The sequence below is a fragment of the Musca domestica genome, unplaced genomic scaffold (assembly GCF_030504385.1).
Source record: "Musca domestica strain aabys unplaced genomic scaffold, Musca_domestica.polishedcontigs.V.1.1 27, whole genome shotgun sequence".
Classification (NCBI taxonomy): Eukaryota; Metazoa; Arthropoda; class Insecta; order Diptera; family Muscidae; genus Musca; species Musca domestica.
In genome coordinates this window covers 7,533,308-7,594,255 of record NW_026712286.1, presented here as the reverse complement: position 1 = coordinate 7,594,255, position 60,948 = coordinate 7,533,308, and the positions used below count along the sequence as shown (strand labels likewise).

At 37.8% G+C, this 60,948-nt stretch overlaps 1 protein-coding gene across 1 annotated transcript; it reads right to left on the bottom strand.

The window, feature by feature from the left end:
* Window positions 1-6,177: 6,177 nt before the first annotated feature.
* LOC109613118 (uncharacterized) lies at window positions 6,178-19,965 on the bottom strand. The gene is made up of 6 exons (XM_020037640.2): window positions 19,726-19,965; window positions 9,738-9,847; window positions 8,995-9,672; window positions 7,183-7,370; window positions 6,860-7,022; window positions 6,178-6,687 (listed from the first exon to the last, which is right to left on the bottom strand). The coding sequence occupies exons 1-6, from the start codon at window positions 19,875-19,877 to the stop codon at window positions 6,215-6,217; spliced, it is 1,764 nt and encodes a 587-aa protein (XP_019893199.1). The 5' UTR covers window positions 19,878-19,965; the 3' UTR covers window positions 6,178-6,214.
* Between the last annotated feature and the right edge of the window lie 40,983 nt (window positions 19,966-60,948).

Sequence of the window (60,948 nt, the reverse complement as noted above, 5' to 3'; positions counted from 1 at the left end):
CCTCAAGGATCTAAACTCGGACCGATTCTATTTATTATATATGCAAATGACATGGTAAAATCGCTTAACGACAGTACAACTTTCTCGTACGCTGATGACACAGCTGTAATAGTCTTTGATAAGGCGTTAGACTCAGCACAACTTAGAATGCAAAATGAAATGAATAAGCTAACAAAATGGTGTCACGATAATGGACTTGTTATAAACGCCAATAAAACAAAATTAATGCATTTTAGATCAAGACATATGCCAACCAGAGAAATATCTATTTTATTTCATGGTTATGATTGCTTACACACGAATCAACAAAGCGAAGAAAAATGCACAACAACAATTGAGTTGGTTGATACCTATAAATACCTCGGCGTGCTACTAGACAGTAACTTCAAATGGAAACCCCATATCGAAAATGTACGAAAAAAGTTACGGAAATCGTCATACGCTATCTATCATTTAAGCAATTGCGCGCCATATCACGTTTTACGACAAACGTACTTCTCCTTGGTAGAATCCTATTTACGACATGGTATAACGGCCTGGGGTAATGCTGCTGGGTGCAGAACAATTGAAGCTGCACAAAATAGTATATTAAAAACTCTCATGAAAAGTTTACATAAATCAAAACAAAATCAGCAACAAACACTAGATCATCCACGAGATTCAACATTGCCTTCTATTCAATCAAACAATACGAAAACACTGTACAATAACCTACACATATTAAAAATCAAAAGTCTATATGAAACAACAATTGTGAACGAATTCGCTGATGATATTAACCTTATACAACATATAAACCACAGCCAAAATACGCGGAGACGAATTGAAAGAAGGTGTAAGGTCCCCAGCTATAAAAACGACTATGGCAAAAGAGCGTTAGCAGTAAGCCTTCCCACTACCCTAAACCGGTTACCACTTACTATACTTAATAATAAAAATAAGATTAAAAAGAAAATAGCATTAAAATCCCACTTCATAAATTGCCAATAATATGACTCTTTATATGAATTGTTAATATCATTAAATATTAGATGCAAAATTGTATATTAAATATGAATATTTTGTATATATTTATATATTTAAATATTTAAAATGTAATACCAGCTGAACTGGCAGATGTTATTGAGACACATATTTTATCATCTGCTATAGAGTAGATATTGCCGAAGGCCATCTACTATAGAGTAGATGTTGCCGGAGGTCAGCTACTATATAGCAGATGTCGCTGAGGGTCATCTACGGTGGAGAAAATGTTGCCGAAGGCCATCTACGATGGAGTAGATGTCGTCGGATGCCATCTACGGTAGAATATATGTTGCAGGAGGCCATCTACGGTTGAGTAGATGTTGCCGGAGGCCATCTACTATAGAGTAGATGTTGCCGAAGGCCATGTACGGTGGAGTAGATGTTGCCGGAGGCCATCTGAGGTGGAGTAGATGTTGCCGGAGGCCATCTACGGTGGAGTAGATGTTGCCGGAGGCCATGTACGGTAGAGTAGATGTTGCCGGAGGCCATCTACGGTGGAGTAGATGTTGCCGGAGGCCATCTACGGTGGAGTAGATGTTGCCGGAGGCCATCTACTATAGAGTAGATGTTGCCGGAGGGCATCTACTATAGAGTAGATGTTGCCGGGGGCCATCTACTATAGAGTAGATGTTGCCGGAGGCCATCTACTATAGGGTAGATGTTGCCGGAAGTCAGTTACTGTGGAGTAAATGTTTCCGGAGGCCAGTTATTTTAGAGGAGATGTTGCCGGAGGTAATCTTCTATAGAGTAGATGTCGGCGCAGGTCATCTTCTGCAGAGAATATGTCGCCGCAGGTCATTAATGCAGAGTAGATGTCGCTGGGGGTCATCTTCGGTAGAGTAGATGTCGCTAGGGTCATCTACGATATAGTAAATGTTGCTGGGAGTCATCTATGGTCGGGCAGATGTCGCCGGAGGTCATCCGCGGAAGAGTAGATATCGCCGGAGGTATCTCTACTATCCTGAAAGAAATATGACTTTCTCTGATATTTTCCTCTCCCACCCCTGTTATGGATTAATGCCACACGGTTGTGTCAATATGCCACAACTTTCGCACACACACATTCGCATATATAAATTATGCACCATTTATGGAAATAAACAGCAATACATTCACATGTACACAGGAGCTCACGAGTAAAATGTATGCATGCATTAGTCCTTCAATGGCCGTTGAGCCCCTCCTCCTTCCGTAGCAGACGCAGGTAAACTCTGCGAACGATGCCATTCGGGGAAAGGATCTTCCTTTTAGCAGTCGTTTGGAAAAGTGGTGAAAACTATTTACGGCGAAGGTAATATGCAGATGAACTAGGCGGTAGAAGAAGATGACTATGTTCTTATGCTTGCATTTCATTGTCTCGAAGAAGGAGCAGGGTTGCCATATTGTTTTTGGGGAGTAAATTTCCTAAGAAATTTTCTTCTTCGGAAAATTAAATTAGTTCCTGGTAGCCTAAATATTCTCATGGAAATTCATTTTTATACCAAATTTTTGGTCGATTTTTGATTTTTTGGTCGAATTTTAATTTGTTCGGCTATATTTTTTTTAAATTGATAATTTTTGTCTATTATATAATAATGTGTAATAATAAAACTAAGAATAATGAAATTTGAAAACTTGGAAAATTTTGGAAAATTGTTGTATTTTTGGTCGTTTTCCTGAGAAACCCTAAAGAGACAATAAAGTATCTCCCAAGGTAATGAAAACAAAAATACAGGTCACTTGGCCAAATAAGAATACCTCCCAACCCCTTTAGCTAAACAAAACTAACATAAATCATCAACATATCCTGCCATTAAATAGTCCTTTGTCCTTTGCAATGTCAGCATCACTTCCAAACTCTTCCCTTTTGGTCGCAAAAAAAAAATGCTCTGCTGGTGATAACAACCAAGGAACTTTGGCCAAATTGTCTTTGACTTAAATAGAGAGGAAAAAACAACAGAGGCGAAGAAATTATGACTTTATAGTTTAGCATGCCCTCGTGCATGTTCATTCATGTCCGCTTGACAGTGTGTGTGTAAACACGAAACTTTTCACTTTCTTGTCAAGCCATTTATTATGGATGACACATTGGCTTGTCGAAATCAATTTATAACTTTCAGTTTCTTTTTAAAGCTCCGCTGGTTGTCTGTTGTGCAAGGAATTTTTTTTGCTTTCCAAGGGAAGTAGGGAGTGGGCAGGAGGGGGAGGTTAAGGGAAACACATTTTTCATAAATTATGTTATCTCTTTCTCTCTCTCTCTCTTTTAATAATTTATAATGCAAGAAATTATTCAATGGAAAACTTGTGTTGAATGGAAAAATACTTCCATGCATGTCATATTTTATGGGAAAATTGTGTGGACCATTTGTCATTAATGGAAAAGTGATGTCCATTTTTCTAGTGAAAGGGAGGGGAATGTGTATTTTCATTCGATTTTTTATAGGTGGCAGACCATGTCAAGAAGAGGTCGTGAATCGGGAGGTACCGTTATATGGGGGCTATACGCAGACGTGGAACTGCACAGACAATTTTCTGTCACAGGCTGTAGTGTCCATTACAAACTTCAAATACAAAATTTGAAATAATTCCAGTGAATAAATTCGCTAAAATCATCAAAATACCGAATATCGGGAGGTACCGTTATATGGGGGCTACACGAAGACGTGGACCTGCACAAACAATTTTCTGTCATAGGCTGTAGTTCCCATTACGAACTTCAAATAGCAAATTTGAAACAATTCGGGTGAAAAACATCGTTAAAATCATCAAAATACCGAATATCGGGAGGTACGGTTATATGGGGGCTATACGAAGACGTAGACCTACAAAGACAATTTTCTGTCATAGGCTGTAGTATCTACTACGAACATCAAATACCAAATTTGAAACAATTCCGGTGAAAAATATTGCTAAAATCATCAAAATGCCGAATATCAGGAGGTACTGTTATATGGGGGCTATACCAAAACGTGGACCTACATGGCCCATTTTCAATACCAAAAGTCCTGTTGACATAATATATATTTGAGTAAAATTTTATCCACCTACTTCATTTCGTTCGGAAGCTAGAGTGTTTTCCACAGACGGTTAGACGAACGGAGGGACGGACATCGCTAAATCGACATAGAATTTTATGCTGATCAAGAATATATATATTCTTTGTGGGGTCTAAAATGTATATTTCGAGGTGTTACAAACGGAATGACAAACTCAATGCACCCTCCATACTATGGTGGAGGGTATAAAAAGTTATTCGTGATGGAATTCAAGCGTGATAGTGTGATTTGTTTATATTTGACCTGGAAAACCACAAGTGGCTATCGTTAGAGCACTCCAGCATTTAAATGCGAATAAATCTTTTGTGTCTCGTACCATCGCTCGTTACCGTGATAGCGTTGCTGTTAGCGTAGCCCGACATCAAGGAAGTGGACGAAAGAAATCAGCAACATCAGCAGAAAAGGTTCGAAAACTAAAGAAGCGACTTGATCGAAACCCGCGTCGCAGTGGCCGAAAAGTGGCTCGCCAGCTGAACATATCATAATATTCCATTCGGCAAATATTGAAAAATGAGCTCGGGGTAAAGCCATTGAAATTGCAAAAAGTGCAAGAACTTACACCGCAACAGAAAGAAAATAGATCCAAAAGAGCTAAAGAGTTGCTTGGCCAAATCAAGGTGGTGAACTGCCGAATTTGATTTTCTCCGTCTCTGATGAGAAAACATTCGTTGTCCAGCAGTTTGTAAACAAACAAAATGATCCTGTTGTGTTTACTTGGCAAAGAGGTCAGTAAGCTGAAAATGTGCACCTTCGGTTGGCCACCAGAACTCAAGCGCCGGCCATGGTGTGATGGTGATGGTGTGGGCCGCCATAACAGCAGATGGTCGCTCTCCGCTCTTATTAATCGACCGTGGCATCAGAATAAATGCCAAATATAATCGCGAAAATATTCTGGAGGGTGTATTAAAGCCTTGGACGTGCAAATATTTTGGCCGCAGACCATGGACATTCCAACAGGACTCAGCCGCGTAGCACTCAGCACGCGACGCCACCCAAGAATGGTTACAAAATGAGGTTTCTTGCTTCATTTCCAGCGCAAAATGGCCACCAAAATCTCCGGATACCAATCCGTTAGACTATTGGAGACTGGAGTATTTTGGAAATCAGGGTTGACAGGCGCTTCTTGGGGAATGGATCAAAATACCGCAGAGCAACATTCGGTCAGCGTGTGACGGTTTCATTGGCCATTTGAAGGCCATAATTCATGCCAAAGGTGACCAATTCGAACAAATCTAAAGTTATTCTAAAATTTGATGCTATTTCCGACATTTTTTGCTTTGATACAATAAAATTTAAAAAAGTGGCCCGACCAGAACTCAAGCGCCGGAAAAGGTGATGGTGTGGGCCGCCATAACAGCAGATGGTCGCTCTCTGCTCGTATTAATCGACCGTGGCATCAGAATAAATGCCGAATATTATTGCGAATATATTCTGGAGGGTGGATTAAAGCCATGGGCACGCAAAGCAAACATTTTGACTGCAGATCTTGGTCGTTCCAACAGGACTCAGCACCATCGCACTCAGCACGCGCCATCCAAGAATGGTTACAAAATGAGGTTCCTTGCTTCATTTCCAGCTCACAATTGCCACCAAAATCTCCGGATACCAATCCGTTGGACAATTCTCTCTGGGTTTTTTTTGGAAAGCAAGGTTGGTACCAAAAAAAATACCAAAGTCTCGATCACCTCAAGCAAGTGCTTCGCCGGGAATGGGCCAAAATACCGCAGAACAACATTTTCCAATTCGAACAAATCTAAACTTATTCTAAAATTTGATGTTATTTCCGACATTTTTTGCTTTCATTCCAAAAAATTTAAAAAAAGTGGACCCTGAAGGCCATCTACTCTATAGTGGGCTCTACATTTAATTTTTCCAAAAAAAAAAAAAAAAAAAAAAAAAAACAATTAAAAATAGAATTTTTTAAAAATTATTATTATATTATTTTTTATTATTGTTTATAATTATATGAATTTAAAAATAATAAATATTTTCTAATCCATATCTCATATCCGAACAATTTTACATACATACAAATATCCTTAATATAATTTATGTACATATTTTACAAAGAGCATATTTACATATAGAGTCTCTTTATCCCACCCCCTCACGTCCTTCTCCTGTTCCTCATTACCCCTTTCCCCTACTTCCCATTAATCCCTCAACTCCTGCAGTAGGGTATTAATTTTATAACTTTTCTTCGATCCCGTATCAATGTCATAGAAATACGCCTCCACAAATGTCCAAAAAGGATCTGAGGCCTTCGGATATTTTAGGTTAAACAAATGAAAGGATTTAAAGCAAACATCCAGAGCTTTGAGGAAACTTTCAAAGGCTATCAGGTTGCCATCCAAGTAGACAAAACATTGTTCAATTGTTGAGAATGTGGAATCTCCTACGGCCAGAATAAAGGGTTGTATACTCTCGCCTCGTTGCAGCAGAGACTCGATATGCTTCTCCAGACCCTGTATTGTGAGATCGACATAGAGAAAGGACTCTTGGGAATCCTTGACCGTAAAACGTTGGATATTTTTATTGCCGTTGGCATCGCGTCGCACAAACCGCGAAGTGGGATGGAGATAGGAGTGCAGGCACCACAGCGTTTTCAAGGCGAAGACATCGGGATCTAAGGGGGAGGAGAAAAGAGAGAGATTTTAATTTTTGAAAAATAAGGATATACGGAAAAAATTAAAAATTTTGAAATTGGATTCTTTTATCGGTTCTGGAAGGTATTCCAGAATTTTATTTTTTTTTGATTAAATATTTTTAGAGGTCGCTTATTTTTTGGCGTAACTTACCCTCTGTGGACTGTTTATCCAATATCGACTCCAGTATCCTTTTGTTGGAGACATCCCGCACATTTTTCAGTTTCTTTAGGAATTTACATAGCTTCTGCACTTTGCAATTCCAATTGCTGATGCTGTCATAGTTTTTGAAAAGTTCATTGAAATCCTTGTCGATCTGAAAAGAGAGAAGAAAGAAAGAGGTCCTTAGAGTTTGTTGGATAGAAAATGGTTACCCCAGAAGGGGTTCTCTCGGGAAAACATGACAACATATTTATTTGGATATAATTTCCCCCCACTTTTCAGGCATTTTTTAACCCTTTTCCCCCGTCACTTACCAATTTATATCCCTCGGGTCTCAAATACTGGGGCCACTTCGTCAGGATATCGCTAATATTTTGACATTCATTGAAAATTTGATTGATGCGATAATTGCTGCATGCCTGCCAGGTTATATCGAATTCCACAGATGTTAGATTGGCATACTTTAAGGTGTGGACCCAGGCCGAGGCATCTTGTTCAGGTACTGGAGAGAGGAGGGAGAGAAGAAGATATACGGAATGTATTAGAGAAAATAGGTCAACAATATTTGATTAGAAAAAAAGTTTTAAAGGATTTTAAGGAATGAGTTTTAAAGACTTCTGTGGTAGGTATTCGGTCTGTAGAACCCCTGGGGAGGAAACCCCAGGAGGGAGACCCTCTTTTGGGAAAAAAAATTCTATTTAAAACGGGAGCCACAGATGATATTTCGTCACTGAGGACATGTGGTAGCTATTCCATCCAAAGAGAGATTGTGGAAGGTATTTTTGCTATAGCAGAACAGTGGAAGTGCTTGCAGCTATGAAACACTTGAGGGAACGTATTTTGCCTGTGGAGGATATGTGGAAGGTACCCAATTTTTAGAATGAATGTTAGAAGGTATTTCAGATATAAAAAAGCTACGGACGTTTTTTCAGCTATGGAAAATCTGTGGAACTTATTTTATTCTACGGGGACATGTGGAATTTATTCAATCCTCAAAGGATTGTGAGAGGTCTTCTAGCTGAAATGGAAATATGTATACTCTTTCAACTATTAACACTAATGTGGAAGGTAATTTGTCTATGGAAAACATGTGGAAGATATTCAATCCTTAGGACATTCCGAAGGTATTTATTCCTTAGAAGAATTGTACAAGGCATCTAGCTATAGAAAAGCTTGACATTTTTCAGCTATGGACCACCAATGGAAGTCTTGTGGAATGTATTTTGTCTATGGAGGACATGTGGAAGGTATTTAATCCTTAAAAAGATTGTGGGTTGGCTTCTAGCTATAATAGATCTGTGAGAGTTGTTACATCAATGGAAGACTTGTGGAACGTATTTTGTCTATCGAGGATATGTAGAAGGCATTAAATCCTCAGAAGGATTGTGAGAGGTCTTCTTGTTGTAAATGAACTGTGCAAATTCTTTCAAGCACGGAAGTCCTGTGGAACGTATTTTGTCTATGGAGAACGTGTAGAAGGTGTTTAATCCTTAGAAGAAATGTAGATGGTATTCTACCTATAGAAGAACTTTGGAAATGTTTGGAATATCTGTGGAACGTATTTTGTTTATTGAGGACCTGTGGATGATATGTTATCCTTAAACGGATTTTGGGGGTCCTCCATAAAAGTTCTTTCAACTGTGGAAGATCTATGGAAGGTCTTCAATATCCTTTTTTATTGGTTCTGGAAGGTATTTATGATCTGTGGTGGCTAAATTAACTATAGAAGACATGTGGAAGATATTTCAACAGTGGAAGGTCAATAAAAGTATTTTACACGAAAATACAAGAGGAGGGTCTACAAAGTGTGGATGGTCTTCGAGACCTGTAGAAAAACTTCAATATTTAGAGGTCCTGCGGCAGGTCTTCAATGTATAGAAGGGAAAATTTTCTATCCAAACAAGGCATGTGGAACCTCTTCCAATTATGGAAGACATGAAGAGAGTCGTTTTTTATTAAACACGTGGAAGGTATTCTATCCGAGAAAGAGGGGTCGAAAACCAGTGAATACTCTTTTATCAGCAAGCCCCCCCCCTGGTTATAAAAAGTTTGCCCCATTCCTCAGAATCCTTAAAAATCCCCAGAAAATGTTCTCCCTTTCGGCTACCTACCTTTTGCTTACTTACCAACTTTTTGGATTTTCGGTGATTTGGGACCCAGGGCCCCACCCTCTTCATCATCCGAAAACACCCTGGAAGATTTCTTGATATTTTGATATTTGGTATAAATTCTCCCTCTTCTCTCGGTGCGATAAAACTCCAACTTTTCGGTGGGAAACATACCGAGAATCTCCTTCTCCAGGCGATAGCTGGTCTGCAGGGACATGTGAAAGCTACGTTGCTCAAAATAGCTACCAATCATGGTAATCAGGAGATTTCTTTGCTCCTCATTTAGACGTCGGTTTTTCTTGTAGGCCTCCATGACACGTTGACCATTTCGATGACTGCTGAGTATTTCGGCCACTGTGACTTTGTGTTTCTCTGCCGTCTCGGGGGAGATATCCACCGAGTGTAGGGAACGATTGCTGGGCGATCGTGAGCCCGTCGAGTGAGGTGTTAAATTATTCAGTGATGAGGGCATGTGGATGGTAAGGAAGTCAGGATTTTCGGTGGGCATCACAGATCCCAGCGGTTCGGGTAGAGGACTATGGGTTTTTCTTACAGATATGGGTAGATTTATTTCCTCACGCCATTTTTCGAAATGATAATTGAACAGCACTCGATCACCCATTTTCCAGGACTGCGTCAGCTCTTTCAGTTCTCCCGCATTGAGGATTTTCAAAACATCAACTGTCATGTTTTCATCTGAAAATAAGGAAGGCATTTTTTTTATTATTTTCAGTGGGTTTTTTGAGGTGGTGTTAACCTACTTTTGAGGGCATCAAACAAATGCAGTAGATTCCATCGAGTCAGCAAACTCCGCAGGGCATCCTCAGGACCCTCAAAGGGGAAGAAGGTGACATCATGTAAATTATCCATTCTGAAAATAAAAATAGAATAGAATATTGAATAAAATTAGGGATTCAGGAAAAAAGTTCACAAAATTGGTAAAATTAGTACCTTTTGGTACGAGTACATAAAAAACTGTATTAAATATTATAATTTTTGGTTATTGCGATTTTAAGATTTTAGCACTAGAAGTACAGAATTGTAGCTCCATAAACACAGTTCTTAGTATTTTTTGGTACTTTTTAGTACGAACTTCCAATGAGTCACCTTTTTTGTTTTCAAAGTGGGGGATTCGATCATGAGATTCTTTATTATGTGGAGACATTTTTTCATTAAGTGGAGAGATTTTTGCCACTTGTAGTGAGATTTTGTTATTAAATGGAGAGTTTGTTTTAACATGTGGAGCGTAGAGATATTTTTCATGACGAGGGAAGATCTTTCCTACATGGACAAGTTTTTTCACTTTGCGGAGGAGTGAAAAGATTTTTCACTAATTGGAGAGATTTGCTCACTTAGTGGAGAATTTTTTTTTTATTATATGTTGGAATATTTTCACTCTGTAGGGACATTCTGTAGGGATGTGAAGACATTTTTTTCACTAAGTGAAGAGATTTTTGTCTATTGTGGAGAGATTTTTTAATATAAGGAGAATTTGTTTTAGTGTGTGGAGAGATTTTTTATTATGTGATAAGATCTTTTCCACGTGGAGTCATTTGTTCACTATGTGGAGCAAAGATTTATCAAGTGGGAAGAATTTTTTACATAAATTGGAGAGATTTTTTCACCAAGTGGAGAGATTTTTCTATTTTGTGGAGACATCTTTTCATTATGTGTGGGGATTTTTTTTTCACACTGTAGATAACTTCCATTAGGTGGATACGTTTTTTTCACGAAGTGGAGAGATATTTGTCTCTTGTGGAGAGTTTATTTTTAATATGTGGAGAATTTGTTTAAACATGTGGAGATATTTTGTATATGGTATATGGAGAAATTCTTTTCACCAGGCGGAGGAATTTTTTCATGACGAGGAAAGATCTTTCCTTCGTGGAGACATTTGTTCACTATGTGAAGAAAGAGAGATTTTCAGATTTTTCACTAAGTGGAGAAATTTTTCTACTATATCGAGAGATCTTATCATTATATCTAGGGACGTTTTTTACTAAGTGGAGAGATTTTTTTTAATATGTGGATAATTTGTTTTAACATGTGGAGAGATTTTTCACTATGTGGAGAAATTGTTTCATCAGGCAGAGGGACTTTTTCATGATGTGGAAAGATCTTTTCAGCGTGGAGACATTTGTTTACTGTGTGAAGAAAAGTTTTACCAAGAATTGGAGAGATTTTTCACTAAGTGGAGAGATTTTTCTACTACGTGCAGAGATCTGTTCATTATTTGTAGGAATTTTTTCACTTTGTTGATAATTATTATTATGTGGAGACACATTTTTTTAGTACGTGGAGAGATTTTTGTCACCATGTGGAGAGATTTTTTAAAAATTTGGATTGATTTTTTTAGTATTTGGAGAGATGTATATGTGAAGCATTTTTTTCACCCAGCGAAGAGATTTCTTTATTATGTAGAAAGATTTTTGTAGGTATGTGGAGATGTTTTTCATAATTTGTCACTATGTGGAGAGATTTTTTATAAATTTGATTATATATTTGGAATGTGGAGAGATATGATTTTTTTTAGTGTATGTGGAACAATTTCTTCACCAAGCGGAGAGATTTTTAACTATGCGGAGACATATTTTTTACTATGTGTAGAAATATATTTTACTTCGTGGAGAGATTTTTGTCACTATCCAAAATTTGGATAGGTTTTTCAAGTAAAGATATATCTTTATAAAAAATTTTAACTAATCGGAGAGATTTTTTACTGTGTGGAGACATACTTTTTATTGCGTGGAGAGATTTTTTTCACTATGTGGAGAGATTTTTATAATTTGGATTATTTTTTTGGAATGTGGAGAGATGTGATTTTTTTCAGTAGATGTGGACCAATTTTTTCACCAAGAAAGGAGATTTTTAACTTTTTAGAGACATATTTTTTACTATGTGGAGACATATTTTTTAATACGTGGAGAGATTTTTTAAAATTTGGATAGGTTTTTCTAGTATGTAGATAGATATATATTTATAACAATTTTGAACCAAGCGGAGAGATATATTTTTTATTACGTGGAGAGATTTTTCCTAGCTTGGATTCTTTTTTTTTTGAATGTGGAGAGATCTGATTCTTTAGTTTATGTGGAGAAATTTTTTCGCCAAACGGAGAGATTTTTTACTATATTGACACACAAATTTTTAACGATGTGTAGACATATTTTTTACAACGTGGAGAAATTTTTGTCATTATGTGGAGAGGTTTTTCAAAATTTAGATTGACTTTTTTCAGTAAGTGGAGAGATGTATATGTGGAGCAATGTTTTCACCAAGCGGAGAGATTTTTTTTTAACTATGTGGAGAAATATTTTTTATTACGTGTATAGATTCTTAAAACTTTGTGGAGAGATTTATCACATTTTAAAGTTATTTTTTTATTATGTAAAAATATGTATATGTAGAGTAATTTTTGGAGAGTGGAGATATATATTTTTTATTACGTGGAGAGATTTTTCCTAGCTTGGATTCTTTTTTTTTTGAATGTGGAGAGATCTGATTCTTTAGTTTATGTGGAGAAATTTTTTCGCCAAACGGAGAGATTTTTTACTATATTGACACACAAATTTTTAACGATGTGTAGACATATTTTTTACAACGTGGAGAAATTTTTGTCATTATGTGGAGAGGTTTTTCAAAATTTAGATTGACTTTTTTCAGTAAGTGGAGAGATGTATATGTGGAGCAATGTTTTCACCAAGCGGAGAGATTTTTTTTTAACTATGTGGAGAAATATTTTTTATTACGTGTATAGATTCTTAAAACTTTGTGGAGAGATTTATCACATTTTAAAGTTATTTTTTTATTATGTAAAAATATGTATATGTAGAGTAATTTTTGGAGAGTGGAGATATATATTTTTTATTACGTGGAGAGATTTTTTAACTATATGGAGAGATTTTCTCTAATTTGTTTTTTTTTTGGAATGTCGAGAGATCTGGTTTTTTTTAGTATAAGTGGGGCAATTTTTTCGCCAAGCGGAGAGATTTTTTACTACGTGGAGAGATTTTTGTCACTATGTGTGATAGTTTTTTTTCAAAATTTGGATTGACTTTTTTTAGTAAGTGTGTTGATATGTTTGTGGAGCAATGTTTTCACCAAGCGGAGAGTTTTTTTAAATATGTGAAGAAATATTTTTTATTACCTGGAGAGATTTTTAAAACTATGTTGAGAGATTTTTTTTTGGAATGTGGATCGATTGATATATTTGTGGAGAAATTTTTCACCAAGTGGAGAGACATAAATCATATGGAGAGAAGTTGTATCATGGGGAAAGGGTTTTTTTCAAGGTGGAGAGATTTTTTTTCACTCAGTAGACAGATTTTTTAATACATATAAATTTGTTTTTGGATAATGAGTTAGTGTTATGGAGAAAGTGTCACACTTTGTGGAGAGATTTTCCTCTATATGGAGAGTTTTGTTTCTATATGGAAAGATGTGTCATATGTGGAATTATGTTTTGTCCCATGATGAGTGTTTTCGAACTTTTTGGAGAGTTAATACTGTGTGGGGAGACTTTTTTACTATGTGCATTGATTTTTTCTCCAAAAGATTTTTTCTCCAAAAAGAGAGATAACACTATGTGGGGAGACTTTTTTTACACCGTGGAGTGATTTTTTTTTCAAAAAAAAATATTTCTACACCTTTTGAAGAGAATTTTTCATATAAAAACTTTGCGTTAAGGATCGGAAAAATGTCTACAGTTTTGAATGACCATCGAATAATATAGTATCTGTGTGAATTAAAAAAACTCCAATCTCAGTAAATCTAAAACATGCAGAATAAATCTCCCAGCAGGTGGTGTCTCATGACACCACAACAGCAGAAAAGAGAATCTCACGAAGCCATGCCTCGTTTGGCTGGCAACAAGTTGTGGACCACATGTGGCGCCCTTAACATTTATGGTAGGCTGAGGGTAAAGAAACGCAAGAGGGTGACTGTGTGATCATGAAATGACGTGTGTCAACAGATCATCATCCGAAAATCATTATCATCATCATGATAATAATCGCAATAATCCACAACTCAATGTCAAGTGGTACACACACTCCAGCCAAAGGAACTCTGTCAGCAAATGATGAATATCATCCAGAGGATGACAAGGGATTTTTGGATGCCAGCGAAAAGGGGAGGGTGGAAACAACAATGTACACTACAATATCAATTGCTGTTGTTGTTCTTGTTGTTGCGGCTTTATGTCACTCATAATCGTTTATGATACATTTGTCCTGTCATCAGGACAATGGAAATTAAAATACGCATTTCTCTCGCTTTCGAAACATTTTTCTTTTTTTTTTTTTTTAAAAACGGGTACACCCTTGACTGTTTGGTGAGAAGCCAGACAGCCCGGCAGGCAGCCAGCCAGTCATCCTTTCTGGGAAGGGGGGTGTAACGAATCCACCTACAGTTTAATTGTCGCATAAAATCGTTATGGAATTATGTCTGCCTTTCTCTTCCCCCTGCCAGGGGAGGGGGAACAAGAAAGGATTTACAAATTCCCGTTTTTTTTTTGGGCAACAAAATGTCAAAGGGAGGGTGGGGAGGGAAGGTTATACGAACATTTAAAATATTATGGGAAAATTTGTTACAAAACACGCCTGGCTGGATGCCACGACAATCGAATCGGGGTTGGACCCGGCGAAAGGGTAATTAATGTTGCCATTTATTTCGGGGAATATTTTATTTTCCTACTTGAAACTGTTGACGGAGAGAGTGAGAGTAGAGGCGGGGAGAGAGATATGTATCATAGCTGGATAATCCCAGGATTAAGCGGGAATATTTTGCATATTCATAGACGCAATTTTAAATGATGCTGTCGGATTTTTCAATGCTATCTTGACAGGATCTTGAGAGACCATTAAAAAATTCCTTTTTTTGGAAAGGACATTTTAAAATTTAATGCAAATAAGAGAGAGGGTGGAAGATCTCAAAATACAGTCAATACGTAGCCGAGAGTCTAGACACAGGGCATCTTTGTATTAGAGCAGAAGATGAAGGCTGCTTCATCGCCGAGTTAAATCTCAAAAATTCTCCTCAGAGCAGATCTAGACGGCAGGAGGCCCTCAAATTTGAAATTTTTGTGAAATACGGCGGTTATTCCGGATTATTTTTTTTTTTGCTTGAAAGGTATGAAAAGCACTAAAGGTAAAACCGATTAATAAGGAACAGAACGTGCATTTTCTTTGAGAAATGAGATATTTGAAAATTCGCAATAAAAGGGCTAGAAAGGACCTAAAACATACAAAATTGTAAAATAATGTTAGGCTTGTTACTGGTCGATCGATGAGGGGATTTTCGAAACTTTGTACAAGAAATTATGAAAGATACAAAATGTCATAAACGTATTTTTACCATCCTTTTAATTTTGTATCAGGGTCTCTAACGGCTAAAATTCGGTGGGATTTTTTGAGATTCGTACTTTAAGGATACTGAAAGCATTGGTTTATCAAAAGATGCTAATTTGTACAAAATCGAAAATACCTAAATTTGATAAATTTTCATGAGATTACAAAATAGGTATTCGGGGTTTTTGGAATTTCGTATTTTTTAGGATACGACAGCTACTAGGTGGTGTCATATTTTCTTTTTGGGTCACTCTTGGTGCGGGTTTGCTTAGATACTTGGAAATTTGTACGTTTTAGAACTTCTTGTAGCCTTTTAGTACTAATTTCCAAGTATCTAAGCAAACCCGCACCAAGAGTGACCCAAAAAGAAAATATGACACCACCTAGTAGCTGTCGTATCCTAAAAAATACGAAATTCCAAAAACCCCGAATACCCATTTTGTAATCTCATGAAAATTTATCAAATTTAGGTATTTTCGATTTTGCCACAACATCAATATTAACCGATCGATAAAATCTTGATCCTTGAAACTTCACATGAAGTGAGATACGGGAGTATTTTCGAAACTTCAGACTTTACTGAAAACTGTTAGATTTTATTTTTTAATTTTGAATAAAAATCACTACTGGCTGAGATGGCGAGGGACTTCTGGGCATTCATATTTGAAGCATATTAAAAGCTTAAAGGCGATTAAGACCTGGCCAGGGGTTATGAATGTAAGACGGATGATGAGGGAATCCTTAAACGAGCTGAGGAGAGCCTCAGAGTTAGCTATTGATGGAGTCTACATAGGTGTGCTAAGCCGCCATGAAGAGTGAATAGGCGAGAGACCAGACTCCCTGATCCTGTACTCTGTGAAGGTCTTTATAAATAAATTGAAGGTCGGGAAGGATCACAGACAAGGAGACAGTATGGAAGAGCTAAATTCCATTGAGTCTCTATGGAGAGACCGATCGACTCATTGGCCAGAAAGTTTGTAAAGAGAATTAGAGAAAAAATACCTTGATTTTAAAAAAAGTTCATGCAATTTCAGTATAAGAAGAACTCATCTGGAAAGCTGGAAATAGTTATTTTCTATTCCCAAACAAGTAAAAAAGCTATAAGTTCGGGCGGGTCGAACTTTGAATACCCTCCACCACTTTGAACGAATTTGGTAATTTTCAAAAAAAATAAAATCCGTTAAAAATTGTGTTAAAACCTTGAAACTACCGAATGTAGTCGTTATATTAGGGTCTATACGACGACGTGGACCTGTACCATCAAAACCATCAAAATACCGAATAGAGGGTGGTTCTGTTATATGGGGCCATACCAAAACGTGGACCTGCACAGACAATTTTCTATCAAAGGCTGTAGTATCCATTACGAACTTCAAATACCAAATTTGAAACAATTCCGGTAAATAATGTCGCTAAAATAATCAAAATACCGAATATCGGGAGGTATCGTTATATAGGGGCTATACCAAAACGTGGACCTACATGGCTCATTTTCAATACCAAAAGTCCTGCAGACATAGTGTACATTAGAGTAAAATTTTATGAACCTAATTTATTTCGACACACACAAAGTTTTATACGTCTGACGAAGGAAACTTCCTGAACTCTGTGGATGTCTTCATAGATGAACTGATGGTCGGAAAGCATCATGATCAAGGGGTGATCGACTCCTGGCCACAAAGTTTTTAAAGAGAAATTAGAAAAAATATACCTAAATGTTAAAAAAAATCTTCAAATCTTCTTATAAAAAGAACTGATATAAAAATCCTGAAATAGCTATTTTCTATTCTCAAAGCATGGCGCCAAAATTCTTACAGCCTCACAATTGGACTTTGGTTTAGGGAGACACCAAATCTCGTCAGTTTAAAAATTCAAATCAAATTATCAATGCAATCGGCAATTAGATTTCAATTTTCTAAATTGTCCCGAGTTGGGCGCCATCTGAGAACTTCAGAATGTCAACAAAAAATTATCCGGGTCAACTATTCCGCTTATGATGAGGCACAAACAAACTTCTACGTGTGTATCGAAGCACTCTTCCTGTATTCTATGAATATCTTTATAGATGAACTAATGGTCGGAAAGCATCATGGTCAATGGCTGCTCGATCGCTAGCCACAAAGATTTTAAAAAGAAATTAGTGAAAAATATACCTTAATGTTAAAAGAGGGTTCATGAAATTTCAATATAAGTATAACTCATATAGAAATCGGTAACTAGTAATCTATTCTCAAAGCATGGCGCCCAAATGTTTAGAAACTAGCAATAGGATTTTTATTTAGGGAGACACCTACGCGCCTCAATTTAAAACTTAGCAATGCCGTAGATTTGAATTTTTGAATTGCCTTGAGAATATCAACAAATAAATTATCCGTGTCAACTATCCCGCTTATGATGAGACACAAACAAAATTTTACTCGGCCAATTACTCCCAACTTCTATTCCAAAATAAACAATTTAAGAAATCAACAGCTTGGCTCTGCGTCGACCAAAAAATTGCTGTTTTGAAATCGGCCATATTTTTGTCAAATATATTTGGCTGTCTATCTAGCTGGCTGGTGTGCACGATAACTCTCTAAGGAAGTTTCCGGTTTGGCCCAAACTTGGTATATCGTAATATCGAACAGCAACGTCTTAAATCCAACCGGAAACAAAATGTGACTTCAGATCAAAAATTTGACTTAGCATCACGAAAGATCGAAGCTTTGCTCGGTCAGCTATTGCTACCAAATATTCCAAGAGCTACAATTTGTCCATGAAATTTGATAATAAAAAGAGAACATAGAAGTTGGGCGCCATATAAGACCATAAAATCTCCAATCTTTTTTTCTCCATTCCAATCTCTTTCAAATATCTAATCACAAAACATAGCTAACAACCCCGAAATGTCAATATTTAAGGAGTTATGACCGTTTTAAAGTACCCCATTTTTCCACTATAAATATCGGGTCGCAAAATATAGCAAAAAACCCCGAAATATCAACATTTAAGGAGTTATAGCAATTTTAAAGAATCCTATTTTCCCTCGTTAAATATCTGGTTACAGAACCCCGAAATGTCAATATTTAAGGAGTTATGGTCATTTTAAATTACCCTATTTTTTCTTTAAATATCTGATCACAGAACATAGCTAAAACCCTCGAAATGTCAATATTAAAGGAGTTATGACCATTTTAAAGTACCCCATTTTTCCACTATAAATATTGGATCGCAAAACATAGCTAAAACCCCGAAATGTCAACATTTGAGAAGTTATGGTCATTTTGAAGTTATGGTCAAAAATGGGTGGATGACTCAAATTAGAAACGCAAATTGAATACATTTGCCGATGGCTTATATCATATTTCCATTGTTCTACGATCGAGAAGCTCTTGAGACAGGGTGGCTGAAAAGTTCCCGATGGAAATATATGTATCTTTAAAAAACGTGAGAACTTAACCTCAAATGTATGAGTGGAGCGACAATACCCTCCACTCATACATTTGAGGTTAAGTTCTGAAGTTCTGAGGTTATTTTGAGGTTAAGTTCTTCTTCTGAAAAATTTCCATAAGTTTTTTTTTTTTTTTTGTAGCGGCAGCAAGGGTCTGGGCCTACGATCCAGAATGATCGGTTCTTTATTTGACCAATGATTATCTACTCATATTCCAATTATTACTGTTTCGAAGGAACACAATTTGAGTTTCCGTCGGCCTAGCAATACGGTCTAGACATTGCTTATATTTTTCCAGGAAGTGTGGTTTAGAATCTGGACCAAATCGAAATAAACTTTTTTGGAATACTCGTAACTCAAGACTGAATGGATACCTAGGTACACTATTCATTTTAAGGCTCCAAGAACCATAGGTGAAATATTTGCAGTAAAAATCTGTAAAATTTCTAAGGAGACATGGAATGCAGGACCTTTACTGAATACGTCAAAGTTATTTGAAGAACCAAACTTTGTTGCAAAATTGGAAAACTTTTATGAATGAAAAACATTTATGAACTGATTATGGTCTCTGGGTAGGTCGATGACTGGCTGTAATTGTTAATTTTGAGTCCTCTTGCCAATGATTCTCATTAAATCCGCGAATATTGAAATTTCTTGAGGAAATGGCGCCCAAATGAAAAGATGCAAATATTTTGCATTTGGGCGCCACAATGAATTGCCAATAAATGTTGGATTTTTTTTTTGGATCACAATTGAATTTAAGAATATCCAATTTTTTTGCCATCCCAATATTATATAGTCCCCATAAATCTTTCATTTTTAATCAAATAAGGTCTTTACGGGAGGTGTAGAAAATGTGATACCATCGATCTCAAATATGTCACTATCTTCTCTTTTCTTCACTATTTTTTTCTATACTCTAAAAATCTACACTACAGCAAAAATATGTAAGTTTCAGACACTTCTACATACGCATCGGTTTCACTTGGAACGCGTTCCGCCACTGCTTTCTCATCACGATTGGGACTTTGTTTCATGACAAGGAGTAGCATTTCCTCGCCATTGTTGATAGGCTTTATTGTCTCAAATGCCGGCAGAGGATCGGACATATCGAAGAGTAGCATTAAAAACAAACAATATTTGACCCACTGGTCCTCTAAGTTCAAAATATTTTAGATTGGTAATTTTATGATTTTTTTTGCACTTCAGATTTTATTTCAAAATTTTTCCAAACATTTTCAGAAAAAAATTTTCTTACTTTTGAAATTTTTAGGGCACTGTTTTTTTTTTTTCTAGGACTATTTTGAAATTTTACACTTGGTTCCGATCATGTGATTCGGTAGAATTCCAATTCGAATATTTTATGATACGATTTTTTTTTTGTAATTTTGATATCCCGTTTGTATCTCTGCCCGTATAACCGTTTCCATGAACTGTCACTTTCAATCTGACAATTCAGCTGTTGATCGTTCTTTGAAAACCTTTCAGTTTTCGAAATAAAAATTTTCACTCAATTGAGCCATAAAATAATTGAGGGTTAGAATTAATGATGCAATGGGCATTGCAGCATCAGTGGCTAGAATTAGACAAATAAAGTGAGCCAAAGAGAGAGAGAGAGAGGGAGAGAAAATGAACCACAAGGGGTGGCAGAGATAATGAGTTATGCCTTAGTAAAAAAGAGAAAGGGCGAAACGCACACACCCCATTTCTGCATTCCGCAGGGGATTTGGGAATGGGAACGACAATTTGGGTATGAGGATTTGCTTTTTTGCTGGAATTCTGGGTTTTTGTTAATTTCTCGCATGATTGATTTCATTGTTTTTTAGGTTATGGGGTTTTTTGTTTTTTTTTTTTTTTTATTCAGGGCTAAGGCCAAGACATTGCTTTGGGTTTCTGAAAAGATTTAGCAGAAGATTATTACAAATTTTTTACAACACAATTCCAAAACTATAGCTGGCATACGCAAACATTTGCCTACTATTATCCTTATTGCAAAACAGACTTATCCTTTGGCTCAGGATTTTTATTTTGTGAGAGGTGGGCTAAACTATTGGAACGAATTGCTTTGAATGCCCGGCTTTCAAAAAACGTGTCACACAAATTAATGCGATTAAAATCTGCCGTGTTGATTTTCACACTCTCCTTTCGGAAATGTGTCCTGTTTTGTCATTTCATTCATGTTTCCGCACACACAGCAGATTTGATAAATTTGTTATTGTTCAAAAAAAAAAAAACATTTCTTTTTTATTTTCTGTTCCCGATCAGTTCATTAAAATAGGGGTGTTGTTTTTTTTTAATAGACTTTCAAAAATCATTACCAACTTTTTTCAAGAGATTTCAATTATTCTTGTCATTTGGTTTGTTAACAATTTAGTTATGCTGTGATGTTTTGTTTTATGAAAGGATATTAAAATTGATATCCTTGTGTGGCAAAAAAAAATGAAAAATGGAAAATATAATCCATTATTAAACACTTGTGCGGAACAAAAGGTTATTGTCATCTGAAGAGGATAATTAGGTGTGAATTTTAAAATTAGCCAGCTGTTTTAAGAGGGATTGCGTTGGGCGCCATTTCGCATCAAAAAAAAAAAAAAAAAAAAAAAAAAAGGAAAACAAGTGAATTGCCATGTCATTTGGTCTTATTGCTTGTTTTTGGGGGCTTTTTGAAGCGAATGAAATGACTGTGAACTATGGAATACGTTGGGCGCCACTTGAAATGAAAATTAACCAGCTGTTTATTTGCAAGGAATGCGTTGGGCGCCATTTCACGTGTACGAACGATTAGTAGTGGTTTAATTGCTGGTTATGGGGCGGCTTTTGAGGCGAGCGAGGAACGAAGCAATTCATTGGGCGCCATTTGAAATACTTAAAATAAAACAAACTGGTCTAAGAATGGGGAGAAGCATAAATTCATTTTTCATTTGGTCTTGTTACTAACGTTGGGCGCCATATTTAAATACAGCTCTTAAAATACCAGAGATATGGGTGAATTTAAATGAGAACCGTCTTACCTTGCGTGTTGCAAATTACATGAACATAGCTCCAAAAATACCTGAGATATGTCCAAATGAAAACTGGTGCAAAAATGCGTCACAGTTTTGACCATTTTCGGTAATAGAAACCTATTTAGCTATAGGTTCTATAGTAATCTATGGATCCAAGTGAAATAAGGTGAACTTAAATGAGGACCATTTAAACTTGCGCATTGAAAATTACATGAACATAGCTCCAAAAATACCTGAGATATGTCCAAATGAAAACTGGTGCAAAAATGCGTCACAGTTTTGACCATTTTCGGTAATAGAAACCTATTTAGCTATAGGTTCTATAGTAATCTATGGATCCAAGTGAAATAAGGTGAACTTAAATGAGGGCCATTTAACCTTGCGCATTGAAAATTACATGATTATTGCTTCAAAAATACCCGAGATATGGTCAAATGAAAAGTGGTGCAAAAATACGTTATGGTTGTGACTATTTTGGGCAATCGGTTTCTAGAGGTTATAGGTTCTATAGTAATCTATGGATCCAAGTGAAAGAAGGTGAACTTAAATGAGGGCCATTTAACCTTGAGCATTGAAAATTACATGATTATAGCTTCAAAAATACCCGAGATATGGCCAAATGAAGAGTGGTACAAAAATACGTTATGGTTGTGACCATTTTGGGTAATCGGTTTCTAGAGGTTATAGGTTCTAAAGTAATCTGTGCATCCAAATGAAATAAGGTGAATTTAAATGAGGACCGTCTAGCCGTGCGCATTGAAAATTACATGAACATAGCTTCAAAAATACCTGAGATATGGCCAAATGAAAAGTGGTGCAAAAAATGCGCTATAATTGCGAACATTTTTAGAAATCGGTTTCTAGAGGTTATAGGTTCTAAAGTAATCTATGGATCCAAATGAAATAAGGTGAACTTAAATGAGGGCCATTTAACCTTGCGCATTGAAAATTACATGAACATAGCTTCAAAAATACCCGAGATATGGCCAAATGAAGAGTTGTGCAAAAAATACGTTATGGTTGTGACCATTTTGGGTAATCGATTTCTAGTGGGTATAGACTCTAAAATAATCATTGGATTCAAATGAATTAATTTGGCTTTAAATGGCAACCATCTTAAATTACCCCAGTAAAAATTCTGGTAATGTATCTCCAAAAATAACAGAGATATGGTTCAGTTAAGACAGGTGAGGAAATGTGTCAAATTTGTGTTTCTTGCAGGTGACACATAATATAAGTTCTATATTTACTGCATCTTTTAAACTAGCAGTCCCTACAGGCCATTGGGTTGGTACTGCTGACCCCTACATATTGAAAGCATATAAGTTTTGTCCATACAGTTCCCCTGTCCCTTCGCCTTAATCGACCGATTTTTTGCTGGTCAGCACATCTGTACGGTCTTTCTGACCCGTCATCTTTTTTGCACAGATTACCAGGGCCATAAGTTCGTCTGTGCAATGTCCCTGGCCCCTCAGCACAATTGCAGAGATTCCCTTATCCGTCAGCTCGCCTGCAGAGATTCCCTGTATTCCTTCGCCTTTGAAGAATCTCTTGATTGTTAACACAGATTCCCTGGCATTCGGGTACCTCCATAGGCTATCAACTTGCTAGCACAGACTCCCGGTCAGCTCGCCATCATAAATCCTGGTAAGCTCGCTATCGTTCCCTTGTCCAACTGCTTGCCAGCATAGGATCTCTCGTCCGTTATTACGCTAGAACAGACTATCTATTTCGTTAGTTCATCAGCATTGAATGGAGAGCTGAAGGGCCATCCAGCACACATTTTTAACACACAGACTCCCTGGAATCCGGGTACCTCCATGGGTTATCAACTCGCCAGCACAGACTCTCTTGCTTGTTAGCATAGGCTGCCTGGGGCGCTAGCTCACCAGCAGAGACTCGCTGGTCGGTAAGCTCGCCATCATAAACCCTGGTCAGTTCTCCATCATTCCCTTGCCCAAATACCTGCCAACATAGGATCCCTCGCCCGTCATTTCGCCAGCACACATTCTCTAACACGTCAGTTCATCAGCTTTCATTTTGTTGGCCCGTTTGTTGATCTGCAGAGAATCCCTGGCCCATTTCCTCGTCCGTACCGACTTCCTAGCTCGTTAGCTCGCCAGCATTGATTCCCTAGTGCGTCAGCATTTTCTGCAAATAATCTCTGACCGACTTTCTAGTCCGTTAGCTCGTCAGCATAGACCCTCTAGTGCGTCAGCATTTTTTGCACAGACACCCTGGCCCGTCAGCTCGCCAGCACCGACTGCATATCCCATTAGCTCGCCAGTATAGACTCCTTGGCCCGTCAGCTCGCCAGCGCAAACTCCCTGGCTAGACTTCTCTCCAGCACAGAAACCTTGGCCAGGTAGCACAGACTTACTGGACCATCGGCTCGCCAGCGTAGACTTTTTGAACCAACAGCTTACCAGCACAGACTTCTTGGTTTATCTTCTACCCAGCACAAAATCTCTGGCTCGTCAGCGTAGACTCCTTGGACCATCTGGCCACCAGCACCGACTCCCGGTCCCATTAATTCGCCAGCATAGACTTCTTAGACCGTTAGTTCGCCATCATAGACTCCTTGGACCGTCAGCTCATCAGCACACACTTCCTAGCACGTCAGCTGTCCAACACCGACTTTTTGATCCGTCTGCTCACCAGCATAGACTCCTTGGAGCGTCAGTTCGATAGCACAGACTCCCTGTCCCATTAGCTCGCCATAATAGCCAGTTCCTTGGTCCTTCAGCTCACCTGTACCGACGTCCTGGTCCTTCAGCTCACCAGCAAAGTCTGATTGGCCCGTCAGCTCGTCAACACAAACTCGTCGGCCCTATAGGAAACATGCACCAACTGCCTGGCCGTCCGTTCGTCAATACAGATACCTGCTCGTCAGCTCACCATTTCAGGTGCCCTGGCTCTTCGTCTCACCTTTTTAGGGGTCCTGGCCCGCCAGCTCGTCAGTACAAACTTCTAGGCCTTCATGATACCAGCATCTAGTCCATCAGTTCACCAACACAGACTCCCTGGCTGTCAGTTTGCCCGCGCAAACTCCACTCCAGCATAGACTGCCTGCTCCATCTTTTCTTTCCCGGGACATTTGTAAAAAATTTCCCCGCCCTCCAGGTCATTCCTACAGACTGCCAGGCTATTCAATTTATTTCCAGGCACGTGTTCTTGTAGAATTTAAATCTTTGCTCAATCACAGGCTCTGCCACTAGTCTATACAGGCTCACTGGCCCTCCAAGTTGTCTCTACGGGTAGTTTGCACAGACTTAGAGGCATCCAAAATTGTTAGCGTAGTCTCATTGGCCCTACAACTTGTCCGCACAGATGCAATGGCCTTCCAACTTCTTCGTACTGACTCAAGGGCTTTCTAAGTCGTCCATACAGTCTCGTGGACCGTCAAAATCATCTACAAAGACTTATTGGCCCTCCAAATCTTCTACATAGTCTTACTGGCCTTCCAACTTCATCGAAGAGGTTCACGTTGCAGGACCAACGTTACCGTACAGACATAGTAGTTGTTTAAATCGCAGAACTGAATCAATGACCCACCAACTCATTCTTTAAGATTTACTGAATTTCGAACTCGTTCCTACAGGTATACTGGACTTCCGAAACTTCCGTACGGGTTCACTGGCTTTTCAACATGTCTGAACAGAAGCCACGGCCCTCAAACTCGTCCGTGAAGACTCATGTGCCGTCCAATTGATCCGTACAGACTCACAGATCTTCGAACTTGTTTTTGTATATACTCACTGACTTCCCAACTCATTTGTGTAGACTAGCAGATCCTTCAGTTCATAAGTATAGTCCATTGTCCTCCTTGCTCTTCCGTATAGATTCTTTTACACTCCAACTCGCCTGTATCGGATCATTCGTCTTTTAGTTCTTCATTATAGATTCGTGGACATCCAACCAGTCTATACCGATTCGGAGATCTTCCAACTTGCCTAGACAAATACCCTGGCACATTGACCCACCAACTCATTCTTTAAGACTTACTGAATTTCGAATTCGTTTCTACAGGTATACTGGACATCCAAAACTTTCGTACGGATTCACTGGCTTTTCAACAGGTCTGAACAGAAGCAACGCTCCTCAAACTCGTCCGTGAAGGTTCATGTGCTGCCCAACTCGTTCGTGCAGATTTGGCTTATAACTTATCAGAACAGAATCACAGGACCTCCAATTTCTCTCTACAGGCCTCCAAACATTTTGTTGTACATACTCTGTGGCTCTCCAACTCATACGTGTATACCAGCTGATCTTTCTGTTAATCTGTGTAGCCTCATTGTCCCCTTAGGTTGCCCATACCGAATTTTAGACCCTCCAAATTGTCCGTATCGATCGACTAGCCTTTTAGTTCATCTGCATAGATTCACTGGCCATCCAACTTGTCCATACAGATCGAAAGACCTTCCAACTCCCCTAGACAGATACACTTTCTCGTTCGATTTTTAAGATCCCTGGCACTGCCGATTGTTAGGCGACACTTGGTGAACTTTAACCCCTCAATGTAGGCTCTTCTCTTCCATCCATTAGGTTTTCCGTTCAGACTTAAGGCCCCCACCATTTCTGGCCTCTCAAAACTTATTCACCTTTGAAATGGCGCCCAACGTCTACCTCAGAGTAATTATTTATTCCAATCGTTCGTATCAAAGTCAGTTGATCACTTTGACATTTAATTTCAATTTTAAATTATTTTCCTTTTAAAAGTATTCGATACCTTGAAAATTTTCGCTAAGAACTTTGCAGACTGATTGAAATATCGTGCAGAACTCTTTACTCCCCAAGTTCTGCGAGACTCGTGCTGTCAATTAATATTTGTTGCGGTAATGCGGCTTGTAAATATTCTCACACTTGGCGTCTAAATACACTTGTCAAAGAAGTGACATTTTCTCAATGCACTCTTCTCCATTACTCTTTCTCTCTCTCTCTGCTTTCTCCTGCCATTCATCAATTTTGCATGCCAACGAAGGCTCTGCTGTGTTGAACAATAAACGCCTAGAAGAGGCAAGAAAAATTGATTTTCCTCCTCTTTAAAATCAATTGTCACAAAACATTTTGTCTTGCCGTCAGTCAGACAGTCAGTCAGACATTGTCGTCGATTCACTTGTCGCTCCCTGACGCATCGCAGGACACAAAAGAAACAACAAAGAATCTTGAATGTCATTGTAAATGGCATTTCCACTATCCTGAGTGGAAATGGATATGACGACGGGATGAATGAACAGAGCCAGAGAGTACCGAGAAAAATTAGTTACACTTCATGGATGTAACTGAATGGGAGGAAGAAACAACAACAGCAAGACAGAGCAAAAAAAAAAAAAAAAAACAATGAAAAGAAGGCGCAAAAATCATAATTTATGACAAAGCTGCGAGAATGCATGACTGGATGGATGGATGAATGGTTGGCAAAATTGAAAAGTCAGACAGAGTGGGGTTTTTTTTTTAACTTTTCTAAAACGAATGAGGAAGGAATGAAGAAAAAAACGATTTTTCTATTATTGCGATTCTTAAAGATAAAGAAAAACAGGTAAAAAAGCTGTAAGTTCGACCGGGCCGAACTTTAAAAACCCTCCAACATTTGGTACAAATTTAACAATTTTCAAAAATATAAAATCCGTTAAAAATTCTGTTAAAATCTTACAAATACCAAATGTAGTCGTACATTTGGGGTCTATACGACGACGTGGACCTGCATAGGCAACTTTTGTCACAAGCTATTACAATATTCAAATGCGAAACTTGACAAAAAATCAGTGAATAATGTAGCTAAAATTATAAAAATACCGAATATATGGAGGTACCACTGGGGGTTATAAAACGTGGACCTGCACAGACAATTTTCTGTCATAGGCTGTAGTATCCGTTACGAACTTCAAATACAAAATTTGAAATAATTCCGGTAAATAATTTCGCTAAAATCATTAAAATACGGAAAATCGGGAGGTACCGTTATGTGGGGGCTATACGAAGACGTGGACCTGCACAGAAAATTTTCTGTCACAGGCTGTGGTGTCCATTACGAACTTCAAATACCAAATTTGAAGCAATTCCGGTAAATAATGTCGCTAAAATTATCAAAATACCGAATATCGGGTGGTCCGGTTATATGGAGGCTATACGAAGACGTGAACCTACATAGCCCATTTTCAGTTTTATGCTGTAGTATCTATTACGAACTTCAAATACCAAATTTGAAACAATTCCGGTAAATAATGTCGCTAAAATCGTCAAAATACCGAATATCGAGGGGTACCGTTATATGGAGGCTATACGAAGACGTGAACCAACATGGCTCATTTTCTGTCTTTGGATGCACTATCTATTGCGAACTTCAAATACCAAAATTGAAACAATTCCGGTAACAAATGTCGCTAAAATCATCAAAATACCGAATATCGGGAGGTACCGTTATATGGAGGCTATACGAAGACGTGAACCTACATGGCTCATTTTCAGTTTTATGCTGTAGTATCTATTACGAACTTCAAATACCAAATTTGAAACAATTCCGGTAAATAATATCTCTAATATCATCAGAATACCGAATATCGGGAGGTATCGTTATATGGGGGCTATACGATGACGTGGACCTACATAGTCCATTTTCCGTTTTATGTTGTAGTATCCATTACGAACTTCAAATGCCAAAATGTGAAACATTTCCGGCTAATAATTCGCTAAAATCATCAAAATACCGAATATCGGGAGGTCCCGTTATGTGGGAGCTATACGAAGACGTGGACCTACATAGCCCATTTTCTGTGATATGCTGTAGTATCTATTACGAACTTCAAATACAAAATTTGAAATAGTTCCTGTAAATAATGTCGCTTAAATCATCAAAATACCGCATATCGGGTGGGAGGTACCTTTATATGAGGGCTATACGAAGACGTGGACCTACATGACCCATTTTCAATACCAAAGGTCCTGCAGACATAATATACATTTGAGTGAAATTTTATCAACCCACTTCATTTCGTTCGGAAGCTAGAGTGATTTCCACAGACGGATAGACGGACGGACATCTCTTAATCGACATAGAATTTTATGCTGATTATGAATATATATTTGTTGGGTCTGACATGAGTATTTCGAGGAGTTAAAAACAGAATGACAAAGTTAATACACCCTCCATAGATATATCCATATATAAAAAAGGTTTTTTCATCCTTTCCCCTTTAAACCCAACGTTGGGCGCCACTTAATCATATCTTCACAATATTTTTCTTGTTGCTCTCATAAATCCCTTTTTGCTAACTCAATATCTGTCATTAATTAAATTGTTGCAGAAAAAATCTCCAGACATTCTTGTGGTCCGTTGTGAGAGGCAACAATGCGCCATGGCCACGTCTCTCTCTTTGAAGTTAACGAAATTATGGTGGGGAGTATTATAAAATTTAAATTCAAAAAATTTGAATTGAATATTAAATTGTGTTACAATTACGAATATCTCTCGTTTTGCTCTTTTTTGTTGTGACGTCACCGAAAACCTCAATCTATCTGTCTAATAATTATTGCTGTCTGCTTTTGGCCACATTGTGTCATTTACACTCCACCGCCGCAACAAATACCCCTGAGAATATTCATTAAATTTGCCATGTGACACTTTAAAATTCATAGAAGAATGAAAAATTTGAATAGAGAGCAAATTTAAAGCCTAAACAAATGTTTGCTCAGACATGTAAATTACGCAAAATTTGGTTAACTTCAAAGAGAGACGTGGCCATGGCGCATTGTTGTTGCCACTCACAATGGACCACAAAAATGTCTGGAGATATTTTTACGATACAATTTAATTAATGGCAGAATTGAGTTGAGTAAAAAGGGATTTATGAGAGCAACAAGAAAAAATTTATGAAAATATGATTAACTGGCGCCCAACGTGGGGTTTGAAGGGGAATGGATTAAAAAAACATTTTTTTTTACATAAAAATCTCTCTCTGGGCCTTCGAGAGGTCCATACAGACTTTAAACTCTTTGCTAGCCTCCTACTTTGCCACGGAATATTACAAGTCCCCTGGTCGCATGGGACTGAAACTGGAAGTAACTCTGCTACGAGATCTGACCAAAGGTCTCTGTCTCATCATCGCAGATCTTCATGATAAATAAGTTGCCGTTTGCCAGCCTGTCAGAGTGGAAGAGGTGAATAGGCCTCGCTCTTTGCAATGAGAAAGCTACCTTCATGTAACCGTATTGATTAGACTGTTCCATCTGTTCCATGAAAATTTGGTTAACTTCAAAGAGAGACGTGGCCATGGCGCATTGTTGTTGCCGCTCACAATGGACCACAAAAATGTCTGGAGATATTTTTTGGTGCAATTTAATTAATGGCAGATATTGAGTTAGCAAAAAGGGTTTTTGAGAACAACAAGTAAGAAAATTGTGAAAATATGATTAAGTGGCGCCCAACGTTGGGTTTAAAGGGGAGTGGATAAAAAAAACGTTTTTATAGCCTTCATCATACTATGAAGGGTATATTAACTTTGTCATTCGGTTTGTAACTCCTCGAAATTCTCATGTTTAATCCTACAAAGTATATCTATTCCGGATCAGCATAAAATTCAATTCAACTTCGATTCAGCGATTTCCGTCTGTCTGTCATTCTGTTGTAATCACGCTATCTTTCGAACGAATGGAGATAGAAGGCTAAAATTTTGCACACATGTTTATTTTGCTAGTAGGCAGGTTTGGCTCGTAAATGGGCCATGTAGGTCTTCGTTTTCATATAGCCCCCATATAACGGCACCTCCCGATATTCGGTATTTTGATAATTTTAGCGACATTAGTCACCGGAATGGTTTCAAATTTGGTATTTGAAGTTCGTAAGGGATACTACAATCTAAGACAGAAAATTGTCTGTGCAGGTCCACGTCTTCGAATAGCCCCCATATAACATTACCTCCCGATATTCAGTATTTTGATGATTTTAGCGACGTTATTCACCGGAATTGTTTCAAATTTGGTATTTGAAGTTCGAAATAGATACTAGAGCCTAAGACAGAAAATTCTCCGTGCAGGTCCACGTCTTCATATTGCCCCCATATAACTGTACGTCCCGCTATTCGGTATTTTCATAATTTTAGCGACTTTATTCAACGGAATTGTTTTAAATTTGGTATTTGATGTTTGTAGTGGATACTACAGCCTATGACAGAATATTGTCTGTGCAGGTCCAAGTCTTCGTATAGCCTACATAGAAAGGTACCTCCCGATATTCGTTATTTTGATGATTTTAACGACATTATTCACCAGAATTGTTTCAAATTTGGTATCTGAAGTTCGTAATGGATACTACAGTCTAAGACAGAAAATTGTCTGTGAAGGTTCACATCTTCGTATACCCCCCATATAACGGCACCTCCCGATATTCGGTATTTTGATGATTTTAGCGACATTATTTACCGGAATTGATTCAAATTTCGCATTTGAAGTTCGTAATGGATATTTGGATAATTGTCTGTGCAGGTATACGTTTTCATATAGCCCCCATATAACGGTACCTCCCGATATTCAATATTTTGATGATTTTAGCGACATTATTCATCGGAATTGTTTGAAATTTGGTATCTGAAGTTCGTAAGTGATACTACAGCCTAAGACAGAAAATTGTATATTGTGGTCCAGGTCTTCATATAGCTCCGATATAACCTCCCTGTATACATACGTCGTATAGACCGAAATATTTTTAAGATTTTAACAGAATTATTAATGGATTTATTTTTTGAAAATTTCCAAATTCGTACCAAATGCTGGAGGGTATTCAAAGTTTCACCCTGCCGAACTTAGCTGCTTTTTAACTTGTTTTATATCAACATTTCTCAGAACTCCAAAAAAAAAAAAGTGAAAAAAGGTTATATTTTTAACTGGCGCCCAACGTGGGTTTTTATGGATTAGAATTAAAAAAAATGTAGTTTTACGAATTGTTGACATATTTCGGATACGTGGCGCGTAACAGCTCTTATAGACTTATTCTTCGCTAAGAGCTCCTTGGGGACGTAGAAAGGATCTGGATCTTGACGATCACGCTATACTTGTCATCTCGTGGTCATTGGTAGTCAGCTCCTTGAAAATTGGATAAGAAACGTTGGCTGCTCGAAGACTATTAGTTTAATGTTGATAGGACTCCTTCTGTCAAGGGAATGTATGGTTCGTTATCCGTCTCGCATCGCAATTGAGGAGCGAGAGCTGTCTAGATCAGCCAGAGAAGTTTTAGCGGAACTAAAATGTAGATGATGGATCCGAACAATCAAATTTTTTTATTCGACTTTAGGATTTATTGGATCTATTGAGGTGAACATTTTGGTATTCCCATTATAACTTTCGGTGTCTATAATGGGAACACCAAATATTTACTGTATGATAGGGGTCGTACAGGCTTTCCATAAAAATGGCGCCCAACGTGAGACTGTTGCAAACGAATATCTTGGATAACAATATTATGCTTCTGTACAAATTTAATTTTTTAACTACTTTGCTATGAAAATAGAATCCAATCTCCCTTTTCGATTGTCAATTCTTCGTTCGGGTGCTATTTCAATTCTTTGTACTTGGCTCGAAGTACCAAATATGTGTTAGAATAGAATCCAATCTCCCTTTTCGATTGTCAATTCTATTCTGGATCCTGCTCGATTTTTTTAATAAATGAGAATAGAGTCCAATCTCCTTCTTCGATTGTCAACTCTATACCATTTTCGGTTCGACTGAAGCAATGTAAAATGAGAAAAGAAACACGACCGCTTCGTTAGGGTGCTATTTCATAGTTAGTGTTAGAACCTTGAAATCACCTTCTCTTCTTCTTGAATATCTGACTAGAGACATTTCACGTTTTGCATCCAAATAATTCTGTAATCCGATGCATATTGCCAATTTGATGTGTTTGCATTTAATTATGGTGGAAGTCAAACGCAAAATATGCACCTCCATGAAAATGGCGCCCAACGTGAAACCGTTCAATTGGAATATTTGTAATAATGGTGCTACCTGGCACTCAAAATTCATATTTTTTTTACAAATTAATCAGAATAGTATCCTGGGTCCAAATATCACCAACATCACACCCTCTTAGACCTCTCCTCATCTAATTTCCGATAAAGAAAAATCTCAACTTTATATCCAAATGCAAAATACTGATAATCCTCTGCCTTGAAACCTTGTTTTTCTGTGACTCTAAATTTGACATCATTCAAATGTTATACTTCTCCCCCTTCTCCGTCCATTAATTTTTGACGCAGTTAATTAATTTTCCATGTAAATATGTTTGTATGGCGTCGTGTATTCAAATAAAGCCCGGCGATACGATCTCCAGCATCAATTCGCTAGTGTTAGAGGCACATGCACTGGCGGCAGCAGTAGTGGCAGTGGCAATCATTGCCAGACCGTGTTGATGTTCGGTTAAAATTTCTTGGTGACGTTTTGGTGGTTGCAACAAAAACACACAACATCAAATGACTTGGTTTTATTTTCATGGCAAAGGGTCTGACTGACTGTCTGTCTGTCCGTCTTTATGTCATTCTCTCCTTTAGTGTATTTATTTGTATAGCCTGTGTAATACTTGTGTTTGTTTATTTGCTTTTGTCATTCATTAGTAGTTAAAGATGATGTGGTGGTGCTCAAGACCATGGATTACTTTTTTTTTGATAAATAACCTCCCCTTGTCGTTATTTCCCCTTCTTCTCTATGCTTACTGAAAACAAAAACATCCCTCAGCATTGGACTGCACAAAACTGGAAATCATTGGCTAACGAACATTACTTGAGCCATGTTCACTGAAGTGTGGCCAAGCCATTGGCTGAGCGGTTGGCTAGCCTGCAAGACCTTGCTGAAGACTGTAGTTCTAGATTGAAATGGTGGTGTTTTTTTTTTTTTTTTGGTTTTTGAGGAACAGGAATTTATTTGAGTGGGAATTTTGTTGTTATTGTCCCTTTGGAGTGCATTTCACGGCTGATTGCATTTGAGTGGGGTTTTTAGGCCAGCATCAGTTCTTTTGGGATGTTGGCCTGCATTTTAGCCAGAATTATTTAAAAATTCCGAGCTTTTTCAATTGAAGATCGTATTTCAAAGCGTGTGGTTGTGAAAAATTGTAAATAAATGAGGAAATCAGGTGGAAAATGATGTGCATTATTTGAGAGAAGTTGAGCCAAGAGCCAAGTTGGAGCAATTAAACGGGGTACTCAATTTGGCGCCTAAGGGATTTCGGAGGTGAGTGAGAAATTATATAAGAAACGAAGAGATCATAGCTATAGAAAATAATAGTTAGATTAAATTCTATGGAGAGCGCAGTTGACCAACCAGTGGGGTCTTTTGTAATTACAGATAGCTAAACTTTCTATCCGACTTGGGATATACCAGCTGGAAGGCCTGCTTGCTTATGCTGGCTAGATCTTTTGATTAATAACAAGGCCCACCATTTTTCTTTAAAAAAATTAGCAAATTAGTGAATGGCGCCCAAAGTGTCAATTTGGCGTTTAACGTCTCCCGAAGGTGAGTGAAGACAATATAAGAAACGAAGAGATCATAGTTATAGAAAATAATAGTTACATTAAATTCTATGGAGAGAGCAGTTGGCCAACCAGCAGGGTCTTTTATGAATAGACGGCTTCTTGGCGTAATTACAGGCAACTAGACTGTCTGTCCATTTTGGGATATACCAGCTGGAAGCCCTGCTCACCTATGTGAAAATCATCTGGACAGATAGTCCATCTAAGTATAGTCCAGCTTGCAACCAGACTTTCTATTCATAAAATATACGGCCCACCAGTTTTTCTTTAAAAAAATAGCAAATTTGTGAATGGCGCCCAACGTGTCAATTTGGCGCCCAACGGTGATTGAGAACAAGATAAGATATAGCTATAGAAAATAAAGTAAATAGTAAATTTTATAGAGGGAACAGTTGTTTAGCCGGCTCTTCTATGAATATACCAGCGTCGTCTTGGGATAGACCAGCTTGACTGCCTATCTTGTGATATACCAGGTGGCAACCCTGCTCACCTATGTAAAAATCAGCTGGACAGCCATCTATAGGTAGTCCAGCTTGTCAACCAGCCTTTTTATTGATAAGCAACAGGACCCGACAGTTTTTCCTTATTAAAATTTGCAAATTTGTAAATGGCGCCCAACGTATCTAGGAGGTGAGTGAGAACTATAGAAGAATCGGAAAGTAATATTAATTGTAAATTCTATGAAATTTATTTATAGACTAGCGTCTTCTTGGGATAGACCAGCTAGAAGTCCCATCTTGGGATATACCAGTTGGCAACCCAGCTCACCTATGTAAAAATCAGTTGGACAGCCATCTCTAGATAGTCCAAGTTGCCAATCGGCCTTTCTATTGATAAACTACAGGGTCCACCGGTTTTTTTCTTAAAAAAATTAGCAAATCAGTAAATGGCGCCCAACGTGTCCATTTGGCTTCCAACGTTTCCAGAAGGTGAGTGAGAACAATATAAGAAACAGGTTCATAGCTACATAAAAGTGAATCCTATGGAGGTAGCAGTTGGTCTTCCATGAATAAACCAGCGTCGTTTTGGGATAGACTCTCTGCCCGTCTTGGCATATACCAGCTGGCAACCCTGATCACCTATGTAAAAATCAGCTGGACTGCTATCGGGTCTATAGATGGTCCAGCTTGAGACCAGCCTTCCTATTGATAGACCAAACGGTCCACCAGTCTTTCCTTCAAAAAATTTGCAAATTACTAAATGGCGCCCAACGTGAAATCGTGACAGTATTTTGGATAAAAATAATTTTTTTCTATGAAAATTGGCTCCCAAAGTCCAAAAAGGTAGCCTCTGGATTTAAAACTGCCAAAAAAGGTGACCACTGATGATAATTCGTCTTATACTTTTTCCTGTACTAGTTGAACTTTAAATAAATCTTCCGCCTAACCCAACATTCCGTCAAGGCGCTCATATCTTTTCTTAGAAATTTGACTTTTTTGAGAGACCCATGCAACATATTTTTTTGTAGCCACTACCCCGCCCATGGAAAAATGTTTTCTAACCAACTTCTTTCCTAAATTATTCCGTGAAATGCCCTCTACCTTTTCTTTTTGATAAACTGCAGACTACAGGGTCCCCAGTTTTTCCTCCAAAAAATGTGGAAATTATTAAATGGCGCCCAACGTGAAACTGTGACAATATTTAGGATAAACCTATTTTAACATATAAACAATTAGCTTCTAAAGTCCAAAGAGGTAGCCTCTGGATTCAAAACTACCAAAAAAGGTGATCTCTGTTGATAATTTCCCTTATACTTTTTCCTATAATAGTTGAACTCTAAATACCTCTTCAGTAAATCCTTCGAGGCCATCTTCTGTGAAATTCCTATTCATTTCTTAAAAATTTGACTTTTTTGAGAGACCCATGAAACTATTGGATCCATTTTTGAAATAGCTTCACGCTTTTCTTTTTCCTTAAAAAAAATGTGGAAATTGCTAAATGGCGCCCAACGTGAAACTGAGCCAGTATTTTGGATAAACATATCTTTTTTCTATGAAAATTGGCTTCCAAAGTCTAAAAAGGTAATCTCTGGATTCAAATCTACTAAAAAGGATGACCTCTGATGATAATTCCTCTAATAATTTCCGCTATATTAGTTGATCATTGAATGTCTCGTTAGTATACCAAAACATTACTTCGGGGCCATCTTTCCCCAAATATTTGTTCATATCTTCAACATTGTGTTTTCTTTTTTTTATTTTTTTTGTAACTCATGAAACATATTTTGTTTTGGCCAATGCATCCTCTTTTGCAGTATCTTCAAGTTTTTCTTTTAGGTAAACTACAGCCTAGAATACAGGGCCCATCAGTTTATCTTTAAAAAAATGTGGAAATTACAAAATGGCGCCCAACGTGAAACTTTGACAGTATTTTGGATAAACATAATTTTTTCTATGAAAACTGGCTTTCAAAGTCAAGAAAGGTAACCTCCGAATTCAAAACTTTTAAGAAAGATGACCTCTGATGATAATTTCTCTAATAATCCCTATTAGAGGAACTTTAAATACCTTTTCGATATACCCAAATAATCCTTCGTGGCCATCTTCTCACAAATACTTGTTCATATCTTCAAAATTGTTTTTTTAGAAACCCACGAAACGTATTTTCTTCTAGTCTTTACCCCGCCTTCTTGAAATCTGTCTTCAGCACAAAAATATTCTTCTTTTGATAATTCCGTGGCCAATTCATCCCCATTTTTTTGAATACCTTCAAGCTTTTCGTTTTTGATAAACTTGAGGGGTTGCTAATTTTCAATTCGAAACTTTTTTTATGATTATTTTAAATGCGTTGCAAATTGAGTGAAATTGAAAAAAACACAAAGCTACACATTAGACACGCCTTTGTTTCTGGGGAAAAGGGGGTGTGGTTTAATTTTTTTCTTTTGGACTGTGTAGATAAGATTTAATATGGCATGGAATGTGTAATGGGTGTTGGGGATTTTAAGGTTGATTGCAATTGAAATATTTGAAAAAAAGAACACATTTTGGTGATTGACGCAATCTGAGGAGATTAATGTCAGCTGCAGGAGGAAAGTTTGAGGGGATGGATATTGAATTCAAATTATTTAAAAAAATAGTTAAGAAAATGAAAGAGGACAGTAGAAAGGAGGAAAGGGAGCCAATAAAACTCCCTTGATAGCCAGCTCATCCTTACAGGATCTCAAATCCTCTAGCTTATATGTAGGACTCCCCATCTGGCCTTCCAGATTGTGATCTATATACAGCCAGCCCGGATCCTTTGCTCGACTTTACAGAGAGCCTGAGCCTCCAGAAAGTCTTTTCAAAGACAATAGCCTCTTCAATTTTAATTTAATCAAAATTTTAATATTTAAATCTCTTTAATCAAAATTTGAAACATGGATTTCAAGGACTAACAGTTTCATTTCAGACGTGAATTTTCTAAAGATTTTTTTAAGGGCCAACTGACACTTTTAATTTGGATTTTTACGACAAATTTTTCAAGGACTGCGAACCCCTTTTATGTTAATTTTTAAAAGAAAATTTTCTTGGACCAATAGGTACTTATAAATCAAATTTCCAAAGAATTTCTCAAGGATTTCATTTTTTTTTTTTGATTTTTTAAAAGGAATTTCTCTAAAGCCAATAAATTATTTTAAGGTTGATTTTTAAAGCATATATTAAACGAATAAAACGTCCTTGTAATCGGAGCCATAGAGCAATATTTCCTAACGAACCAACAGGCTTTTAGATTTCATTTTCTCAAGAGCAACTGGGATTTCTAACATGGATTTTCAAGAAAAATTTTAGACAGCAGTATTTGAAGGACCAACAGTTACATATCAGACGTGGATTCTATACCAGATATTTTCAAGGGCCAACGACAGTTGGATTTTTAAACAAAAAATCGGAAGGACTCAGAGCAGATCTTTGCTCAGATTTTCAAAAAAAAAAGGATTCTCTAGGACTAACAGTCCTTTCAAAGGGCATATTTTAAGAATCGACAGGCCTTTCAAATGAAGGTTTTTAACAACTCTTGTTAATGGTAGCCTTAAAACATTGTTCCCTCAAGGATCTACAGCCTTTCAGCCCGAAATTTCTCAAGAAGAATTTCTAAGGACCAACAAATCTTTAAACTCGAATTTTTAGGAGTATTTTTTTGGGGCCAAGAGGATACTTCCAAGGGACAAATAAAAAAATATTAAGTTTTACAGAGTATTTTTTTCAAGAATCAACAGCTTATTTAGAAGTGGATTTTCAGGAAAAATTTTTCTAGGACCAACGTTCTCTATTCATGTGAATTTTGGGGAAGAATTTCTCCAGGATGTGATTGTGATTTTTAAGATTTTTGAGATCAATTCATTTAATCGTGAATTTTTAAGAAGAATTACTCCAGGACCGCAAGGACTTTTAAATTTGGAATTTTTAGGATATTTTTCCGTGTATTTTATGAAGGATATTTTCAAGGCCTAACAGTTCTATTTTAGTTGTAATTTTCAAAGGATAATTTGGAAGACCAGTTTTTATGAGAAGATTTTAGAAGATTTTATTAAAAAAATCGAAAAATCGAAGAAAATTTCAGGGACTGAAAATCCTTGCAAGGATGGATTTGTTTATGGATATATTTCCAAAATTTTATCAGAACCGAAAAATATTTCAAATGTGGATTTAAAAAAATAGAACCATGGGCCTCATAAACCTGGACGTTTCAAAAGTCATTTACAAGGACCGCCAACTCTATTAGATTTGAATGTTTTAATATATTTTATTCAAGAACTAAACATTCCTTTAAACGAGGATTTTTAAAGGATATTTTTCGAAATCTCAGAATATTTTTCGAGGATCAACATTTTCTGAAAAAGGGGAAAGGATAATTTTCCATTAAATTTGGATTTATAAAGGATGTTTTTTTAGGGGCCCACTGTCCCATTAAACCTGCGTTTTGTGAGAATATTTTTCAAAAGAAGGACCAAACGTGGAAAATTTTTCAAAGTCGATTTTAAAGAATATTTTTTAAGGACCTAACGAATTTAAGGATCAAACGTTGATTTTTTCCTAAAAAATTGAAGAATATATATTTGATGGAAAAATAGAACTTTAAATGAATATTTCTCGAAGGATCAAGCATGGATTTTTTATGGATAGTTTTGAAGAACCAATGGTAAAATTAAAACTGGAAAGGGCAGTAGTACCTTTTAATGTGGATTTTTGAAGACTTTTTTTTTATAGGACCAATAGTGTCTTTATACGTATTTTTAAAGGTCATTGGGGTTTTAAAGGACATCTTTCAAGATCAAAAATCTTTTTAAACGTGTATTATTTAAGGACATCTTTCAAGGACCAAAACCCATTTAAATAGGGATTTTAAGGAAAATATTACCAAGACCAATTAAACGTGGATTTTTAAAGACCATTTAAACGTTCATTTTAAGGGCTGGAGTATTTTGGATAGCAAGCTTGGCACCAAAGAAATACCAAAGTGCCGATCACCACCTCAAGCAAGCGCTTCGCCGGGAATGGGCCAAAATGCGGCAGAGCAACATTCGGGCAACGTGTGACGGTTTCATTGGCCGTTTGAAGGCCATAATTCGTACCAAAGGTGACCAATTCGAACAAATCTAAACTTATTCTAAAATTTGATGCTATTTCCGGCATTTTTTGCTTTCATTCAATAAAATTTAAAAAAAAGTGAAAATTATGGCGTTTGACTTTGTTGCAGTTTTTTATCTCACCCTGTATACTCCTTGATCTTAGAAATGTCTCATTGATTTTACAGATTATCTAAAAAAAATCACCTACTCTTTTCTATGCCTACCTCAGCTGGCGTATTTTGTTTACTCTGTCACATCATATCATTGGCACAGATTCCCTATACCCTCAGCCCTCTATATAGATTTCCTAACCAGATTAACCCGCCCAAAGAATCCCGGAATCTCGAATTGTCTCCCTGACCGTTCAGTTTATCAACGTGACTTTTTGTCCATCCCAGCCTCGATTTTCCTACCCTGGCCCAATCATCCTAATCCCTTATACTTTTTATTCTCTTGACCAAATATTATTTTTTCAAAATTCGATATGCCTTGAATAACTAATCAAAATGCAGTTCCAGCACAAACATGTTGTTCGTCATGTTGTGTTAAAAAAACGGACGGGTTGATGACTGACTTCGAACCCTTGTCGGGAATGGCAGAATGCAAAGAATATTTACACATGTGTCCCAGAGGCCAAACACCAAAACCATGCAACTTCAGCTGAATCCAAAAAAAAGGAAGAAAAACAAAAACAACAACAAAATCCGTCACTGTGCAATGGAGCGTGAAGTGAAGAAAGAACAACAACAACAACTCAATTTTGTGGTAACTTTGTTTGAACAAGCGGCAGACTATGTTTGGCAACAGAATCCGGATGAGTTCTTAGTTGACGCTTTGTCGAGGGGGGGAAATAGTGGAACAGTTTTTTTTTTGGCCCCAAGGGCTTTGGAAGTCATGGTGTTCGAAAAAAGAGAAGAGAAAAAACTCAGAGAGATAAAGGAATACCTCAAAAAGTCACAGCATTGATGGTGTGCTAACAAGATGTTAATCACCCCGATCAGAGCAGAGCCTCAGGGCCCCACAAAATAAAGGTTCTCATGGAGTTGTTGAGGAAAAAATTAAATTCGAAATAAAATTTAAACCACAAAATCAACAATAGTTACAAACAAAGGGCCTCGGGATATGGCAATGGGGTAGATAAGGATTTTTTTAAAAAACGGAAGGCCTCTGCCGTTTCAATTTAATTTGAAAACTTTTTTTTTCGTGGGTTTAATGACATTCAGGTTTCGAATGCCAAAAAAAAAAAAAAAAACAAAATTGTGACAAATTTGCAACAAAACGTTTTTGAACACCCCTCCTCCTCCACCCCTTGCTGCTGAGGGGCCTTTTTCATTTTGCCGCCACATCAAAGGCAATACAAAAACAATAAACACGTGACATTGCCGCTGGCTGGCAGTGAGTGACAGTGGGCGACAGACGACGGATAGTTACGACAATTTGGCATTTCAAGCAGCGCTATTTCTGCGGCTAATCTTTGAACATTGCCTGTTTTGCCGCCCAGCCATTGCTCTATTGTCCCCGGACCAAGGGCTGGGCCAGGGCATATGTTGCACACAACAGAACACCACTCACGCTCACGTTTGTGGCTTGGATGTGCGTGTGAGCGTGTTGCACACAAAAATAATTGCAAATAGAAAGTGTCAACACTTGCATGTCGGCAAAATTTCATTTCTTCTCTGAATTGACGGTTTGCGAAGAGAAAAAGGATGCTGGTGGAAAGGGTTACACGCGAGGACAATAGAAGCTTCATTAAAAGAGCAATAAAAATTTGTCACATTAGGACAAAATTATAGTTATTGCTTTGGGGGGGAGGGGGATTATTGTGTAACAAAAATGTATGAGAGCAGAGCGAAAGGGTTCGAGGAGGGAAATTCAGGTGGAGTTTTCCCAGAGGATGAAAAAGCCAAGAGTTATTTTCTCATAAAACGATTTTTTTATTTTATTTTTTGTAGAACATTGAACGGTTTGCAGAAGAACTGAATTCTAAGGAACCAAAAGAAAATCTGGATGGCCTTGGGGTCCATTTAAATAATCTGAAGCTTAAGAGTTCTTTAAATGTGAAATTTTCCCAGAGGATGATGAATTAAACGCCATTTTGCTGGTATTTTGTAGATCATTGAACGGTTTACAGAAGAACTGATTATTAAGGAGCCAATAAAAAATCCGAAAGGCCCTAGAGTCTATACAGGGTGAGATAGAAAAAACTGCAACAAAGTCAATAGCCATAATTTTTACATATTTTTTAAATGTTATTGAATAAAAGCAAAAAATGTCGGAATTAGCATCAGATTTAAGAATAAGTTTTGATTTGTTCGAATTGGTCACCTTTGGCACGAATTATGGCCTTCAAACGGCCAATGAAACCGTTACACGCTGCACGAATGTTGCTCTGCGGTATTTTGGCCCATTCCCTGAAATTTTCAAACAATAGACCCAATATTACACCATCACAACAACAACAAAATGCTTCATACTTATTCGTCATTTATTCCTCCTTTGTCGTTGGGTATTATTATAATTAATCCCCTACCTTGGCCACACTAATCCCAAATTGGAGTGCTTTTAATTTTTTGCGGTTTTTTGTCTCTGTTTTTTTTTTTCGAAAATGCTTTTTTTATTTTCTGTTGTCATTTTTCCTGCTTTTAATCCTCCTTTTCAGTGGAAATTTACATTGTTTAAAATAGAATGGAAAAATTAAATTAAATTGAATAGCCATACGTTGAACAATGAAGGCCAAGATAAAAGGATCGGAAAAAGGATTTCGAGAATGAAGACATAAAAAAAATTTAAATTGACATTAAATTGGAAGTGAAGTGACAAGGTCATGGCCATGGTTATGAAAAAAAACGTATAAAGATCTACTCCGAAAAATACCCTTTGACAATAGGACCTGAAAACGTCATTTAAAACACCACATTCAAAATTGCTATAAGTCCTTGGAAAATAGTTCTTAAATTCCATGTTTGAAAAGGATATAAACCCTTTGCTCTTGAAATATATTCATAGAAATTGGCCCTTCTAAAATATCCTTTGAAAAGTCACGAACTATGGGTCCTTCAAAAATATCCGTTAAAATTCACGAATTAATGGTCCTTAAAAATATCCTTTGAAAATCCACGAACTATGGGTCCTTCAAAAACATCCTTTGAAAATTAAAGAACTATCGGCCTTTTAAAAATATCCTTAAAAATCCATGAACTAATGATCCTTTGAAAATCCACTAACTAATGGTCCTTCAAAAATATCTTTGAAAATCTAGGAGTTAATAGTCCTTCAAAAATATCCTTTGAAAATTTTTTGAAAATCTAGGAATTGATAGTTCTTCAAAAATATCTTTTGAAAATTCACAAACTATGGGTCCTTCAAAAATATCTTTTGAAAATTCACGAACTATGTGTCCTTCAAAAATATCCTTTGAAAGTGCACGAATTAATGGTCCTTCAAAAATATCCTTTGAAAATTCACGAACTAATGGTCTATCAAAAATATCCTTTGAAAATCCACGAATTAATGGTCCTTCAAAAATATCCTTTATAAGTCCATGATTAAATGGAACATTCGAAATTGAAAGATTGATGGGACTATTAATACTTCAGAAGTCTAAATTAAAAGAACTATTAGTCCTTCAAATATATTCCATGAAAAACCATGTGTCAATTGACCATAGACTCCTGAAAAATACTCTTTACAAAACCACGATTAAATGGACTATTGGTCCTTGAAAGATATCCCTTAATAATGCATGTTTTAAGAGATTATTGGTCCTTGAAACATGTCCTTTAAAAATGCATGTTTAAAAGGGTTTATTGGTCCGTGAAAAAATTCATTTAAAAATACGCTTGATCCTTGAGAGATGTCCTTTAAAAATCTACCATTGTTCCTTGAAAGATGTCCTTTAAAAATCCAAATTTAAATGTACCACTGGTCCTTGAAAAATTTACGCTTATATGGACCATTGGTCCTTGAAATATATCCTTCAAATATCCACATTTTAATGTACCATTGGTCTTTGAAAGATGTCCTTTAAAAATCTACCCTCAAATGGACCATTGGTCCTTGACAAATGTCCTTAAAAAATCCACGTTTAATGAACAATTGGTTCTTGAAAAATTTCCTTTAAAAATCCATGTTTATATGGACGATTGGCCCTTGAAGGATATCCATTAGAAGTCCACTATTAAATAGACTATTGGTCTTTTAAAAATGTCCTTTAAAATCCCCATTAAAATGGACCACTTGCCCTTGAAAGACGTTCTTTAAAAATCCACGTTTAAAAATTTTATTGGTCCTTGAAACAGAACCTTTAAAAATCCACGTTTAAAAATGTTATCGGTCCTTGAAACAAGACCTTTAAAAATCCACGTTTAAAAATTTTATTGGTCCTTGAAACAGGACCTTTTAAAATCCACGTTTAAAAATTTTATTGGTCCTTGAAACAAGACCTTTAAAAATCCACGTTTAAAAATTTTATTGGTCCTTGAAACAGGACCTTCAAAAATCAACGTTTAAAAATGTTATTGGTCCTTGAAACAGGACTTTTAAAAATCCACGTTTAAATGGACTATTGGTCCTTGAAAAATATCCTTAAAAATTCACTTTTAAGTGGACTTTTGGTCCTTGAGAGATTTCATCTAAAAATTCTAGTTTAAATGAAAAACTGGTCCTTAAAACCCAAGTTTTAATAGACCATTGGTCTTTGAGAGATTTCATTTAAAATTCCACGCTTGAAAGATGTCCATAAAAATCCACGTATATATGGATAATTGGTCCTTGAAACATGTCCTTTAAAATCTACATTTAAATGGACTACGGGTCCTTGAATGATGTCCTTTAAAATTCAATTTTTAAATGCACTACTGGCCCCTGAAGGATATCCTTTAAAAATCCACCTTTAAATGGCCCATTGGTCCTTGAAAGATGTCCTTTAAATTCACATTAAAATACTCTATTGGTCCTTGAAAGATGTCCTTCGAAAATCCACGTTTAAATGGACTACAGGTCCTTGATAGATATCATTTAAAAATCCGCTATTGGACCTTGAAAGATGTCCTTAAAAAATCCAGGTCCACTGACCTTGAAATATGTCCTTTAAAAATCCACGTTCAAATGGACTACGGGTCGTTAAAATATATCCTTAAAAATCCACTATTTGTCCATGAACTGTTGGTCCTTGAAAGATGTCCTAGAAAAATCCACATTTAAATGGACTACTGGTACTTGAAAGATGTCCTCCGCGTTTAAATGGATTATTGGTCCTCTAGAAATATCCTTTAGAAACACACACTTATGGAGAGTGTTGGTCCTTGAAAATATCCTTTTAAACATATTATTAAAAATCCACGTTCGGTTCTCCAAAAGTTTTAATAAAAAATCGAGCCAAATTAAAATAAAAAAGAAAAAAATCCAACCTTAAAGGGGCTACTCGACCCTCCAAAATATCCTTTATATGTCCTATGGATCCTACAAAAGCATTCTTTAAAAATCCAGATTGGGCCGTTTTGGCCGACAAATTGTTGGAAAATTCGACTATTACTATTGAACCTTTCGGAATATTGAAAAAGCCACCATAATCCTTAAAAACTATCCTTTAAAATCCAACGATGGCCCTTCAAAAATATAATTTATGAATATACATATATTCCTTCAAAAAAGTATTCTTTTAGAATCCAAGTATGGTCCTTAAAAAATATATTTTAAGAATCTACACCTGTTCCTTCAAGAATATCCTTTGAGAATCCACATTTAGTCCTTCCCAAATATCTTTTAACAACCTACCTTAGCCCCTGTAAAAATATTCACTATAATCCAAATTGGCTCCTTCAAAATGTCCTTTAAACATAAACACTAAAAGGGACTATTGGAGCTTCATGTACATTTGTTAAGAGTTCATGTTTTGTCCTTGAAAAATGTCCTTCAAATATGCACATTTGGCCCTTACCATATCTCATAAAATTTACAAGGTATGGTTCTTCAAAAATATAATTTGAAAATCTACACATGTTCCTTCAAAAATATCCGTTACAAATACAACTTTGGTCCTTCAAATTTTCTCCTTAAAAATCGTCATTTTTGTCCTTGAAAAATATGTCCAAAAATCCCTAAAATATCCTTCCAGAATCTCCATTTAAAACGCCCATATATTTTTCTTATAAAAAATGTTAAAAAACATATTCAATACTTATTTAATAACCCTATTTTCTCTGTTCCAGCTTACCATGGACTATTTTGAGGATCCTAATTTGTGTTTGATTTGCTTCGGATATCATCCCTTGAAATATTGTAAATATTTCAAAACATTTACCGTACAACAGAGGCGTTATCTGGTGAGGGTACATCGCTACTGTTCTCAGTGTTTTTCCAAAGGACATGCGATTGAGGATTGTCCTCAGAAGGGGGCTTGTGAGATATGCCGGGGATGTCATCACACAATGTTGCATGAAGGGGGAGTGGAAGGTCCAATGCCCATATTTGGAGAAAAATCATATTTGAGACCTTCGCGAAGAGATACTAGCTATAATATTGAACAGCAGGAATTTTCAAGACCTTGGAGAGAAGAATCAGTGGCTCGCCAAAGTGAGAGATTCTACGATTACCCTGGCCCAACTTCCATGGGAGCTTTCGGACATTTGCCAAGAAGATATGACACTTTTACGAGACCACTTTCAGATTCGCAGGCTTTTCAGTATTCCTTTGGGGGTGACTCCCGAATTATGTCACAAAGTCAAATGAATTTTCCGAATTTGTATCGGGTCAATGATGATGGTCCAAGTACGTCGAGTTGGGCCAGATATAATGAGGAGCAATACCAAGCTATGTCAAGGCAAAATCGCTGCTGCCACGACTACACCTGCCCTCATATGTTGAGGCAAAGAAGGGGTATGGGAGAGGGAGGAGATATGCTTAGAAGTCCACCATATTTTGAAGAAAGAGATACAGGTCAAAGGAATCCATCTCGGGAATTATTCTCCCAGCCCTCAAACACTAGAGGAGACTACAGTCCTTCGGAGGACACTTCAGTAGAATCTATTGAAGAGGACGATGATGAGGAAGTGAAGATAATTCCCCAGCCATTTGCTCACTTCGAAGGTACCCAAGGGGAAGAGCAGAGAGATCTCCAAGGAAATCCATTTTTTAAAGAAGACCATGACGAGGTGTACTCTTCACTTGGACATCGAGAGGGAGCCATGAAAATTGGAGTAAAAAAGGAGGACTGCCTTTCAAGCCCTTCAACTTCAAGGAGATCCAGTTTTACTGCAACAAAATATGGAAATTTGGTTAGGAAACGGAGACTCAGTTCTGTGAACAAGCCGCCAGATGTGAGTTGTAAAAGGGTGAGTAAATTGCCGGAAACTTCGACCTCTAAACAAGCCTTCTCAGTTATGGCCAAGAATCTGCAAAGGAAACTAGAAACCGAAAAATTGGACATCAAAAGGGAAGAATGCCATGCACCTTCTTCGTCCTCAAGAGGAGGCAGACAGGTTCCAGGCTCCTCTAGTCTGCGAAGGAAACGTGAAACCCATAAATTGGACATAAAACCGGAAGACTGCCAGGCATCTTCCTCATCATCAAAAGCAGGTAGCCAGGTTCCAGGATCCTCTAGTCGAGTGGCCAAATCGGACTTTCATCCAATTAAATTTGGCCAACAAATGGAAACAGGAAGCAGACCTTTGTTGGAAGATCCCGAGTTATTTATTTTGGATGATGAGATCCTGACGGAGGACTCGCTCTATGATATATTGGATGAAACCGGAAAACTGGGAGAAACTTCCTCAGCCACAGCTTTAATGAATGAGAGAGGAAAATTGACTAAATCCACAACCAGCTGCTCTCTTTCAAACCCAGATGAGCAGCCTCAATTTCCTCGATTTCAGGAAGCACCACCCTCCATAGATACCTCATTCAACTCCTCAAATCATCGCTCCCAACTCCCTGAGCTACAACGAATTATGCAAAACCTATACGAACACCTCAAGGGCTCTCGAGACCATTTGCAAAAGGGGGTCCAACGGAGGCACCAACAATTGATGCGTCAGCAGTTGGTCCAACTTAAGTTGCTACTGAAACAACTTCTCAAGGATTTCATCCGCTCCGAAACCTTCTGTTCACCCTTTCTTTGTACCTGCCCTGATCAAGTCGGCTTTTCTGTCCTTTTCCGCCAGCTATTAGTAGCTCTACAGCAGTGTCGTTACCTTCTGAGCAATCGCCAAGTAATCGCATCCATTGGCCAGCTGACTGAACGTTTGGAGCAGCAGCGAACCCAATTCCTTGTTGGAGTTGACGAAGTTGGTAAACTTGTGAAGAAATTGGAAACGTTACAGCAAGACTGCTTGACATCGGAGCGGGGAGGGGGAAGTATTGCCCAGCAAAGAATGCGTTTGCAGATCATTTTGAGGAAGCTACTGAAAACGGCATTGGAGAAATTGTCGCAGGTCCTGAGAAGAGGACAATGATTTGGAAGGAGCTGTAATTTTAAATGAAGTTGTGATATTTTGTTTTTTTTTTTTTTGAAATTTGTTAATAAAAAGAAGTTAAAAATTTTAATTAAAACTTAGCAGAATATTTTCTGAAGAAATAGTACTTTAAAGGACTGTGACGTTCATTTCGTAAGGGAGAGATTCCAGAATCTCGAAATTTTTCTTAAGGGTCTAAAAAACCACCTCAGGGACCTGAGGGAATTTTTTCTATAGGAAAAAACCCACCTCAGGGACCTGAGGGAATTTTTTCAATAGGAAAAAACCCACCTCAGGGACCTGAGGAATTTTTTTCTATAGAAAAAACCCACCTCAGGGACCTTAGGAAATTTTTTCTATAGAAAAAACCCACCTCAGGGACCTGAGGAAATTTTTTCTATAGAAAAAACCCACCTCAGGGACCTGAGGAAATTTTTTCTATAGAAAAAACCCACCTCAGGGACCTGAGGAAATTTTTTCTATAGAAAAAACCCACCTCAGGGACCTGAGGAAATTTTTTCTATAGAAAAAACCCACCTCAGGGACCTGAGGAAATTTTTTCTATAGAAAAAACCCACCTCAGGGACCTGAGGAAATTTTTTCTATAGAAAAAACCCACCTCAGGGACCTGAGGAAATTTTTCTATAGAAAAAACCCACCTCAGGGACCTGAGGAAATTTTTTCTATAGAAAAAACCCACCTCAGGGACCTGAGGAAATTTTTTCTATAGAAAAAACCCACCTCAGGGACCTGAGGAAATTTTTTCTATAGAAAAAACCCACCTCAGGGACCTGAGGAAATTTTTTCTATAGAAAAAACCCACCTCAGGGACCTGAGGAAATTTTTTCTATAGAAAAAACCCACCTCAGGGACCTGAGGAAATTTTTTCTATAGAAAAAACCCACCTCAGGGACCCACCTCAGGGACCTGAGGAAATTTTTTCTATAGAAAAAACCCACCTCAGGGACCTGAGGAAATTTTTTCTATAGAAAAAACCCACCTCAGGGACCTGAGGAATTTTTTTCTATAGAAAAAACCCACCTCAGGGACCTGAGGAATTTTTTTCTATAGAAAAAACCCACCTCAGGGACCTGAGGAATTTTTTTCTATAGAAAAAACCCACCTCAGGGACCCACCTCAGGGACCTGAGGAAATTTTTTCTATAGAAAAAACCCACCTCAGGGACCTGAGGAAATTTTTTCTATAGAAAAAACCCCACCTCAGGGACCTGAGGAAATTTTTTCTATAGAAAAAAACCCCAACTCAGGGACCTGAGGGAATTTTTTCTATAGAAAAAAACCCACCTCAGGGACCTGAGGGAAATTTTTTCTATAGAAAAAACCCACCTCAGGGACCTGAGGGAAATTTTTTCTATAGAAAAAACCCACCTCAGGGACCTGAGGAAATTTTTTCTATAGAAAAAACCCACCTCAGGGACCTGAGGAAATTTTTTCTATAGAAAAAACCCACCTCAGGGACCTGAGGAAATTTTTTCTATAGAAAAAACCCACCTCAGGGACCTGAGGAAATTTTTTCTATAGAAAAAACCCACATCAGGGACCTGAGGAAATTTTTTCTATAGAAAAAACTCACCTCAGGGACCTGAGGAAATTTTTTCTATAGAAAAAACTCACCTCAGGGACCTGAGGAAATTTTTTCTATAGAAAAAACCCACCTCCGGGACCTGAGGGAATTTTTTCTATAGAAAAAAACCCACCTCCGGGTCCTGAGGGAATTTTTTCTATAAAAAAAAACCCACCTCAGGGACCTGAGGAAATTTTTTCTATAGAAAAAACCCACCTCAGGGACCTGAGGAAATTTTTTCTATAGAAAAAACCCACCTCAGGGACCTGAGGAAATTTTTTCTATAGAAAAAACCCACCTCAGGGACCTGAGGAAATTTTTTCTATAGAAAAAACCCACCTCAGGGACCTGAGGAAATTTGTTCTATAGAAAAAACCCACCTCAGGGACCTGAGGAAATTTGTTCTATAGAAAAAACCCACCTCAGGGACCTGAGGAAATTTTTTCTATAGAAAAAACCCACCTCAGGGACCTGAGGAAATTTGTTCTATAGAAAAAACCCACCTCAGGGACCTGAGGAAATTTGTTCTATAGAAAAAACCCACCTCAGGGACCTGAGGAAATTTTTTCTATAGAAAAAACCCACCTCAGGGACCTGAGGAAATTTTTTCTATAGAAAAAACCCACCTCAGGGACCTGAGGAAATTTTTTCTATAGAAAAAACCCACCTCAGGGACCTGAGGAAATTTTTTCTATAGAAAAAACCCACCTCAGGGACCTGAGGGAATTTTTTCTATAGAAAAAACCCACCTCAGGGACCTGAGGGAATTTTTTCTATAGAAAAAACCCACCTCAGGGACCTGAGGGAATTTTTTCTATAGGAAAAACCCCACCTCAGGGACCTGAGGAATTTTTTTCTATAGAAAAAACCCACCTCAGGGACCTGAGGAAATTTTTTCTATAGAAAAAACCCATCTCAGGGACCTGAGGAAATTTTTTCTATAGAAAAAACCCATCTCAGGGACCTGTGGAAATTTTTTCTATAGAAAAAACCCACCTCAGGGACCTGAGGAGATTTTTTCTATAGAAAAAAGTCGACCTCAGGAAATTTTTTCTATAGAAAAAAAAACCACCTCAGACCATCGAAAACCACCGTTCATAATCCTTTATTATTTTTCAGAACGACCAACTCATTTGGGCGCTATTGGCCGAATGGCTTTAATCGCATTTCCAAGTGTGTCGGATTAATTGTAAAACATTTTGTAATCCTTGTAAGTAACTGGAACACTTGAAAATAATAACGAGAAAGTTGCAACCACAAAAACCAACAACTCACACGCGGGTTGGTGGGGGAACGAGGAAGGCCTTTTGCACATTGCACAGGGAATGCCTTCAATGCCTGTCGGGGCTACGATGATGATGAGGTGAGGTGGATGTAGACATGGCAGACGATGATGAATGCTAAGAATGTGATGAGGGAAATGTTGCAAGTGATGACAGCGTTATAAACTGACAAGTTATGAGTGTTTTGCAATGCCCTATCCCCTCTTCCACCCTACCCTGGTACGAGAAATGCCATGACGAAATGTCGAACAAGAAGAAGAAGAACAACAACAATACACGAGATGATGTGCATTGTTGTTAGAGGCCAAAGTAAACATATTGATGTCGACAATGAGGATGATGAGGTTACTTGCCTCAAGTGCCGGAGGACTGGAGGCATGAAAGGCAGACAGCCCGAGCTGATTGCAACATTTTGTTAAACTTTGTTGCGTTTTTGTTTACTTGCGGCCGGAGAATGCCAATCAGTGGAGAGGGAGAGAGAGAAAAACTACCACCTTTTGCTGGCCTCGGCCAGACCAGGAATTTTTTCCTGACATGTGTTCAGCGAACACAAATAATACAATGCGGAATTTGTTATTGTTCCCGTTTCGTAAACTCCATTCAATTACATAAATACATCCTTCTTTTCAGGGCTCAAAACCGCTTGCCTTCTGAAGTTAACTTAAATGATAGCCATATTAAATTACACATTGCTACACTGCCGCCGCTCCCACCACCACCAGCAGCCATGTGGTGGCATGGCAAGGGTCTGGAGGCCAGAGGATTGTTACAGTTGTGGTTTATTCGCATTAGTTAACAAAATTAGCCTCTTTGTTGCGCAACAAAATAATTGAAATTGGAATTCTATTAACAGAGTGGGTAAAGGGGCAGGGTTCTGAGGGAAAATCTGTTGACTTAACTTAGCCGAGATTCCCAAGAGATAAAAATCGCAAAATCTGTTCTCAAAAGCAGGAGATTTGCATCCTTTGTTTTTGTTTTCGGTCGAACGATTGTCGAAAAGATAACATTTTGTCGAACGGAGATAAAAGTAAATAATCCACTTGTCTAACATGTTTTTCTTTACAACAAAACAGGAGCTTCATGTTATTGTTGTAGTTTTAGATTTTAAAAAAGGAAAATAATTTATGTGGGTGAGTGGTTACCAAACCCCCCTCTTCCCGGGAGAATATGCTTGGCTCTACTCTTTACGACATGCAATTAATTTGAAGTAAGCTGGCCTTAAAAGAAGTCCTAAGACCCGTGAATTATTTGTAACCTTTATTAGGTCTCCAACATTCTGAGAACCTATTTTAATCCTTACCAGGACTTCTTGGAACCAATGTGATCATTATAAGCCTAAAGGAGTCTGGTATTGATTTACAAAAAGACTTCCTGGCCCCATGATGAACCATAGTGTGAGGAATCTGGAAGCTCGCTAATCCTTAATCGTAATCAAGGACTTCGGGAAACCATTATGATCGTTATAAGCACGCTAGAGACTTATTGAAATCCCTAAAAGGACATCATGAATCCATGGCGATTTTTGCTAGGATTCCAGGATTCAAGATATTTTTCCAAAGGATCCTGAAGATATATTGAAATCTTTCCAAGGGCACGGGAGACTGGTAACGATCAACAAAAAGACTTCCTGATCCCATGATGAATTTTATGAGGACTCTGAAAATTCGCTATAATCCTTACAAGGATTTCGTAAAACCTTTGTAATCGTTATAAGGGCGCTGGAGACTCATTATAATTCTTAAAAGGACTTATGCTAACTTTTGCAAGGATTCCAGGATTAAAGATATTTTTCCGAAAGATCCTGAAGATATATTATAATCCTTACAGGGAGACAGGAGACTGGTAATAATCTACAGAAAGACTCTTAAAATTTGCCATAATCCCTACTAGGATTTCGTGAAACCTTTATAATTATTATAAGGGCACAAGGGAACTCATTATAGTCCTTAAAAGGTCCTCATGAATCCATGATGACATTTGCAGTATTCAAGATATTCTTCCGAAGGTTTCTGAAGATATGCTGTAATTCTTACACGGACACTCAAAACTGGTAGTAATTTACACAACGACTTCCTGACGCCATGATGAACCTTATGATGTCTCTGGAAATCCGCTACGGTTTTCGTGAAACCTTTATAATCGTTATAAGGACGCAGGAGACTCATTATAGTACTTAAAAAGACCTCTCCTCGAGATGTTTTTCCCAAGGATTCTGAAGGTGTGTTATATTCCTTACAGGGACTCTGGCGAAAACTTCTATTCCTTACGAGGACTTCAAGAGTCCATCGAAATTCTTAAAAGGAAACTGAAGGCCAATTATATATCTATAATCCTTAAAAGGACTAGATGAAACCATAAAAAACCTATGAGAACACTGAAGACCCATTATTTATCTCACAAGGAATTTGAAAGTTTATGATGATCCCTACAAAGATTTTGAAGATCCGTTTTAGTCCTTGCAAAAAAATCTGAAGATCCATTATAATCCCTACAAGGACTTTATGAAATCATATTAATCCTTATGAGGACACTGAACACCCATTATATACCTTACAAGGAATTTAAGAATTCATGATGATCCCTTCAAAGACTTTAAAAATCCGCTTTAGTCCTTAAAAAAAATCTGGAGATCCATTATAATCCTTACAAGGACTTTGTGAAACCATATTAATCCTTATAAGGACACTGAAGACCCATTATATACCTTACAAGGATTTCGAAAATTCATGATGATCCCTACAAAGATTTTAAAGATCCGTTTTAGTTCTTACAAAAAAAAACAAATCTGGAGATCCATTAAAACCATATTAATCCTTATAAGGACACTGAAGACCCATTAAATACCTTACAAAGAAATTCAAGAATTCATGATGATCCCTTCAAAGATTTTGAAAATCCGCTCTAGTCCTTACAAAAAAAAAAAAATCTGGAGATCCATTATGGTCCTTACAAGGACTTTCTGAAACCATATTAATCCTTAAAAGGACACTGAAGAACCATTATATACCTTTCAAGGGAGGAACACAAAGATTTTGAAAATCCGCTTTAGTCCTTACAAAAAAAAATCTGGAGATACATTATGATCCTTACAAGGACTTTCTGAAACCATATTAATCCTTATAAGGACACTTAAGACCCATTATATACCTTACAACGAATTCAAGAACTCATGAGCCCTTACAAAAACAAAAAGATATCTAGAGATCCATTATAATACTTACAAAGACTTCGAGAATTAATAATGGTAATTGCAAATATTTTCGGAATACGTTTAAATTGTCATATAGAATTTTAAGTTCTGTCATAATCCTTATAAGGACTTCGAGCATCCCCGTTAAACCTTACAAGGACTCCGGAAACCATTGCAACTCTATTAGAACTTTGAGAATCCATAATAATTTTTACAAAAACTTTCTGGTTGATCCTTAGCCATTATAAGGCATAAAGGACCTCGTTCATCAATCTAAGCCAATATAAAAACATGGAAAATCTATTAAAATCGTTGAGGAGATTTCTTGGAATCATTAAAATTTTTTAAGGATAAATTTACATCCTTATAGGACAAGGATATTTAATTATCCTTATAAGGACTTAGTGAATGTACTCAATTCTTATGGGATGCATAATGCGAATACTAAAAACTTCTTGAATCTACTCTTATCCTTATAAGGACATCGTATATTTGTAATTATACTTATAAGGATCCATTATAATCCTTATAAGGACTTTGTGGATCCATTATGATCCATACAAGACCTCGAGGTCTATTATAATAAGATTTCGTGGATGAGATATAATTATGTCATATGTCTATAATAATCTTAGCAAGGACATTTGGTCAAATTTAAAACACTTTTAATATTTCTAAGGTTTCCATGGACCCTTAAAGTCCTTGGAACAACTAAGAGGACCCATTGAAATCCTTATAAAAAACCTATGAGAACACTGAAGATCCATTATATATCTATACCTTATAATTCGTACAAGGACTTGGAGAGACCATCTTAAAAGGACACTGAAAGCCAATTATGTATCTTTCAAGGAAATTGAGAATTTATGATGATCACTACACAGATTTTAAAGATCCGTTTTAGTCCTTACAAAAAAAAAAAGAAATAAAATAAAAAAATTTGGAGATCCACTATAATCCTTAAAAGGACTACGTGAAACCACAAAAAAACCTATGAGAACACTGAAGACTCATTATTTATCTCACAAGGAATTTGAGATTTCATGATGATCCCAACAAAGATTTTGAAGATCCGTTTTTAGTTCTTACCAAAAAAAAAAAAAAAAAAAAATCTGGAGATCCATTATAATCCTTACAAGGACTTTCTGAAACCATTATAATACTTATAACGACACTGAAGACCCATTACTTATCTCACAAAGCATTTGGGAGTTCACGATGATCCCTAGAAAGATTTTGAAGATCCGTTTTAGTCCTTACAAAAAAAAAATCTAAAGATCCATTATAATCCTTACAAAGACTTTCTGAAACCATATTAATCCTTATAAGGACCCTGAAGACCCATTATATTCCTTACAAGGATTTCGAGAATTCATGATGATCCCTAGAAATATTTTGAAGATCCGTTTTAGTCCTTACAAAAAAATCTGGAGATCCATTATAACCCTTACAAGGACTTTCTGAAACCATATTAATCCTTATAAGGACACTGAAGACCCATTATTTATCTCACAAGGAATTTAAGAATTCATGATCATCCCTACAAAAATTTTGAAAATCCGCTTTAGTCCTTACAAAAACAAAAATCTGGGGATCCATTATAATACTTACAAGGACTTTCTGAAACCATATTAATACTTCTAAGGACACTGAAGACCCATTATATACCTTACAAGGAATTTAAGAATTCATGATGATTCCAACGATTTTGAAAATCCGCTTTAGTCCTTGCAAAAAAAATCTGGAGATCCATTATAATCCTTACAAGGACTTTCTAAAACCATATTAATCCTTATAAGGACACTGAAGACCCATTATGTACCTTACAAGGAATTTAAGAATTCATGATGATCCCTAGAAATATTTTGAAGATCCGTTTTAGTCCTTACAAAAAAATCTGGAGATCCCTTATGGTCCTTGGAAGGACTTTCTGAAACTATATTAATCCTTATAAGGACACTGAAGACCCATTAAATACCTTACAGGGATTTCGAGAATTCATGATGATCCCTACAAAAAATTTGAAAATCCTCTTTAGTCCTTATAATCCTTATATACTTATAAGGATCCATTATAATCCTTACAAGGCCTTTGAGGATCCATTATGATCCTTACAAGACCTCGAGATCTATTATGATATTTTAAGGACTTCGTGTATGAGATATAAGGATATAATCTTAGCAAGGACATTTGGGCAAATTTAAAACACTTTTAATATTTCTAAGGTTTCCGTGGACCCTTAAAGTCCTTGGAGCAACTAAGATGATCCATTGAAATCCTTATAAGGATTTCAATATATGCCTTAAACAAATTTTAATATTTCTAAGGCCTTCATGGATCCCTGAAGTCCTTTGATGAACTAAGAGGACCTGTTGAAATCCTTATAAGGATTCCATGGCTTTATTGTCCTTAGCTTTTATTCCAGAGGTTTTATAATCAACAAAATATCAGTGTTCGATGGGCCATTAATTTTAAAATTTTTTTCCGAAGTTTTCCTCAGAAGGCTCTTCAAATTCCTAAGATTACAAAAACAAATCATTGTAAATGTCATTGTCCAAAATTTTGCAAAAAAATCTCCCGAAGCTGTAGCTTCAAAATATTTTTGCAATTTTCTTATCGCCGTATTTTTTTCGCATTTTAATTCAAAAGCTTATTTTCCAAATTAATTGTCCTCCAGGTCCTGTTTCTTGTAAACAAAAGAAAAATGAACAGCCATTTGATGCTGTTGTTATTTTTGTGGTAGCAACCATGAGACAAGCTTTTGTTCGAAAAGAGATCAACTCCAAATGTCATTACGATTTTATTGTTACGCCATTGTTTCGTCTTCGTTCCGTTGGTCGTAACATCTTCGCTGGCTAAGTGGCCATATCTACATATGTTTGTATCTGACAAATTGCCATTGATTGGGACCAGCAATAATAGCTCTCGACCAAAATACGAATGGTTGGAAAACATGAGGAGAAGGAGGCAGCAGCTACCCCTGATGTAATCGAGAAGAAAACAAAGGCAACTGAATGAATGAATGAATTGGTGGCGGCCGGGCAAAAACAATGGACGGAGTGACTGCCTGTCTGTCGTAATTAAAAATATGTCCTTTTTCGCTCTATCGCTTTCTTCGAGTAGCTGTCGGAGTGACATGAAAACAGAGGCCTTTGTTTGCATTTGATAAGAATTTTCGTCAACGATGATGATGATGGCGATGACGATGCCGATGATGATTTGCTTGTTTGTTTGATATGGCCATAGAATGGTAAAGCATTGACTTGACTGGCCCTGAGATAGAGGTCCGATAGCTGACTGACTGATTGAATGAGTTACGAGCATATCTCAATTGCAGACCTATGACGTTGTTTAATGTGGATTAGTTGCATATGGCAATTGTCGTAACCATGTGTCATGATATGCTGTTTATGTCATTTCGAGTGGGGTGAATGAACACCCTTAACCCTCCCCCTACTCAAACTTTCTTTGGCAATTGAATTTTTCGGTAAATGATTGTTTAGTTACGCAATGGACCGTTTAGGGGGATAATTAATTGGAAGTATAATAAATATTCCTCCACAATTACTACTCACTTTATCAGGATCCAATCATTATCCTTATGAGGACATCTTGAACACAGCAAGGACCTCGTGAATTCATTGCAATCCTTACTACATTTGGGCGTCATTAAAATCCTTAAAATGAGGCCATCTACGGTAGAGTAGACGTTGCCGGAGGCCTTCTACTATAGAGTAGATGTTGCTGGAGGCCATCTACGGTAGAGTAGATGTTCCCGGAGGCCATCTACGGTAGAGCAGATGTTCCCGGAGGCCATCTACGGTAGAGAAGATGTTGCCGGAGGCCATCTACGGTAGAGTAGATGTTGCCGGAGGCCATGTACGATGGAGTAGATATTGCCAGAGGCCATCTACGGTAGAGTAGATGTTGCCGGAAGCCATCTACGGTAGAGTAGATGTTGCCGGAGGCCATCTACTCTAGAGCAGATGTTGCCGGAGGCCATCTACGGTAGAGTAGATGCTACCGGAGGCCATCTTCGGTGGAGTAGATGTTGCCGGAGGCCACCTACGGTAGAGTAGATGTTGCCGGAGGCAATCTACAGTAGGGTAGATGATGCTGGAGGCCATCTACGATGGAGTAGATGATGCCGGAGGCCATCTACGATAGAGTAGATGATGCCGGAGGCCATCTACGGTAAAGTAGATGTTGCCGGAGGCCATCTACGGTAGAGTAGATGTTGCCGGAGGCCATCTACGGTAGAGTAGATGTTGCCGGAGGCCATCTGCTATAGAACAGATGTTGCCGGAGGCCATCTACTATAGAGTAGATGTTGCCGGAGGCCATCTACTATGGAGTAGATGTTCCTCTACTATAGAGTAGATGTTGCCGGAGGCCATCTACTATAGAGCAGATGTTGCCGGAGGCCATCTACTATAGAGCAGATGTTGCCGGAGTCCATTTACTATAGAGTAGATATTGTCGAAGGCCATCTACTATAGAGTAGATGTTGCCGGATGCCATCTACGATGGAGTATATGTTTCCAGAGGCCATCTACGATAGAGTAGATGTTGCCGGAGGCAATCTACAGTAGGGTAGATGATGCTGGAGGCCATCTACGATGGAGTAGATGATGCCGGAGGCCATCTACGATAGAGTAGATGATGCCGGAGGCCATCTACGGTAAAGTAGATGTTGCCGGAGGCCATCTACGGTAGAGTAGATGTTGCCGGAGGCCATCTACGGTAGAGTAGATGTTGCCGGAGGCCATCTACGGTAGAGTAGATGTTGCCGGAGGCCATCTGCTATAGAACAGATGTTGCCGGAGGCCATCTGCTATAGAACAGATGTTGCCGGAGGCCATCTACTATAGAGTAGATGTTGCCGGAGGCCATCTACTATGGAGTAGATGTTCCTCTACTATAGAGTAGATGTTGCCGGAGGCCATCTACGGTGGAGTAGATGTTCCCGGAGGCCATCTACTATAGAGTAGATGTTGCCAGAGGCTTTCCACTATAGAGTAGATTTTGCCGGAGGCTTTCCACTATAGAGTAGATGTTGCCGGAGGCCATGTACGGCAGAGTAGATGTTGCCAGAGGCCATCTACGATGGAGTAGATGTTACCGGAGGCCATCTACGGTAGAGTAGATGTTGCCAGAGGCCATCTACGATGGAGTAGATGTTACCGGAGGCCATCTACGGTAGAGTAGATGTTACCGGAGGCCATCTACGGTAGAGTAGATGTTGTCGGAGGCCATCTACGGTAGAGTAGATGTTGTCGGAGGCCATCTACAATAGAGTAGATGTTTGCGGAGGCCATCTACGGTAGAGTGGATGTTGCCGGAGGCCATCTACGGTAGAGTAGATGTTGCCGGAGGCCACCTACGGTAGAGTGGATGTTGCCGGATGGCCACCTACGGTAGAGTTAATGTTGCCGGAAGTCATCTACGGTAGAGTGGATGTTGCCGGAGGCCATCTACTATAGAGTAGATGTTGGCGGAGGCCATCTACGGTAGAGTAGATGCTACCGGAGGCCATCTTCGGTGGAGTAGATGTTGCCGGAGGCCATCTACGGTAGAGTAGATGTTGTCGGAGGCCATCTACAATAGAGTAGATGTTTGCGGAGGCCATCTACAATAGAGTAGATGTTTGCGGAGGCCATCTACGGTAGAGTGGATGTTGCCGGAGGCCATCTACGGTAGAGTAGATGTTGCCGGAGGCCACCTACGGTAGAGTGGATGTTGCCGGATGGTCACCTACGGTAGAGTTAATGTTGCCGGAAGTCATCTACGGTAGAGTGGATGTTGCCGGAGGCCATCTACTATAGAGTAGATGTTGGCGGAGGCCACCTACGGTAGAGTAGATGCTACCGGAGGCCATCTACTATAGAGTAGATGTTGGCGGAGGCCATCTACGGTAGAGTAGATGCTACCGGAGGCCATCTACGGTAGAGTAGATGTTACCGGAGGCCATCTACGGTAGAGTAGATGTTGTCGGAGGCCATCTACAATAGAGTAGATGTTTGCGGAGGCCATCTACGGTAGAGTGGATGTTGCCGGAGGCCATCTACGGTAGAGTAGATGTTGCCGGAGGCCACCTACGGTAGAGTGGATGTTGCCGGATGGCCACCTACGGTAGAGTTAATGTTGCCGGAAGTCATCTACGGTAGAGTGGATGTTGCCGGAGGCCATCTACTATAGAGTAGATGTTGGCGGAGGCCATCTACGGTAGAGTAGATGCTACCGGAGGCCATCTTCGGTGGAGTAGATGTTGCCGGAGGCTTTCCACTATAGAGTAGATGTTGCCGGAGGCCACCTACGGTAGAGTAGATGTTGCCAGAGGCTTTCCACTATAGAGTAGATGTTGCCGGAGGCCACCTACGGTAGAGTAGATGTTGCCAGAGGCTTTCCACTATAGAGTAGATATTGCCGGAGCCAATCTACGATAGATTACATGTTGTCGGAGGCCATCTACAATAGAGTAGATGTTGTCGGAAGCCATTTACGATAGAGTAGATACTGCCGGATCCTTATCCATATCATTATGTATTCGTTGTTATTCTATTCAGACCTTTCTTCATTTTGTATAACACTGCCAAGAACTTCCCGGCTCCATTATGAACCCT

Bases quoted from the DNA above. Each gene is read 5' to 3' on its own strand.
- LOC109613118 (XM_020037640.2), bottom strand. From the start codon at position 19,877: ATGCTACTCTTCGATATGTCCGATCCTCTGCCGGCATTTGAGACAATA. The intron at 7,371-8,994 runs GTAAGTAAGCAA...TCCTCTCTCCAG, and splicing joins ACCGAAAATCCAAAAAGTTG to TACCTGAACAAGATGCCTCG. The intron at 6,688-6,859 runs GTAAGTTACGCC...CCTCCCCCTTAG, and splicing joins GGATAAACAGTCCACAGAGG to ATCCCGATGTCTTCGCCTTG.